General features: G+C 49.9%; 1 protein-coding gene and 1 long non-coding RNA gene across 2 annotated transcripts; one reads left to right on the forward strand and one right to left on the reverse strand.

The window, feature by feature from the left end:
- Window positions 1–4480: 4480 nt before the first annotated feature.
- LOC103655508 (homeotic protein knotted-1-like) lies at window positions 4481–38727 on the forward strand. Its single transcript, XM_020552166.1, has 4 exons — window positions 4481–4648; window positions 36482–37209; window positions 37692–37796; window positions 38664–38727. The coding sequence occupies exons 1-4, from the start codon at window positions 4481–4483 to the stop codon at window positions 38725–38727; spliced, it is 1065 nt and encodes a 354-aa protein (XP_020407755.1).
- A 14944-nt stretch (window positions 38728–53671) lies between these two features.
- Window positions 53672–54259, reverse strand: LOC103653688 (uncharacterized). The gene is made up of 2 exons (XR_565644.3): window positions 54116–54259; window positions 53672–54014 (listed from the first exon to the last, which is right to left on the reverse strand). It is a non-coding gene; the product is annotated as an uncharacterized lncRNA (long non-coding RNA).
- Between the last annotated feature and the right edge of the window lie 17473 nt (window positions 54260–71732).

Consider the following 71732-nt stretch of genomic DNA (forward strand, 5'->3'; position numbering starts at 1 on the left):
CCACATGGCCAGAGAAGACGATATACTCCAAGGTATCAACAGTGGGTCCGGACCCCCATGGGAAAGTGTCGAACCCTAGCATATGCAAACCAGACATCCGGGTAAGGTCTAGGACCTCCACGGGCGCAAACCAGACCCTAGGATGGGGTCCAGACCCCTCTGTGTGGGGTCCGGGCCACTCACAGCAGGGTCCCGAGATTCTGGGACAAAGAATACCCAGGACTTAATCAAGGCCAGGAGGGGGTCCAGAGCCGACACATGTCCAGACCTTACCATGTACGCTTCTGCTCCCCGCTCAGGCGGAGACCTGATGCTGCCACGTGGCCTACTGCCCGTGACGTAAGCCAGCGGGCGGAGCCTAACGTAAGGCCTCTGGGCTGTGCGGTGAAGCGCCCTAGATCCTCTGGGACTCAAATGTGATACAATTACTAGTCCCAGGAGGCTAGTAAACACATTTATAAATCAGATAGTTCCAGATCTGCTTAAACGAGACAAACCTATAAAGGTGGCGATCAACTTTAAGAGTTGGTCCACAACTCGGGACATATCATCAGAGTGGGGCTCAAGCAGCCCGATATACGCAGCGAAGCAAATCGGCGGTCCAACAGCCACATGCAAGGTTGGGAACAGGCGTAACTCTTACCCGATCTCCTTTTCTGAAAAACAACAAATAAGCAAGGGTGAGTACAAACGTACTCAGCAGCCCACCTTCACCCGCGGAATGGGGAAATCAGATATAATGCATGGAATATGTGGAGCTCAGGATATTTTGCAGAAACAGCAATATTTTTATGCAGGGTTGTTTTGTAAAACATTTTGTATTTTGCAAAGCGCATCCTCTCCAAAAGGATCAGCAAGTTTTTTCAATATTAGAACAAAATCCCCTGGACTAAACCATCCAGGTTTCATTTTCAAAAACAGCTACTGGACTTCCCGTCCACCATAGCTCACGGCTCAACCGCCGGACCTTTTAAAAATCACTTTTCTCAAACGCACCTCTTTTTTTGAAAACAAAACACTAATTGCCATACGACACCAGACTCATCCATTTCTATGGACACAGACTATTCGATTAGGTTTTCAAACTCTACGTAGAGGTGTACACTATACCCACTAGTCCGGCTCTGCGATCTCATAGCTAGTAAGTCCCGAAACCGAATCTCTTTCTTTCCTCACACGTCCTTACCTTAGCGGTTATACCAGAAGGAGTCAGGCCACCGCCATGTCCAAACCGGACAAAACATTCTCCCTCCTTATCCTCCCGGTGCTCCCCAGCCTTCATAACCCTGGGGTTTGGACCGTACGAGTTCAGATTGAGTGACTGCCCATACAGTCTCGAGTGGTTGTACTTATCATGAGTACAGGTAGTGAAGGATGACAAACCGGTCCTTATGTGAGGGGAAAATCCTTCTGCTCACACCTAAACTAGCTGAGCCATCACCTAAGGCCCTCCCCTAAACCAGGGAGTCCCTGATCATCCCTACTCAAAGGTGATAAGGGTGAAAACCCTTCATCATACACATTTTGAAAATCATTTTCTTTTGAAAACTCACACCTTTTCTCAAATCATTTGTAATAAATATATCAAGGATTGATTGCGGCAAGCGGCTGGGTGGCCATAATAACTTATCTCAAAATCATATCATGCATAAAATAACAGGCTGAGGGTTGTGGTTCAAAAATCATAGGTAATTTATGCATCAAAGGGATCCAGTAAGCTTGCCGTGCTTATCCGGTGAATGGGGAAGGGGAGCTCGCGGAACTGGCTTCTGGCTCCACTGCCTGGCGTAGACTTGCAGATCTGGCCTCCACGAGACGGCTCGAACGCTCCGATAACTATGCAACATGAATAAGCAAACATACAAACCAACAAGTATACCAACAAATATTTAGTATAGTGGTCAGAATAGCGATATATGGATGGGTAGAGTCTTGAGTAGAATCTGTGTCATGTGTTGTTGAGATACTACTAGTGGTGGAGCGGAGGTGCTTACCAGGAGGGTGGACTGTAGGCGAAGTGACACTATGCGTGTAGCCGGCAGAGCGGAGTAACTGAGTGGGTGGGGTGTTTTCCTTGGCTAAGGGTGTTGAGTGTGTGTGGAGAGGGAGAGGGTAGCTGGGTGTATTTATAGCTGGGTGTATGTGGTGTAGCACAGTGAAGTTCACTATTGGTGAGAATAGTGACGAATGAATCGTCTGACTTAGTATGAACAAGAGAGTTATAGGCAGAATATGGGACAAGAGTATTTTGGGAGTTTTCTGGAATATGAACCATGCTTAAGGGATGACATGGTTGGATAGAGAATAGTTTGATAAGAATTTAGAACAAGAATTATTGGAATCTGAGTTTGGAAGCCTGGTTCGAAGGAATCTCAAAGTTAAGCGTGCTCAACTTGGAGAAACCTGGGATGGGTGACCAGATGGGAAGTTCCCACTGGAAGGAAAATCACAGTCACCGGAGTTCGTATGACTGGAATATTGGTCTGTCTGGTCTTAGGTGGACTGGACAGCATGATGGATGAGTAGTTGAAATTTGGGGGTGATCGGATGATCGATGAATAGGAGCGATGAATAGTAACGATGAATAGTGACAACAAAAAGGTACCATAGACATCATCAATAAATAGTAACGGCGATGATTAGTAACGCTAAATAGTAACGATGATGAATAGTGTCGGTGAATAGTAACACTAAATAGTACCATAGACATCATCATGACTCGCACGTTACCGAGGAAGCAGCCGTGACATATCAATACTGTATGCACTACGGACATTATGGCGCTCGGAGATCGCCTAGGCGTTACAAGCGCTAGTTACTCCCTTCCATTTTGCCCTTGGGCCCACATGTTGGGGCTCAGTACCCTTGTATGTGCCCCCCTTTAGCTATAAAAGGGAGGGCACACGACGTTACAAGGTAGACGCAACTTAGACTCTCAGACTCACAAGTTCAAACAAGCTCTCAAGCTCAATACAACACACAATGGAGTAGGTTATTACGCTCCGGCGACCTCAAACACTCTAAACCCTTGTGTGTTCTTGTGTTCATCCCGAATACATCTAACAGGCAAAACGCTTAGGCCCCTCCTCATCTTAGGATTTAGGGCGGGTGCGTTCCGCCACCCGCCCGGAGAATTTCCTCTCCGACATTTGGCGCGCTAGGTAGGGGTCTTGGCATTAGGTTTTTGCTTGTTTTCCTGCTTGACATCATGGTCCACATCGTCGAGCACCATGACTTTGTTCCTAAGGACTTCCCGATGGAGGAAGAAGCTGCTGCGTCTTCCACGCCACGGGCCGTCAACCGCCCTGCGCCAGGTGTCGCTGCTGTGCATTCTACGCGGCAGCACACTCCTACTCAGATGTCTAGAGCGTCAAGGGCTGCGCCTGGGGCGTTGTCTGCGACCAGGGAATTGCTGTGCCACCCTCCTAGCTCCACGACCTCGCTGGGGGCCATGAAGCAGTGGCGTGACGATGTCGACCGTCTGCTTGGCATGGCACATTCTGGCTCAGCCAGACCCAGGCCTCGGTCATCCCGGCGTCAACATGAGGCATCAGCGTCAGTGCGCTCCCCCTCGGTTAGGGCCACACTGACTGAGGACCTGTGGGCGGAGCTCAACCGCAGGCGTGTGGGAGAGGACGATCCAGTCTCTCTGGAGAGGTCTGATGACCTGCGGGCAGAACTCAACCGCAGGCGTGTGTGGGCGAGGATGCCCACGTCTCTCTGGAGAGGGCGCGTGAGCGCTGGCAAAATGTCGAGGGTCGCAACCTTGACTACGACTACGCTACAGTCGCACCGCAAACTCCAACGGGCGCCCGGATCCAGGCGGGTGTCCCATTGGCCGGCGTGGGCTGCGCCGCACTGGCGGATCATCTCCGCGCGGCGACTTGGCCATCCAAGTTCCAGCCACATATGCCAGAGAAGTACGACGGTACGTCAAATCTGTCGGAATTCTTGCAGGTGTACGTCACCGCTATTACGGTAGCAGGTGGAGACACCGACGTAATAGCAACATACTTCCATGTAGCCTTGTCTGGGCCAGCCCGGACCTAGCTCATGAACCTCACCCCAGGGTCGATCTACTCCTGGGAAGAGCTCTGCGCACAGTTCACAGCGAACTTCGCCAGCACTTACCAACAGCATGGCGTGGAGGCTCACCTCCATGCAGTGAGGCAGGAACCCGGGGAAACTCTCCAGGCCTTCATCTCCCGCTCCACCAAGGTACGATGGACTATACCCCGTATCACCGATGCTTCCATCATCACTGCTTTCCTCTAGGGGGTACGTGATGAAAAGATGCTGGAGAAGTTGGCCACGCATGACGTGGAAACTGTCACCACGCTCTTCGCTCTGGCCGACAAGTGTGCCATGGCTGCCGAGGGCCGTGCATGGCACTCGGCACCATAGACCAGAGTTGCCCAGATGGGTGGCTCGGGTGCCGTCACCCAAGACGGCAAAAAGAAGAAGAAGAAGAACCGCGGCCATGAGAAGCCGCCATCTGCTGCTCCGGTCGTCACAGCTACGACTGGGGCCGGAACGAGCGCAAAAAGCGCCCACGACCACAGGGGGCAACAGCGGCTCATGCCCTATGCACCCCAATAGTCGCCACAACGCCACGGAGTGCCACGAGATCATCGAGCTCGCGAAGCGCGTCAGTAAGTGGTGCGAGCAGATGTCACACCCGTTTCCGAAGGCAGGGCCGGGTGCATAGCATATGTGTGCCAGGATCTATTTCCACAATTATGTTGACATCACAAGTGTAATATATCAAAAGAACAATGCATAAAAGCGTAAATAACGATTATATTAACATATTACACTTCGAACAGACATAATGTCTTAACCTTTATTCATCAAAGTACAGCGAAACATGGACATCCATCCACAGGAAGATGACCGGGGGTATCACTAGACTAGCATCCATGGAGCTCAGCATCATAACTTCATCTGCAAACTTCTGATCAAAATTTAAGCAAGGGTGAGCTCACTTATGGTCGGGGCTCAGCAAGTGGGGGAAAAACTAATGCAAGTTTAACAAGGTGAGGCTAAGGTTGAGCAGTGAGCATTTTAGTTGGTCAACATTTTATTAACAACACCTGTCTTACTAATAAGTGTGAATCCCAAGTATTCCCATTAAACAAAGGTATAAGAGTATATCAAAAACACTTAAGTGGAACCACTTAAGCAAACCATTGGCAGATCATTGGATCTCGATTTATTTCCATCTTCAAGTTCAATTATCATGTGAGGAGTCCAGGCTGCTCATAACCGTGAGCACGACTGATATATCAGTTTTACACTCTGCAGAGGTGGCACATCTTTACCCATGAGTCGCGATTCCCTTCTAGCCCGGGTTAGCTAGACCCGTATTCACTTTCGAGGTGAATGGCCAGGGTCTCACTATGAGGCTTCTCCCTAGAGTCCTCATTACGCAAATGCTGGAAATGATCAACTTCATAAGGTACACCTACCGTAACCAACTTATAGTCCAAACTACAGGGTAAAGCTTTGGGAACTATGCCCTTATCCAATCTGCTTGAGCCGGAACTATAAGCGCTTGCTAGATGCCCCCGTTCCGGTCGACCACAACCAGCACCCAACATAAGACTTCCCTAGTTATTTAGCCAAGACCAGAGCCATGATAGTTCTCATGGTAGCACAGTTTTCCTGGGTGGTCACTCCATGTTCCAATTAATATGCAATAATCTTGTTTAACCATCGGGTTAACAACAATAAAGTAAACTTACCATTTGGAACATTAATATCATAAACAGGAGTGACTGCATAAATTTAAAGTTGTAGCAATAGCATAGCTACTTGATTAGATCATAATCCCAGGTTAAACGAGGAGTAAGGTTGGAAAAGTTAGGGGTATCTAAATAGGTATCCCATCAAATTATGCACATATATATCCAAGAATAAACTTTATTAAATGTATTGTTTGGGATCAAACAGAATATGCAGAGGGAGAAGTCCACTTGCCTTGCTTATTGAAAACTTGAGGTTTTCCATGGATAGGATTAGATCTTGATTCTTAACTACTAGATCAACCACTGAATATCACACAAACAAGAAGAACAAACACCACTCAATAACATACAACATTCACCATTCGTAAAGCTAAAGGAAAGTTTAACGAAAAGAGCGTTTGCTTTTCAAAAACGTCGCAAGTAATGGTTATAATAAGAGGGTATTCTTTTAAAAAATGTGTGATCTATACTTTATAAAACAAGACATAAGCTTAAAATATCTTAATTAAAATATACAAATATTTGCTTCACCAATTTAATCTTTTATAAAACATCATACGCGATATCTAAGATTAAGGGCTTATAAGACGGTAAAACACGTTATAACGATATTAAACCTTTTTAACTTTTTAGAAAAGATAAATGTTATATATCTAAGGTTAATGGGCTACTAATCACGTTATTAATTTTAGAAGCATTATGGAGCATATTATAAATATTGTTAACGAATCACTTATGGCAACTTAAGATATAAGTCTAAATAGGTTTTATGTGAAAGATCATTATTATTAAACACCTATTTATGGAAAGTTACGATATAAGCCTTAATGAACTTTTATGTAAGAGACAATGAACAAACAACTATATTTTATTTTTATTAGAAAGTACATGTCCTATATTCTTTGTTAAGAAAACTATATACAAAACAAATATGTAAACTAACATTTTAATTATAAAAAGGACATGAACACTAATTTTCTTTATTTTATCCTTTAGGGACCACTAAATGATATATATAAATAATATGGATTCAATGTGATGAACGGATTAATCACGCTTACATTACTAGTTATGGACAAATTGAAATGTGTCGGGGACCATAATTAGGGGTACCCCCAAGACTCCTAAAACTCGGCTGGTAACCACCATCAGCACAAGCTGCAAAGGCCTGATGGGCGCAATACAGGTCAAAGCTCCGTCCACTCAAGGGACACAATCTCGCCTCGCCCGAGCCCAGCCTCGGGCAGGAACAGTAGACCCAGGCGGATTCATGCCTCGCCCGAGGGCCTCCTCAAGCAACGGGCGCACCTTCGACTCGCCCGAGGCCCAGCTCGGGCAGGCTTCGCAGTGAAGCAACCTTGGCCAGATCGCCTCGCCAACCGACCGTATCGCATGAGCATTCAATGCAAGGATCGCCTGACACCTTATCCTGACGCGCGCTCCTCAGTCGGCAGGGCCGAAGTGACCGCAGTCACTTCGCCCCTCCACTGACTGACCTGACAGGAAAACAGCGTCGCCTGCCCTGCTCCGACTGCTGTGCCACCCACCAGGGTGAGGCTGACAGCAGCCGAGTCCAGCCTTAGGCGCCATAGGAAGCTCTGCCTCGCTCGACCCCGGGGCTCGGCCCCCGCCTCGACCTCGGAATACGGTCTCCGCCTCGCCCAACCCTAGGGCTCGGACTCAACCTCGACCTCGGAGGAGTCACCGATTCGCCCGACCTTGGGCTCGAACCGACCACGTAACAGGGTGCACATCATTACCCTACCCCTAGCTAGCTCAGGCTACGGGGAACAAGACCGGCGTCCCATCTGGCTCACCCCGGTAAACAAGTAATGATGGCACCCCGCGTGCTCCCATGACGACGGCGGTTCTCAGCCCCCTACGGAAGCAAGGAGACGTCAGCAAGGACCCGACAGCCCTGACAGCTGTGCTTCTACAGGGCTCAAGCGCTCATCCGACGGCCACGACATCACATGAATAGGGCACTAACACCTCTCCGACAGCTACGTCGGCATGTACATATGGCTATGGCTCCTCTCTGTCGGACACGTTAGCACGTTGCTACACCCCCCATTGTAAACCTGGACCCTCTCCTTACATCTATAAAATGAAGGTCCAGGGCCCTCATACGGGAGGTGGCCGCGCGGGAGGACGGGCTGACGAACAGGCTCTCTCTCTCTCCCTCGCGGACGCTTGTAACCCCCTACTGCAAGCGCATCCACCCTGGGCGCAGGATAACACGAGCCGCAGTTCCCCTTTTCCCCCTTGTGTTCCATCTCGCGCCGACCCATCTGGGCTGGGACACGCAGCGACAATTTACTCGTCGGTCCAGGGACCCCCTAGGGTCGAAACGCCGACAGTTGGCGCGCCAGGTAGGGGCCTGCTGCGTGTTGACGAATAGCTTCCCGTCAAGCTCCAGATGGGTAGTCTCCAGCAACCTCTCCAGCCCGAGACGTGGCTCCATTTCAGGAGTCTCGAGTTCATGTCCCTCGACGGCAGCTACAACATGGTACTCCTTCCTCCGCCGCGCGACAATGACAACGACGGCCGTCAGCCCGCCCGGCGGCGGCGGAATCGACGACGTCTTCCCCCCATGGCGGAAGAGCAGCATCCGGGCCTGTCCCATCACCTTCCGTGCCGCAGGAGGAGGAGGCGGGGCAACCATGGCCAAGCAGGAGGCGGCACCTCGTTGGCTGTCGAGCGAGTCGACGACGCCGGCGCCCCAGCGGGGAGACTTCGGGCGTTGACCTCGCGTCTGAGACGAAGACGAGCGTCGTTTCCCCGCAACACGCTAACCCCAAGCGAACGGATGACGCCAGCACGCTCGCGAAGGACTTGCTGGCGTTAGCCTCGTACCTCAGATAACGGTGCAGTCCGTCCCTGACGCGACTTCGTCACCATCCGTCGATCAAGAGGTACTGTCTGTTTTTCACCCTGTGCCTTTTAGATTCAGCTTCGACCCACCAAGCGACCCCGCTTCGGTGGACACTTTCATAAAGGCATATCCTAACCTTCCGGGGTACCATATGTGGTCAACCTGGGACCGACTGACGACCGTCTCAACCTATGGGCCCCCGGGTTCCAAGGAAGATGACGAGCCTGTTGGGGACTTGTTCTTAAGTGCTATGAGTTAAGAACAAGGCAACATAGAAAAATGTTAATCGTTAAAGTCCTTCGTCCTCCGAAGCATTATTTCCCTTGGGATGTAATGGCTTACGGACGAAGGTTACGAAGGATGTACCTTCACAAATTCATCAATCAATAACAAAGGATGAAATATAAAGAATGTAAAAGACAATATGAACAACCATATATTATTATCGGGCATAAACAAAAACATCGTTGAATTACAAGTGTACCTTCAATCGGAAGGAGATGACAATACAAGCGTGACGCAAAAAGCGAATGCCAAGTCAGCGTGAACAGTACGGGGGTACTGTTCACCTATTTATAGGCACGGGGTACAACCCATACAAAATTACATTCATGCCCTTTACATTTGATAATAATTCTATAGTAATCTATCGAGGTCTGAATAGCCTTTTCATCTTTAAGTCGGTTTCATTTTCTGCAACCACGCCGAAGCTCTTCTGCAAACATCTTCGGCGTTGTATCAAGACCTTCGTATTATCCTGATCTTCTCCTGCCGTGATACCGACTTGAGTTCGAAGGTACCTGCTCACACATTATACTTCCAGAAATACTGTTAAATCCTGTTTTTGAGGACCTTCGGATGCCGAAGGTCCCCAACAGTAGCCCCTCGCAATATTAATTTGTTTAAAATAACGAATTTAGATTGCGACATAAACGAAGGCTTTACGCCGAAGGTCCGAAAAAACACCTTCCCTTTGCTAGAATAGCAACAATCACTGACAAGCGGGGTCTTTGAATTTTCAACGCTCTTGGCGTATAAATACGGGCATACCGCAAACTCATTTGACACGCTTTCTGGCCGACTGCTCCTGCTTACTCAATTTTTAGCTCTTGTGCACTGCGATTTGTTAGGCTTTTGGTTTTGAAGCTTCGGCTTTGAAAATAGTTTTTTAGCGTCTCCGAAGATGTCTGAAGATAAGAAGGCTGTTGCTGAGATGAAGCTAAGCCTTGACGAAGAGAAAAACTTGGGGTTTCTTATAGCGATGTCAAAGACCAATACAGAAAAGATTACCAAGGAGATTCTGGAAGGTTTGTCCGAAGATACTGGTGACAGTGACAGCTATGATGTGGACAGTGGTGGTGAAGACTCCGAAGATCGTCCATGGCGACCAAGCCATTCAGTTTATGGTAAATCAACTATCAAAGAGAATCATCTTGTCAACATGAGAGGAAGGTATTTCCGGGATTTGTCCATTGTGAGGGCCGATGAAGGTGAAAAAACTTGCCCACACCCTAAAGAGAATGAAGTCGTAGTGTACCGAAGCTTTTTGAAAGCTGGACTGCGATTTCCCTTGAGCAGCTTCGTTGTGGAGGTACTGAAAATATTCGAAGTTTATCTCCACCAACTTACCCCCGAGGCAATTATAAAGCTGAATGTCTTCGTGTGGGCCGTGAGAAGCCAAGGTCTGAAGCCTGACGCAAAAAGCTTCTGCAATATACATGAATTATCATACGAAACGAAACCTTGGGGTAAGGAACAGTATCACAACAATTTTGGCTGCTACAGTTTTGTTTCTCGGTCGGGGTCAAGCTGCCCCGTGCCAACCTTTCGGAAAAGATGGCCCGGAGACTGGATGACAGAATGGTTCTATGTGAAGAATGATCTGACAGCACGAGAAGATATCAAGGGTATAATTATGCGCCCTATTTGGCAAAGCTTCGGCCTTCGGAGGCCGAAGGTTGAAATGAATGAAGTTGCCGAAGAATGCCAGAGGGCCTTCGGCGCAGTCTGTTCTTTCATTGGGACAAGAGATTTAGTACAAGAGCATATTGCCTTCAGGGTATGGCCGCTCGCAGAGAATTGGGAGATGCCACAAGAAACCGTAAAAGAGACCGACGAAGGCGGACTTATCAGGTTAAAGTACACTTTTAAATTTGGAGATAAATTCGTTGAGCCAGATGATGACTGGTTGAAAAGTATTGAAAATTTAAGCGATGAACTTCTTGGGGCTTATTCGAAGGCCGAAGACACCGCAATGTCAGCAGCCTTCGGAAGCCGAAAAAAGAAAAGGCTGAATAGGGTATTTGATGCCATCGGGTTTGTCTACCCTGACTATTGCTATCCCATTCGAAGGCAGAAGAGGAAAAACACAACCTCTGCAAAAGAAGAAGCTGTAGCTGCTCCTAGCGAGCCAGAACCGAAAAGGAAGAAGATAAAGGTCCTTACGCATCGGCCGCGCTATATTGAACCAGCTTCGGTGCCTGAGTTTACCGGAGAAACTCCTCCGGCCACCGAAGCTGAACAACCAACCGAGCCAACCTTGCTGCCAGAAGTCGCAGAAACGGCCGAAGTGCCAACAAAGACAAAATTGGAGCAATCAAAGGTTTTGTTATCAGAAACGAAAGAGAAGGCCGAAGCGCCGTCCACAGAAAAAATGGAAGAGGTAAAGGAAGCAACTGAGGGCTCCAAAACATCAGAAGTTTTGAGTCCTGCAGCAAACATTGAGACAGCAAAAAATCAAAAAGTGCCAGCCGTAACTCCGAAAAGAAAGAGAATGGCTAATGTGCTAGATGTACTGGAAACGATCAAATCTTCAAGCACACCTCCGAAGAAGGCTGCTGTCGCTCCTGAAACAACAACTGAAATTTCTTATTCTAAAGCTCCAGGGCAAGAGACTGAAGCCGAAGCTGGGCCCTCAGAGCCTTCAAAGATAAAATCCTTGGAAAGTGAGGCGGAAAAAATAACAAAGCCAACTTTTGTTGAAGAAACCGGTGTCATTGCCCCCGAAGCATCCTCGAAAGTTCGTGATTATATTCTTCGTCATGCTTCGGGGAAAAAATTATCAGAAAAAGAAGAACAAGAGGCCCAGCACTACGCCCAAAAACTGAAATATCCAAAGGGGGCGTTAATATTCAATGGCAGTGGGGAAGACGACTTCTTGTATTGTCTCCCCGACAGCAAGGAAATTTCTGTCTGTCGGGAGATGAGCAGGAGCTTCGGATTCCCAACTTTAGAAGACGGACTTTCGGTGTTGTCAAAGAACGATCTGGCCGACAGCCTAGCTTACAATAGCTTAAAGGTGCGACAAATGAAATTCTTGTATTTTTTTTGTTGAGTTCAAAATTTTTCGTTTGTTTAAACCTATTGACGCAGACATATTTCTTTTTGCAGGGCTTGATACTCAGCAATGCCCTCAGGGCACAGAAAGATGCTGAAGACGAAGGATGTACTATAGCCCTGAGCAACCTTCGTTCCGAAGTAATTGAACTGAGGAACGAAGGTCTCGAAAAAGATAAAATATTATACTCATTGATAAATAAAATAAAGGAAGACGAAGCTGTCTTTAAAAGTCAAGCTGAAGCTCAGAAGCGCGAAATTGAAGACCTTCGGAAACAACTGGCCAGAGCCAAGGAAGAACGTATACTTGAAGAAACAAAGCGTGAACTCAGCGATCAATGGGCAGATCACCTAGAAGTGACTATTGAAGAGCTTCGTTCGTCCAATAAGAGATGCTATAACAAATCTGTAGATTGTGTTAAGAAGTTAAAGGCTAGCTTGGCCAAGGTCGACGCATTCTCAAGTGAGGAAAACTTTTCAAGAGGCAATCCCGAAGGTGTCATTGAATGGATTGACCACGAAGCTGAAGCCTTCGAAGAAATTTTAAATAGCCGAGGAGATATATGTGCCTTCTCTGGCGCCAGAGGGATTGCCACCATCTTAGAGAAGAAGGGCTGCGAACATGTGAAAATTTTAGCTCAATCCGAAGCTGCTTTGCCCTTTGAAGATGCAAAAGATCCTTCGGCTGAAGCTAGTATAATTGGTGGAAAATTTTTTACTGATATCTGGGATAATGGTGGCCGAGAAATGGTCGCAGAAATTATTCAAAGGAGTGAAAAGGGCATTCACGATGCTAGAGAAGTAGCTAAGGCCGCTGAAAAGAGCGCAGAGGCCGAAGGTCAATTAGGTATTAACTAATAGCTTTTATCGTGTTGTAATCTTAGGTTTTAAGATTTGTTTGCGATTTGTAATAGCAATGTAGCCGTATCCTGTGTTGCTTCAGATCCGACTAAAGCGTCTTCGGGCCCTTAGCCGAAGGGAGACGACGAAATTTAAAAGATGGCTGAAGATATTATGGACGAAGTCGTCAACCGGCTCCTGAACGAGGCTGCAGAAGTCGTTTTGAGAGAAGATTAATTATTTTTGTAAAAACTTCTGAAATGTGATATAGTGTAACATTTTGTAACCCCAAATGTAATATACCTACTTTTGTTACTCAATTCTTTACGATGCATGAAACTTTATACGTACCGCTTTTGAGTCTTTGACGAAAAAACACCTTCCCTTCTTTTCATGCGTCGTGAAGAAGAATTTTTCTTTGTCACAACAATATCCAATATTCTGATGAATAATATCTAGGCTTCGTGTAAATATTTTCCGAAGCTACACTTCCGAAGATTAATGACGTATCTTTTTGTGACTATGATTTCTCCCTTTTTTCAAAGCATTCTTCTGTAAATTAATAATGTGTCCACCTCTTGTGCCATGTGCAAAATGATGTATGATGCTTATGCTATGCGAAATGATGCGATGATGTTATGTCATGTGAGATGATGTTTGTTCCGAAGATACATTCGTATCCCTGCAATAAAACACACAATCTTTTATAAGCCTCCCTTAGGAACTTCTTCGCCTTTTACTTCAGCGGAATCAGCGTTTATTTTTCGCTGTAAGCCTCCCTTAGGAGCTTCTTCGCCTTTTACTTTCAGCGGCATTCGCATTGACTTTTCGCGCTTCGCCTTTTACTTAGGCGGTATCAGCGTTGACTTTTCGCTGTATGCTCTGCATTCCCTTTGGAACGACTTTGGAGCAGAAAACTTACACTGCGCTCCCTTTGGAACGACTTTTTGTGACTTCGTCAAACTTACTCTGCGTTCCTTAGAACGACTTTTTGTTGCTTCGAAGAATTTTAGATAATCCGAAGGTCCTTTTTATTATCGCAAGCCTGTGAAGAAAACATATTTTTCTTGTAGGAATCAACGAAACTAATTACATGAAATCTAAACAATGTCCTTTATTACAGAAAATAAAACTGAATGAAAAAGATTGTTATTAAGGTAGGATATTCGTCAATAGATGTGCTTTGACTCTGGCACAGTGCTGTTGACTGTACGAGCTTCGGATTGCTCTCTGAAATCCCTCTGGTGTGGAGCATACTGGCTCCCTTCTGGCTGCTGGCCTTGTTGCAACGGGGGTGGAGGCGGAGGCTGTTGCCAGGAAGCTTGGGGCTGACTCGCCGAAGCAACAGAAACTGCAGGATGGTTGCCCACATATTCTGGGATGTAAGGCGAATGATACGAAGCTGTATGCATGACCTGCTTCGGCTGAGCTTGTTGTGCTGCGGCTTCAGCTATTTCCTTTTGCTTCTGAATGGTAACATGGCACATCCTGGTAGTATGGCCTTTGTTCTCACCGCAGAATAAGCAAAAGATTCTTCTCGGTTGGTCTCCAAATCTTCCTCCAAAGCCCCTGGCGCCTCTGCCTCTTGGAGCTGGTGGTCGGAAGGAGCTTTGCTGTTGCCCTGAAGCCTGTGAGGAGCATTGTGGCCTTTGCTGCTGGCTTCCTCTGTCATCATTTTGTGTAGAGTTATGAATTGATCTCACGTGCCTCGGGTAGAATCTCCCTCCGAAGCCCCTGGTCATTTCAGAAAACCTGAAAGCCTCCTCCCTTCTTTGGCGAAAATCATTATCGGCCCGAATGTACTCATCCATCTTCTGGAGGAGCTTCTCCAAAGTTTGAGGAGGCTTCCTGGCGAAGTACTGAGCTGACGGACCTGGCCGAAGCCCCTTGATCATGGCCTCGATGACAATTTCATTGGGCACCGTTGGTGCCTGTGCCCTCAAACGCAAGAACCTTCGGACATACGCCTGAAGGTATTCTTCATGATCCTGAGTGCACTGGAACAGAGCCTGAGCAGTGACCGGCTTCGTCTGAAATCCTTGAAAGCTAGTTAACAACAAATCCTTCAGCTTCTGCCATGAAGTGATCGTTCCTGGTCGAAGGGAGGAATACCAGGTTTGAGCAACACTTCTGACAGCCATAACGAAAGATTTGGCCATGACTGAAGCATTGCCACCATACGAAGACACTGTTGCTTCATAGCTCATCAAAAACTGCTTCGGGTCTGAGTGGCCATCGAATACGGGGAGCTGAGGCGGCTTGTAGGATGGAGGCCAAGGTGTAGCCTGCAGCTCAGCGGACAAGGGAGAAGCATCATCAAAAACAAAATTCCCGTGATGGAAATTGTCATACCAGTCATCTTCGTTGGGAAAACCCTCCTGATGAAAGTCTTGATGCTGAGGCCTTCGGTGTTGCTCATCCTGAGCAAGATGACGAACTTCTTCAGAGGCTTCGTCTATCTGCCTCTGCAGTTCAGCTAGCCTGGCCATCTTTTCTTTCTTCCTCTGTACTTGTTGATGAAGCATCTCCATATCTCTGATTTCTTGATCTATCTCGTCCTCTGGTGGTGTCGGACTGACAGCCTTCCTTTTCTGGCTTCGGGCCTCCCGCAGGGAGACTGTCTCCTGATTGTGGTCCAGTGGTTGCAGAGCTGCAGCCCCAGTCGCTGAAGCCTTCTTCGGCGCCATGACGAAGGTTTATGATCGCCGAAGGTGTTCAAAAAACTCAGAGTGGAAGTGAGTTCACCGGAGGTGGGCGCCAATGTTGGGGACTTGTTCTTAAGTGCTATGAGTTAAGAACAAGGCAACATAGAAAAATGTTAATCGTTAAAGTCCTTCGTCCTCCGAAGCATTATTTCCCTTGGGATGTAATGGCTTACGGACGAAGGTTACGAAGGATGTACCTTCACAAATTCATCAATCAATAACAAAGGATGAAATATAAAGAATGTAAAAGACAATATGAACAACCATATATTATTATCGGGCATAAACAAAAACATCGTTGAATTACAAGTGTACCTTCAATCGGAAGGAGATGACAATACAAGCGTGACGCAAAAAGCGAATGCCAAGTCAGCGTGAACAGTACGAGGGTACTGTTCACCTATTTATAGGCACGGGGTACAACCCATACAAAATTACATTCATGCCCTTTACATTTGATAATAATTCTATAGTAATCTATCGAGGTCTGAATAGCCTTTTCATCTTTAAGTCGGTTTCATTTTCTGCAACCACGCCGAAGCTCTTCTGCAAACATCTTCGGCGTTGTATCAAGACCTTCGTATTATCCTGATCTTCTCCTGCTGTGATACCGACTTGAGTTCGAAGGTACCTGCTCACACATTATACTTCCAGAAATACTGTTAAATCCTGTTTTTGAGGACCTTCGGATGCCAAAGGTCCCCAACAGAGCCCGACTCTGGTTGGGATTTCTCCGGGCTCGGTAACCCCAGTGCCATGCGAGACTTCATGGCCGCATGTGACTACTGCCTCTCAGATTGCTCCGATAATGGCCACAGCCTTGACGACGAGGACTATGGCCCAAGTCGCGAATGTTTCTACGTCGATCTAGGGGATCTCGACAAAGGCAACCACCTTGGTATGCCGGAGGACGGTGATCCCCCTAGGCCTGCGCCTCGCGTTGACATCCTTCGGGAGCTAGCTGTGGTCCCAGTCCCTGCGGGGGGTCAGGACACACAGCTCGAGCAAATCCGCGAGATGCAGGCCAAGCTCGACGAGGAGGCAGGACAACTTGTGCAGCTTCGGCAGAACATCGGGCAGGAGTGGGCAGGCCGAGCACCAGCCGGAGAAGCGCGCCATCTGGCCCAGGATGTCCAGCACCGCATCGCTGACGATGCCAGGGCAAGGCTGCCCCCGGCTTCCAGTGGGGTCGGCCAGAACCTGGCTGTAGCAGCAATACTACTCCGAGCGATGCCGGAGCCATCCACCACCGAGGGGCGGCGTATCCAGGGAGAACTCAAGAATCTCCTGGAGGATGCCGCGGTCTGACGGGCCGAAAGCTCTACCTCTCGAAGGCAGGGGTACCCCCTGGAGCATCGTGCCGCGACTTCCCAATTCATGCGGGAAGCCTCGGTCCACACCGGGTGCACGCGGGACGCAACGCCTGCAGCCCCGGGTCGCCTCGGCAACGAGCACCACCGCCGCGACCGTCGAGCCCACCTTGACGAGAAGGTGCGCCGAGTCTACCACCCCAGGCGTGGGGGACGCTACGACTGCGGGGAGGATCGGAGTCCCTCGCCCGAACCACCCGGTCCGCAAGCTTTCAGCCGGGCCATATGACGGGCGCCGTTCCCGACCCGGTTCCGAGCTCCAACTACCATCACCAAGTACTCGGGGGAAACAAGGCCGAAACTGTGGCTCGCGGACTACCGGCTGGCCTGCCAGCTGGTGTCGGCGTTTCGAGACAGGGGGGTCCCTAAGCCGACGAGTGAGTGTGCTGCGTGCCCCAGCCCAGATGGGTCGAGCGCGTGGGCGAGCGCGAAGGGGGGAGAGGCGAGGTGGCCGGAGTCGAGCGTGAGAGAGGTGGAAGTCCCGCGGCCTTCGTGTTCGTCCCGCGCCCAGGTCAGGTGCGCTTGCAGTAGGGGGGTTACAAGCGTCCACGCGGGTGAGGGAAGCGAGCGGCCCCAAGAGAGCGCCTGTCTCGTCCTCGGTCCCGCGCGGCCAACCTCCTCTAAGAAGGCCCTGGTCCTCCCTTTTATAGTCGTAAGGAGAGGATCCAGGTGTACAATGGGGGGTGTAGCAGAGTGCTACGTGTCTAGCGGAGAGAGAGCTAGTGCCCTAGGTACATGCCAATGTGGCAGCCGGAGAGATCTTGGCACCTTGCTGGCGTGATGTCGTGGCTGTCGGAGGTGCGACGGAGCCTGGCGGAGGGACAGCTGTTGGAGCGGTCAAGTCCCTGCTGACGTCGTCCTGCTTCTGTAAGAGAGCTGGGGGCCGCCGTCGTCACAGAGCTGGTGGAGCGCCATCATTGCCCATCCGGCGGAGCTGGCCGGATGGGATGCCGGTCTTGTTCTCCGTGACCCGAGTCGATTCGGGGTAGGATGATGATGGCGCCCCCTGTTGACGTGGCGGATCTGTGCCCTAGGCAGGGTGACGTGGGGGCTCCTCCGAAGCCGAGGTTGAGTCTGTCTTCTGTTGCCGAGGCCGAGCCCGAGCCATGGGGTCGGGCGAGGCGGAAGTCGTTCGGCCGAGGCCAGGGCGGAGTCCGAGCCCTGGGGTCGGGCGAGGCGGAGTTTCGTCGTCTTCCAGGTCTTAGCCAGAGTCCGAGCCCTGGGGTCGGGCGGAGCGGAGTTCGCCGTCTTCCGGGTCTTAGCCAGAGTCCGAGCCCTGGGGTCGGGCGGAGCGGAGTTCGCCGTCTTCCGGGTCTTAGCCCGAGTCCGAGCCCTGGGGTCGGGCGGAGCGGAGTTCGCCGTCTTCCGGGTCTTAGCCCGAGTCCGAGCCCTGGGGTCGGGCGGAGCGGAGTTCGCCGTCTTCCGGGTCTTAGCCCGAGTCCGAGCCCTGGGGTCGGGCGGAGCGGAGTTCGCCGTCTTCCGGGTCTTAGCCCGAGTCTGAGCCCTGGGGTCGGGCGGAGCGGAGTTCGCCGTGGCGCCTTTGGCAAGGCCTGACTGCCTGTCAGACTCACTCTGTCGAGCGGCACCGCAGTCGGAGTGGCGCAGGCGGCGCTGTCCTTCTGTCAGACTGGTCAGAGGAGCGGTGGAGTGACGGTGGTCACTTCGGCTCTGCCGGGGGGGGGGGCGTGTCAGGATAAAGGTGTCAGGCCACCTTTGCGTTAAATGCCGCTGCAATTTGGTCAGTCGGTGTGGCGATTTAGTCAAGGTTGCTTCTGAGCGAAGCCAAGGCCTCGGGCGAGCCGGTGACGTGTCCGCCGTAAAAAGGGGGGCCTCGGGCGAGACGGAAGTCTCTCGAGGTCGGCTGCCCTCAGCCGAGGCTAGGCTCGGGTGAAGCGTGATCGAGTCACTCGTGTGGACTGATCCCTGACTTAATCGTACCCATCAGGCCTTTGCAGCTTTATGCTGATGGGGGTTACCAGCTGAGAATTAGGCGTCTTGAGGGTACCCCTAATTATGGTCCCCGACAGTAGCCCCCGAGCCTCGAAGGGAGTGTTAGCACTCGCTTGGAGGCTTTCGTCGCACTTTTTTGCAAGGGGACCAGCCTTTCTCGGTTGCATTTTGCTCCGGTGGGTGCGCGCGAGCGCACCCGCCGGGTGTAGCCCCCGAGGCCTCGGAGGAGTGGTTACACTCCTTCGAGGTCTTAATACCTTGCGTAATGCTTCGGCTGGTCTGGTCGTTCCCTCATGCGAACTGGCCGTAGCCCGGGTGCACGGTCGGGGCCCAAGCTCTCGGGCTGGTATGTTGACGCTGTCAACGGGTTGGCCGGAGCCGGTTTTTGCGAGAGCAGCCCCCGAGCCTCTGCACAGGGCGAGAGGACGATCAGGGACAGACTCGACTTTTTACATACGCCCCTACGTCGCCTTTCCACAAGGAGGAGGGGGGAGTGCGCCATGTTACCCTCGATGGGCACCGAACATGGTGTCTCCGGTGAGCTGCAAGCGGGTAATCCGAGTGGACGTCCGTGCCCCGTTCGTTGGGGGTCGGCTAGGGGCCCAGAGGCACGCCCAAAAGTACCTGCGGGTGATTTGCCGGACCCGGTCCCCTGGCGACGGGGTCTGAGGGCTCGATGCCTCCCTCCGATGGGATTCCGTTACAAGATCGTTCTCGCTGGTCTCGGAAATGTCCTAGGGTACCTCGGGAGCGCAGCCCGAGCCTCGGTTATGTATCGAACGTACCCCTGGTCATCCCTCGCTCGGTGTCTGAGGCGACTGTGAACCCTTCGGGGGCCAGCCTTCGAACCCCTGATCAGTAATGGGCGCGGAGCCCGAGTAGCCTGAGGCGGCCATGGAACCCTTCGGGGGGCTGGCCTTCGAACCCCTGACCAGTAGTGGGTGTCGGGCCCACGCGATCTGAGGCGACTGTTGAACCCTTCGGAGGGCCAGCCTTCGAACCCCTGATCAGTAGGGGGGGGGGCTCGGAGCCCGGTTCCTTCGCGGAGAAGGATCCTTTTCGGGGTATCCCCCTTTCCCGGTCCCTGTTGCAAGAGATAGAGAAAGAGGAAAAAGGAAAAGGATACGAAATCGAACGACGTGGCGTACCTTTTCTGACGCGGTTATTACGGCGAAGGCGAAGCGTCGCGCGCTCCTCCCGTCAGAGGCGCCGCCTGTCCCGCCGCGGAGTTAATGCGATGGGGCGAGTGGTTGGTGGGGCCTGAACATGTACGTAATTTTGGCACGGAGCCGTTTTTTCCTCATTTTCGAGCACTAAGTCTCGCCTGTTGATTATCTGAACCGCTTTACCAAGCACGAGTCGCCCCGTGTCAAGGTGACGAGTGAGGTATCCATATCCCGAAGGCGTAGGAATCCCTCGGCCCGATCGACCTTGTTGTCTAGGGCTCCTCTAGCTTAGTTAAGGAGACCCCTCGGCCGCCCTTCGATGGGTCGAGGCCAGGGGTAGCGATATCAGTATGAACAGAGGCAGAGTCGGCTCGAGAATGGGAACCTGGTTGGCCGGAGCCCAGTCGTGTTGTCCGTCGGTGGAGCCGACGCCAAGGTCGATCAGCCGAGGCCTCGGGTCGGGCCGGCGCCCTTGGAAGCCGGTTGGCCGAGGCCCCAGGGGTAACCGGCCGAGCCGCCTGCTCGGGCCGGATTCCCGGAGGAGTCCTTGGACCGCGTCGCCGTCCGAGGCTGGGTCGGACTTTGCTGAAGACGTCGTCGATGCCGAGGGTGCTATGGCTCCCTTCGGCGTGAAGACCCGAGCCTGCAGGATCAGATCGTCTTGTAGCGTGTGCCTTCTGCGGCCGCCGAGGCCGGAAAAAACACACCCTCGCCGCGCTTGCGAAGCTGCGCCTTTTTTCCTCTTGTTTCGAGCATCTGGACTCTGTCGGTAACAGGGATGTTTGTGTGAGCGAGAGTTGCTTCTCGCGGAAGGGACGAGTGAGGTATCCGTATCCCAGAGGCGTGGGAATCCCTCGGCTCGGTCGGCCTTGCCGTTTACGCGTACTTTCACCCGTTCATGAGGCCCTGTTCCCGACTTAGTCGAGAAAGCTTGAAGGACTGCTTCGGCAGGAGAGCTTCCGAACGTGAAGACTTATTCAGTCCACGGAGTCGCTTTATCCGAGCGCGAGTTACTTATCGCAGAAGGTGATGAGTGAGGTATCCGTATCCCGGAGGCGTAGGAGTCCCTCGGCTCGGTCAGCCTTGGCTGCTTACGTGTACTCCGTCGTTTCCAGGATCCGCTTTCCGAAGTAGTCAAGAAGCACGAAAGAAATCCTGCTAAAAAGAGATCCTTGTTCGAGGAAAAAATTCGACGCAGAGGGGGTCTCCCCCCTTTTAGCCCCCGAGGGAGGGTCGGGCTTTGCCGAGGCTAGGCCGACCCTTCCTTGACGACTAAACTTGCGTAAGTGCGAGGTATACGAACAACTTGAAAACATCTTAAGGGTAGAAGCGACGTAGCTGTTTGATGTTCCAAGCGTTGCCGTAGATCTCGCCTTGATTGTTGGCCAGCTTGTATGTTCCGGGCTTCAGAACTTTGGCGATGACGAATGGCCCTTCCCAGGGGGGCGTGAGCTTGTGCCTCCCTCGGGCGTCTTGCCGCAGTCGAAGCACCAGATCGCCCACCTGGAGGTCTCGGGACCGGACCCCTCGGGCGTGGTAGCGTCGCAGGGACTGCTGGTACCGCGCCAAGTGCAGTAGGGCCCTGTCCCGAGCCTCCTCCAGCTGGTCCAGCGATTCCTCTCGGCTAGCTTGGTTGCTTTGATCGGTGTAGGCCCTCGTCCTCGGGGAGCCGTATTCCAAGTCAGTGGGCAAGATGGCTTCAGCCCCGTAGACCAGGAAAAACGGCGTGAAACCTGTGGCGCGACTCGGCGTCGTCCTTAGGCTCCAGACCACCGAGGGGAGTTCCTTCATCCATCGCTTGCCGAACTTGTTGAGGTCGTTGTAGATCCGAGGCTTGAGCCCTTGTAGAATCATGCCGTTGGCACGCTCTACTTGCCCATTCGACATGGGATGAGGCACGGCGGCCCAGTCCACCCGGATATGGTGATCCTCGCAAAAATCCAAGAATTTTTTGCCGGTGAACTGGGTGCCGTTGTCGGTGATGATGGAGTTCGGGACCCCGAAGCGATGGATGATGTTGGTGAAGAACGCCACCGCCTGCTCGGACCTGATGCTGTTCAGAGGTCGGACCTCGATCCACTTGGAGAATTTGTCGATGGCGACCAGCAGGTGCGTGTAGCCCCCGGGCGCCTTCTGCAAGGGACCGACGAGGTCTAGACCCCATACAGCGAAGGGCCAGGTGATGGGTATCGTCTGCAGAGCCTGAGCGGGCAGGTGGGTCCGCTTCGCATAGAATTGGCACCCTTCGCAGGTGCGGACAATTCTAGTGGCGTCAGCCACCACCGTTGGCCAGTAGAAGCCTTGTCGGAAAGCATTCCCGACAAGGGCTCGGGGCGCTGCGTGGTGGCCGCAAGCCCCCGAGTGTATTTCTTGCAGCAATTCCCGACCTTCGGCAATGGAGATGCATCGCTGAAGGATGCCCGAGGGGCTGCGATGGTAGAGCTCCTCTTCATCGCCCAGCAAAACGAATGACTTGGCGCGTCGCGCTACCCGCCGAGCCTCGACTTGGCCGAGGGGTAGCTCTCCTCGACGGAGATATTGCAGGTACGGGGCCTGCCAATCCCGATCTGGCGTGGCCCCGCTCCGCTCTTCCTCGACGTCAAGTGTCTCGCCCTCGGGGGCCGAGGGTACCTCGGGCTGTGCCGAGGGTGCCTCGGGCAGAGCCGAGGGTGCCTCGGGCTGAGCCGAGGGTACCTCGGGCTCGGGCGCGTCGTCGATCTTGACGGAGGGTTGATGCAGATCCCGGGAGAAGACGTCCGGGGGGACCGTAGTTCGCCCCGAGGCTATTTTAGCCAGCTCGTCTGCAGTTTCGTTGTAGCGCCGAGCGATGTGGTTGAGCTCGAGCCCGAAGAACTTGTCTTCCAGGCGCCGAACCTCGTCGCAGTAGGCCTCCATCTTCGGGTCGCGGCAGTGGGAGTTCTTCATGACTTGGTCGATGACGAGCTGCGAATCACCGCGGGCGTCGAGGCGTCTGACCCCTAGCTCGATGGCGATCCGCAACCCGTTGACCAGAGCTTCGTACTCGGCCACATTGTTGGACGCCGGGAAATGGAGGCGCAGCACGTAGCGCAAGTGCCTTCCGAGGGGCGAGATGAAGAGCAGGCCCGCGCCGGCTCCTGTCTTCATCAGCGACCCGTCGAAAAACATGGTCCAGAGCTCCGGTTGGATCGGAGCCGTCGGCAACTGGGTGTCGACCCATTCGGCCACGAAGTCCGCCAACACCTGGGACTTGATGGCCTTCCGAGGGGCGAACGAGATCGTTTCGCCCATGATTTCCACCGCCCACTTTGTGATCCTGCCCGAGGCCTCTCGGCACTGGATGATCTTCCCCAGGGGGAAGGATGACACCACAGTTACCGGATGAGACTCGAAGTAGTGTCGCAGCTTCCGCCTTGTCAGGATCACAGCATACAGCACTTCGCTGATGAAGTAGACCGGCCTCTGAACAGGCAATGCATGCCCTTCCTCTTGCCTCTCGACTACAATCGCGGCGCTAACCACCTGAGTGGTCGCGGCGACGTAGACCAAGAGGGCTTCTCCATCCGCCGGGGGCACCAAGACAGGCGCCTTTGTAAGGAGCGCCTTCAGGTTGCCGAGGGCTTCCTCGGCCTCAGGGGTCCAAGCGAAACACTCAGCCTTCCTTAAGAGGCGGTACAGGGGCAGACCTCTTTCGCCGAGGCGTGAGATGAAGCGGCTCAGGGCCGCGAGGCATCCCATGACCCTCTGTACACCTTTTAAGTCCTTGATGGGTCCCATGCTGGTGATGGCCGCGATCTTCTCCGGGTTGGCTTCAATGCCTCGCTCGGAGACGATGAACCCTAGGAGCATGCCTCGGGTCACCCCGAAGACACACTTCTCAGGATTGAGCTTGACTCCTTTCGTCTTGAGACATCGGAATGTCACTTCAAGGTCGGAGAGGAGGTCGGAAGCCTTCCTTGTCTTGACTACGATGTCATCAACGTAGGCCTCGACTGTGCGACCGATGTGTTCGCCGAACACATGGTTCATGCACCGCTGGTACGTCGCGCCCGCATTCCTCAAACCGAACGGCATGGTGACATAGCAGTACATGCCGAACGGCGTGATGAAAGAAGTCGCGAGCTGGTCGGACTCTTTCATCCGGATCTGGTGATACCCTGAGTAGGCATCGAGGAAGGACAGGGTTTCGCACCCAGCGGTGGAATCCACGATTTGGTCGATGCGAGGCAGAGGGTAGGGAACCTTCGGACATGCTTTGTTGAGACCAGTGTAGTCTACACACATCCGCCATTTCCCCCCTTTCTTCCTCACAAGCACAGGGTTGGCAAGCCATTCGGGATGGAATACCTCTTTGATGAACCCTGCTGCCATTAGCTTGTGGACCTCTTCGCCAATCACTCTGCGCTTTTCCTCATCGAATCGGCGCAGAGGCTGCCTGACGGGTCGGGCTCCGGCCCGAATATCCAGCGAGTGCTCGGCGACATCCCTCGGTATGCCGGGCATGTCCGAGGGACTCCACGCAAAGACGTCGGCGTTTGCGCGGAGAAAGTCGTCGAGCACTGCTTCCTATTTGGGGTCGAGCCCGGAACCGATCCGGACCTGCTTGGAGGTGTCGCCGCTAGGGTCGAGAGGGACGGCCTTAACCGTCTCCGCTGGCTCGAAGTTCTCGGCATGGCGCTTCACGTCTGGCACCTCCTTGGAGAGGTTCTCCAAGTCGGCGATGAGGGCCTCGGACTCGGCGAGGGCCTCGGCGTACTCCACGCACTCCACGTCGCATTCGAACGCGTGTTTGTACGTGGGGCCGACGGTGATGACCCCGTTGGGGCCCGGCATCTTGAGCTTCAGGTAGGTGTAGTTGGGGACGGCCATGAACTTCGCGTAGCATGGCCTCCCTAGTACGGCGTGGTAGGTTCCTCGGAACCCGACCACCTCGAACGTTAGGGTCTCCCTTCGGAAGTTGGAGGGCGTCCCGAAGCAGACGGGGAGGTCGAGTCACCCGAGGGGCTGGACACGCTTCCCAGGGATGATCCCGTGGAAGGGCGCAGCGCCTGCTCGGACGGAGGACAGATCGACGCGCAGGAGCTTGAGGGTCTCGGTGTAGATGATGTTGAGGCAGCTGCCCCCATCCATCAGGACCTTGGTGAGCCTGACATCGCCGACAATGGGGTCGACGACGAGTGGGTATTTCCCCGGGCTCGGCACATGGTCGGGGTGGTCGGCCTGGTCGAAGGTGATGGGCTTGTCGGACCAGTCTAGGTAGACTGGCGCCGCCACCTTCACCGAGCAGACCTCCCGGCGCTCTTGCTTGCGGTGCCGAGCCGAGGCATTCGCCGCATGCCCTCCATAGATCATGAAGCAGTCGCGGACCTCGGGGAACTCTCCTGCTGGGTGATCTTCGTTCTTGTCGTCGTCGCGGGCCCTGCCACCCTCGGCGGGTGGCCCGACCCTGTGGAAGTGACGCCGAAGCATAACGCACTCCTCGAGGGTGTGCTTGACGGGCCCCTGATGGTAGGGGCACGGCTCCTTGAGCATCTTGTCGAAGAGGTTCGCACCTCCGGGGGGCTTCCGAGGGTTCTTGTACTCGGCGGCGGCGACAAGGTCCGCGTCAGCGGCGTCGCGTTTCGATTGCGACTTCTTCTTGCCTTTCTTCTTGGCGCCGCGCGGAGCAGACGCCTCGGGAGCCTCTTCCGATGGGCGGCCCTGGGGCTGCTTGTCCTTTCGGAAGATAGCCTCAACCGCCTCCTGGCCAGAGGCGAACTTGGTGGCGATGTCCATCAGCTCGCTCGCCCTGGTGGGGGTCTTGCGACCCAGCTTGCTCACCAGGTCGCGGCATGTGGTGCCGGCGAGGAACGCGCCGATGACATCCGAGTCGGTGATGTTGGGCAGCTCGGTGCGCTGCTTCGAGAATCGCCGGATGTAGTCCCAGAGCGACTCCCCCGACAGTTGCCGGCAGCTTCGAAGGTCCCAGGAATTCCCGGGGCGCACGTATGTGCCCTGGAAATTGCCAGCGAAGGCTTGGACCAAGTCGTCCCAGTTGGAGATCTGCCCCGGAGGCAGGTGCTCCAACCAGGCGCGAGCAGTGTCGGAGAGGAACAGGGGGAGGTTACGGATGATGAGGTTGTCGTCGTCCGTGCCACCCAGTTGGCAGGCAAGGCGGTAGTCCGCGAGCCACAGTTCCGGTCTCGTTTCCCCCGAGTACTTTGTGATAGTAGTCGGGGGTCGGAACCGGGTCGGGAATGGCGCCCGTCGGATGGCCCGACTGAAGGCCTGCGGACCGGGTGGTTCGGGCGAGGGACTCCGATCCTCCCCACTGTCGTAGCGCCCCCCACGCCTGGGGTGGTAGCCTCGGCGCACCCTTTCGTCGAGGTGGGCCCGACGGTCGCGCCGATGGTGCTCGTTGCCGAGGTGGCCCGGGGCCGCAGGCGCGGTGTTGCGCGTGCGCCCGGTGTAGACCGAGGCTTCCCGCATGAATCGGGAAGTCGCGGCATGAGGTTCCGAGGGATATCCTTGCCTTCGGGAGGCAGTGCTCTCGGCCCGTCGGGCCGCAGCGCCTTCCAGGAGATTCTTGAGCTCTCCCTGGATTCGCCGACCCTCGGTGGTTGATGGCTCCGGCATCGCGCGGAGGAGCATCGCTGCGGCTGCCAGGTTCTGACCAACCCCGCAGGATGCGGGCGGCGGCCTGACCCTGGCATCGTTGGCGACGTGGTGCTGGAGACCTTGGGGCAGGTGACGTATTTCTCCGGCCAGGGGTTGGCCCGCCCATACCTGCCCGACGTCCCGACGGACCGGCTCAAGCGCTCCTGTTCCCTCGTTGAGCCTGGCCTGCGCCTCGCGGACTTGCTCGAGTTGTGGGTCGTAACCCCCCGCCGGAGCGGGGACCACAGCTAGCTCCCGTGGGATGTCGGCGCGAGGCACCGGCCTAGGAGGATCACCGTCCTCCGGCATGCCGAGATGGTTGCCTTCGGAGGGATCCCCTAGCTCGATGTGGACACATTCGCGGCTTGGGCCGCAGCTCTCGTTGCCAAGGCTGCGGCTTCCGTCGGAACAGTCGGATAGGCAGTAGTCACATGCGGTCATGAAGTCCCGCATGGCACTGGGGTTGCCAAGTCCGGAGAAATCCCAACAGATGCTGGGATCGTCATCTTCCTCGGACCCAGAGGGCCCGTAGGTTGAGACGTCCGTCAGCCGGTCCCAAGGTGACCGCATACGAAACCCCAGTGGGGTTGCACTCGCCTCAATGAGAGCGCCCGCCAAAACGAGGTCGTTTGGCGGGTTGAGGCCGAGTCGAAATGACGCAAGATGGGAGTTAGTCGGTACCTTTTGTTCGACGAGGAGCGACGTAGTCACATCGGGGACTGGTTGCACCGTCGTCTCAGGTACAAGGGCGACGTCCTGCAGGCTTTCCGCGAGCGCGCCGGCGTCGTCTTCTTGTTCGGGGTCAGCGTGTCGCGGGGGGACGGCGCTTGCCTCCGTCTTGAACGCGAGGTCGACGTCCGGCGTGCCTTCCGTCGGGGCGTCGGGGGCGTCGATTCGCTCGACGGCCAACGAAGCGCGGCCTCCCGCCTGGCCTTGATGGCCCCGCCTCCTCCTCCGTTGGCGGGGGAGAGGATGGTGCGAGCCCGAATGTTGCTCTTCCACCACGCGGGGAAGATGTCGTCGATTCCGCCGCCGGCGGGCGGGTTGTTGGCCGCCATTGTCGTCGTCGCGCGGCGGTGGAAGAAGTATCATGTCGTAGCTGCCGTCGAAGGACATGAACTCAAGAGTCCCGAAACGAAGCACCGTCCCGGGCCGAAGATGTTGCTGGAGACTGCCCATCTGGAGCTTGACGGGGAGCTGTTCGTCAGCACGCAGCGTGCCCCTATCTGGCGCGCCAACTGTCGGCGTTTCGAGACAGGGGGGTCCCTAAGCCGACGAGTGAGTGTGCTGCGTGCCCCAGCCCAGATGGGTCGAGCGTGTGGGCGAGCGCGAAGGGGGGAGAGGCGAGGTGGCCGGAGTCGAGCGTGAGAGAGGTGGAAGTCCCGCGGCCTTCGTGTTCGTCCCGCGCCCAGGTCAGGTGCGCTTGCAGTAGGGGGGTTACAAGCGTCCACGCGGGTGAGGGAAGCGAGCGACCCCAAGAGAGCGCCTGTCTCGTCCTCGGTCCCGCGCGGCCAACCTCCTCTAAGAAGGCCCTGGTCCTCCCTTTTATAGTCGTAAGGAGAGGATCCAGGTGTACAATGGGGGGTGTAGCAGAGTGCTACGTGTCTAGCGGAGAGAGAGCTAGTGCCCTAGGTACATGCCAATGTGGCAGCCGGAGAGATCTTGGCACCTTGCTGGCGTGATGTCGTGGCTGTCGGAGGTGCGACGGAGCCTGGCGGAGGGACAGCTGTTGGAGCGGTCAAGTCCCTGCTGACGTCGTCCTGCTTCCGTAAGAGAGCTGGGGGCCGCCGTCGTCACAGAGCTGGTGGAGCGCCATCATTGCCCATCCGGCGGAGCTGGCCGGATGGGATGCCGGTCTTGTTCTCCGTGACCCGAGTCGATTCGGGGTAGGATGATGATGGCGCCCCCTGTTGACGTGGCGGATCTGTGCCCTAGGCAGGGTGACATGGGGGCTCCTCCGAAGCCGAGGTTGAGTCTGTCTTCTATTGCCGAGGCCGAGCCCGAGCCATGGGGTCGGGCGAGGCGGAAGTCGTTCGGCCGAGGCCAGGGCGGAGTCCGAGCCCTGGGGTCGGGCGAGGCGGAGTTTCGTCGTCTTCCGGGTCTTAGCCAGAGTCCGAGCCCTGGGGTCGGGCGGAGCGGAGTTCGCCGTCTTCCGGGTCTTAGCCAGAGTCCGAGCCCTGGGGTCGGGCGGAGCGGAGTTCGCCGTCTTCCGGGTCTTAGCCCGAGTCCGAGCCCTGGGGTTGGGCGGAGCGGAGTTCGCCGTCTTCCGGGTCTTAGCCCGAGTCCGAGCCCTGGGGTCGGGCGGAGCGGAGTTCGCCGTCTTCCGGGTCTTAGCCCGAGTCCGAGCCCTGGGGTCGGGCGGAGCGGAGTTCGCCGTCTTCCGGGTCTTAGCCCGAGTCTGAGCCCTGGGGTCGGGCGGAGCGGAGTTCGCCGTGGCGCCTTTGGCAAGGCCTGACTGCCTGTCAGACTCACTTTGTCGAGCGGCACCGCAGTCGGAGTGGCGCAGGCGGCGCTGTCCTTCTGTCAGACTAGTCAGAGGAGCGGTGGAGTGACGGTGGTCACTTCGGCTCTGCCGGGGGGGGGGGCGTGTCAGGATAAAGGTGTCAGGCCACCTTTGCGTTAAATGCCCCTGCAATTTGGTCAGTCGGTGTGGCGATTTAGTCAAGGTTGCTTCTGAGCGAAGCCAAGGCCTCGGGCGAGCCGGTGATGTGTCCGCCGTAAAAAGGGGGCCTCGGGCGAGACGGAAGTCTCTCGAGGTCGGCTGCCCTCGGCCGAGGCTAGGCTCGGGTGAAGCGTGATCGAGTCACTCGTGTGGACTGATCCCTGACTTAATCGTACCCATCAGGCCTTTGCAGCTTTATGCTGATGGGGGTTACCAGCTGAGAATTAGGCGTCTTGAGGGTACCCCTAATTATGGTCCCCGACAGCTGGGTGGAACGAACGATGACAACCTCATCATCCGCAACCTCCCCCTGTTCCTTTCCGACGCCGCCCGGGCCTGACTGGAGCATCTGCCTCCTGCATAGATCTCCAACTGGGACGACCTAGTCAAAGCCTTCGCCGGAAACTTCTAGGGCACATACGTGCGCCCTAGGAACTCCTGGGATCTCCGAAGCTGTCGCCAGCAGCCGGGGGAATCCCTGCGAGACTACATCCGGCAATTTTCGAAGCAGCGCACCGAGCTGCCCAACATCACCGACTTAGATGTCATCGGCGCGTTCCTCGCCGGCACCACTTGCCGCAACCTAGTGAGCAAGCTAGGTCGCAAGACCCCCACCAGGGCGAGCGAGCTGATGGACATCGCCACCAAGTTCGCCTCTGGTCAGGAGGTGGTCGAGGCCATCTTCCGGAAGGACAAGCAGCCTCAGGGGCGCCAGCAGGAAGACGTCCCCGAGGCGTCCGCTCAGCGCGGCATGAGGAAGAAGGGCAAGAAGAAGTCGCAAGCGAAACGCGACGCCGCCGACGCAGATCTTGTCGCCGCCGCCGAGCACAGGAACCCTCGGAAGCCTCCCGGAGGGGCCAACCTGTTCGACAAGATGTTCAAGGAGTCGTGCCCCTATCATTAGGGTCCCGTCAAGCACACACTTAAGGAGTGCGTCATGCTTCGGCGCTACTTCCATAAGGCTAGGCCCCCGGCAGAAGGTGGCAAAGGCCATGACAACGACAAGAAGGAGGGCCACAAAGCATAGGAGTTCCCCGAGGTCCACGACTGCTTCATGATCTACGATGGGCAAGTGGCGAACGCCTTGGCTCGGCACCGCAAGCAGGAGCGCCGGGAGGTCTGCTCGGTGAAGGTAGCGGCGCCAGTCTACCTAGACTGGTCCGACAAGCCCGTCACCTTCGACCAAGGCGACCACCCCGACCGCGTGCCGAGCCCGGGGAAGTACCCGCTCGTTGTCGATCCCGTCATTGGCAACGTCAGGCTTACCAAGGTCCTCATGGACGGAGGCAGCAGCCTCAATATCATCTACGCCGAGACCCTCGGGCTCTTGCAGATCGATCTGTCCACGATCCAGGCCGGTGCGGCGCCCTTTCACGGGGTCATCCCCGGGAAGCGCGTCCAACCCCTTGGGCAACTCGATCTGCCCGTCTGCTTCGGGACTCCCTCCAACTTCCGAAAGGAAACCCTCACGTTCGAGGTGGTCGGGTTCCGAGGAACCTACCACGCAGTGCTGGGGAGACCATGCTACGCCAAGTTCATGGCCGTCCCCAACTACACCTACCTCAAGCTCAAGATGTCGGGCCCCAACGGGGTCATCACCGTCGGATCCACGTATCGATAGGCGTACGAATGCGACGTGGAGTGCGTGGAGGACGCTGAGGCCCTCGTCGAATCCGAGGCCCTCGTCGCCGACTTGGAGAGCCTCTCCAAGGAGGTGCCAGATGCGAAGCGCCACGCCGGCAACTTTGAGCCAGCAGAGGCGGTTAAGTCCGTCTCTCTCAACCCCAGCAACGACGCCTCCAAGCAAGTCCGGATCGGCTCCGAGCTGGACCCCAAATAGGAAGTAGTGCTCATCGACTTTCTCCGCGCGAACGCCAAGGTTTTTGCGTGGAGTTCCTCGGACATGCCTGGCATACCGAGGGATGTCGCCGAGCACTCGCTGGATATCCGAGCTGGAGCCCGACCCGTGAAGCAGCATTTGCGCCGATTCGACGAAGAAAAGCGCAGAGCCATAGGCGAGGAGATCCACAAGCTGATGGCTGTAGGGTTCATCAAAGAGGTATTCCATCCCGAATGGCTAGCCAACCCTATGCTTGTGAAAAAGAAAGGTGGGAAATGGAGGATGTGTGTAAACTACACTGGTCATAATTAGGGGTACCCCCAAGACTCCTAAAACTCGGCTGGTAACCACCATCAGCACAAGCTGCAAAGGCCTGATGGGCGCAATACAGGTCAAAGCTCCGTCCACTCAAGGGACACGATCTCGCCTCACCCGAGCCCATCCTCGGGTAGGAACAGTAGACCCAGGCGGCTTCACGCCTCGCCTGAGGGCCTCCTCAAGCAACGAGCGCACCTTCGACTCGCCCGAGGCCCAGCTCGGGCAGGCTTCGCAGTGAAGCAACCTTGGCCAGATTGCCTCGCCAACCGACCATATCGCAGGAGCATTCAATGCAAGGATCGCCTGACACCTTATCCTGACGCGCGCTCCTTAGTCGACAGGGCCGAAGTGACCGCAGTCACTTCGCCCCTCCACTGACTGACCTGACAGGAAAACAGCGCCTCCTGCCCTGCTCCGACTGCTGTGCCACCTGCCAGGGTGTGGCTGACAACAGCCGAGTCCAGCCTCATGCGCCATAGGAAGCTTCGCCTCGCCCGACCCTGGGGCTCGGCCCCTGCCTCGACCTTGGAAGACGCTCTCCGCCTCGCCCGACCCTAGGGCTCAGACTCAACCTCGACCTCGGAGGAGTCACCGCCTCGCCCGACCTTGGGCTCGGACCGACCACGTAACAGGGGGGCACATCATTACCCTACCCCTAGCTAGCTCAGGCTACGGGGAACAAGACCAGCGTCCCATTTGGCTGGCCCCGGTAAACAAGCAATGATGGCACCCTGCGTGCTCCTATGACGATGGCGGTTCTCAGCCCCCTACGGAAGCAAGGAGACGTCAGCAAGGACCCGACAGCCCCGACAGCTGTGCTTCTACAAGGCTCAAGCGCTCCTCCGACGGTCACGACATCACATGAACAGGGCACTAACACCTCTCCGACAGCCACGTCGGCATGTACATAGGGCTCTGGCTCCTCTCTGCCGGACACGTTAGCACGTTGCTACACCCCCCATTGTACACCTGGACCCTCTCCTTACATCTATAAAAGGAAGGTCCAGGGCCCTCGTACGAGAGGTGGCCGCGCGGGAGGACGGGCTGACGAACAGGCTCTCTCTCTCCCTCGCGGACGCTTGTAACCCCCTACTACAAGAGCATCCACCCTGGGCGCAGGATAACACGAGCCGCGGTTCCCTTTTTTCCCCCTTGTGTTCCATCTCGCGCCGACCCATCTGGGCTGGGACATGCAGAGACAATTTACTCGTCGGTCCAGGGACCCCCGGGGTCGAAACACCGACAAAATGTAAGTCTAGTTATTAAATTGTGAGAAAATATAAATAATCTATTGATTATAGTTAGTTTCAATTTAGAAACATATGACCTTAATCATTTGAAAGGAAAAAGTATAAACTGTCATTTTAGTTTATAAAAGAAATGACTCTTGTTATCTTTTAATTAAGAAAATATAAATAATCTATTAATTGGACATATATTTATCTTCTATTTTTATTAAGAAACATATGGTCTACATATTCTTTTAAGTTTCTATTTAATACGGCTATACTTAAATATCTATAACGAACCTTCTTAAATATGATATCTATTAGAAAGGTCATTTTAAAGTTAGAAACAAATTATCTAATTCTTTAGTAAGAAACCTATGTTTACCAATATAACTATCAATTTCTTTATTAGAAAAGTATGAGTGCCTAGTTAAGTCATTTTAACATTATTATAAATTCTACTATTTCGGTTTTCTCCTTTCTTTTCTAAATAGAATTTATACGTATAACTAAAATTGTTTATTTAATTCTTCTAACATTAATATACTAAGAATTAATTGTATATTACTAAATGGGACTTTAATAACATAATCATGGTTATTATGACATAAATAAATATCTTACTAAATGGTACTTAAGTGCTATACTTATGAATTCATTTGTTATGAATAGCAAATATATATTTTCATTTGACTAGAAAATACATGACTTAGTGCCTATTTCAATTTCTTCATGCAACTAAGTTTACACTTAAAATACTACTAACAATTATCGTTCCACACACTAAAGCGAACTCAAATCTGTAAACGTTTTCTAGTATGAAAATCACCGAGGTAGTGAATAGTGATCGTGTTCATTTTTAGAATTATAAAATCATGCGTATATTTAAATATTGTCGCGGGGTTCGATTTTGGTTACATGTATATATCGAATCTCTAAAATCATACACGAATCGCCAAATCGCATCAATATTACAACAACAATTCATAAGATCCATAAATTAATTCAAAACATGATTTAGAAAATACGTCAACAATTTGGGGTTGTCTTCAACCTTGGGATGAACGACGGTCTTGGCGGTCAAAGAACGGGCACGATCATCGGTCAGCGTTCGGACGACGAGGTACGACAGCGTGCGGCGTGGACGAACTCCGGCGACGGCGTGGGCGAGTGGTAGAGAGAGAGAGGGAGCTCGGGGAGGAAGAGAGCTCGGTTGTGGGAGGGAGAAGAGAGGAGCTCGGTTGCCCTTTTATAGAAGATGGGAGAGAGATGAAGGGTCGCCCGTGGGTGCTTCATGGCCAATAATGGCGTTCATCAATGGAGGGATTAATGGGGGACGAAAACGGATGATTTCTCCATTACTCGCGAAGAAGAACGGTCGGCTCGACTTCATGGCATGGTCGTTACGCGGGGTCGGGTGCTAGGCTGCGCGGGTTCGGATGGCCGGGTCGCGCGGCGTTCCTGTGGGTGTCGGGCTCGGTCCTCGGCTCGGTCAGGGGGCGGGTCGCGCGGCGGCGCGTTGATGGCGCGGTCGGGGCCGGCTCGGGGTGGCGCTGCTCGGCAAGTCGGCGGGCAGGGCTGGGCGCGGGGGGAAGCTCCTGGGCGCGGGTGCAGGGGGGCACGGTCGTGCTCATGGCGCTAGAGCGTGGAAGCAGGGCGAGAGAGAGAAGGGCAGGTGGGGAGGAGAGAGGAGAAAGAAGAGGGAGGGAGGAGCGGCGGCGGCTGCTAGGGGCAGTGAGCGGCGGTTTAGGGTTAGGGAAAGCAGGGGCGCGCGGCTGGCTCTTCATGGGCCTAATGGGCCAAGGTTAGGTTAGGGTTAGTTAGGTTTTGTTTTTTTTCTTTTTTTTAAATTTCGAAATACATATTTAAATACTCCTAAAATTTATAATAATTACAACAAAACTATTTATAAATAAAATATTTATTTTTGGACTAATAATTATTATATTACTTATTTGGATTTTTTTAACAAGAAGTGCTATTCGGTATCCAAAATCAATTATGAGAAATCAAAGATCATTCCAAAGGCAGATAAATAACAAACACTTAAAAGAAAATTAATGACCATAAATATCATTAATAACTAAATGTATTATTTTTATTTAATGATTTTTATAGTGTTACAGCAGACGTCCAAGGATGACTCCCCACCTCGTCACCGGCCTGGCAAGGAGAGGGTCGACGACGGTGATGTGGCCGCGGGAGAACGGGACCTTGGGTATTAGTCACCTGAGGGGGTCCTGAAGGATGTTTTCACTGGAGACTCTGACTCCGGTGACGACAACGACACACACCTATGACTGCTTGAAAAAGCATGGTGCAAATTGGGTCATTTAACTCCCGTCGGTGCTGTGGGGGAACCGGACCACACCCAGCCGAGCTACCGGAGAGACCCCGTTCTTCCTGGTCTACGGGGCCGAAGCCTGCCTTCCCCCAGAAATCCTTATGGGCTCCCCACGGGTCCAGTCTTTTGATGAGTCTATGCAGGAACAGCTACGGCGTGAGGACGTGGACTTCATCAATGAACACAGATGGCAAGCGGCGATTCGAAATGCACGTTAGAACCAAGCGCTCGGGCGCTACCACCAGTGGTTCGTGCATAGTAGGGAGCTCAGGGTCGGGGACCTGGTCCTAAGGTGAATTCTCAACCGAGAAGGGCTCCACAAACTCCCCTCTAGTTGGGAAGGACCATTCAAGGTGACAGAAGTGTGCCGACCCAGGTGTGTCCACCTCGCCACAACTGAAGGAGTGCCTCTTCCCAATCCCTGGAACATAGAGCATCTCCGTAAGTTCTACCCATAGGAGCAAGTCTGAGGGGGTAAAGGTTTCTTTTTTTGTAACTAGGTTGTGCATATGTGTACGCCAGCCCGGTGAGGTCCGCCCTCATAAGCCCGGCCTGTTGGTCTGCACCCATGCATGTCAAGTTATAAAGAAAAGATTTACCCCCTTCAGATGTGCTTCTATGGTGATTTTATTCTGCTGCAGTTTCCAGATAATGTTTTTTATCTAACCCACTCATATAGTTCCCACCCTTGCTGGTATGATGACATCCGAATTAAGTAGCCAGGTTTGCAGTTTAGGACCCCTCTACAAAGGCAGGGGGTCCGGCAGCCTGGGGGCCAGTTCTAGAGAATGGGCGCCCGCTCCCTGGGGTGGTCCGGAGCTGTGCAACCTCTTAGCTTGGTTCCGTACCTTAAGCCAGCACGCTCCACCGCTCTAGGACGGGCACCCTAGTATTTGGAACTATAGTCCTGTGGGTTCGGCAACCTAGGGTCCGGTTCTAGAGAATGGACACACATCTCCTAGGGTGGTCCGGAGCTGTGTAGCCGCTTAGCATTGTCTCGTACCCTAAGCCTGCACGCTCCACCACTCTGCGACCGCCGTCCTAGTATTTGGAACTGTGATCCAAGGGATCCGAGCATACGGCTTGGCTTCCCAGACTAAATCGTGCAGGTCCTGTTGCATGAATCAAAGGATGGCAAATATCACACGATGGGTCCTATGGGTGTGCTACTAACGCTCCCTACCCGAAGCTGTGTACAGGTCCAGGTCCCAGTCGAGGATACCTCGAGGGGGCCGTTGCCAACTCTTTCTTAGGTATACTGGTATCCAGCCTCGACACGTCGAGCCTACATCCCAGGGGGGCCAAGTACCAGGGAGGAGTTGGTAACGCCACACACAACAAGGACAAATAGTTTACAGATAAGTGCTGGTACTGCTCGATAAATAGTACTCAAAAGTATCTTACAAAAACAAAAGTTATTACATCCGCCTTCAAGTGGAGCCCTAGCCTCATTTCTACAGGTATGAACTACTCGGCATCAGCAGGGTCACGCTGGAAGCGTGTGGCCACCGTCTCCACAGCATCTTGTACGGCCTCCCGGGCGGCGTCTTCAGTGTTGGCCACTGGACCAGCGATCACCGGTCCCAAGGAGATGGCCGGGTCGTGGCTTTGGAGTTGGCGCAAGCAACCACGGCCACAACCACGGCCAGCACCACTACCACCGCCTGTGGGCATCCTCCCTCAGCGTCGTTGTAGCGCAGCTGCCGCCGCAACCGCCGGGCACAGGCCTGCCGCTAACCCTGAACATGGTGGTGTCCACTGGGAACAACAGTGCTAGCGGCAACCCGGTGCTGCAGCTTGCCAACAGCGGCGGCCTCCTCGATGCGTGCGTCAAGGCGAAGGAGCCCTCATCGTTGTCTCCCTACGGAGGCGACGTCGTGGCCATCAAAGCCAAGATCGTCTCGCGCCCACACTACTACTCGCTCCTCACTGCCTACCTCACGTGGAACAAGGTGGGGGCACCACCGGAGGTGTCGGCGAAGCTGACAAAGATAGTGCAGGAGGTGGAGGCGCGGCAACACACGGCGCTCGGCGGCCTGGCCGCTGCGACGGAGCTAGACCAGTTCATGGAGGCGTACCACGAGATGCTGGTGAAGTTCAGGGAGGAGTTGACGAGGCTGCTGCAGGAGGCGATGGAGTTCATACGAAGGGTGGAGTCACAGCTCAACTCGCTTTCCATCTCTGGAAGGTCGCTGCGCAACATCCTTTCATCTGAGCACTAGCGGAAACGGGCCACCACTACGAACATCTCGCAGAGGTAGACGAAGATGGCCGCTTGGAGGATGGAGTGGGGCGCGGAGAGCTTGAAGGCAAAAGGGCGCAGCAGCTGGAGAGAATGCGAAAGCGTAACTGCTGCACGCGGGGTGAATCCCTTTTCAAGGCACACTCTCCCGCTCACGCCCCGAGACGCCGCAGAGAAATCTCGCCCGACGCGCACCAAAGCAACCTAGTCTATGACATGGAGGCTCGGGTCCACAAGTCATACAGCTGGTGTGCTGGTCTCCGAGTTCGAAGAAGGCGAACCGCCACGCGAGGAGCGAACTGCCGCCCGTGGTAGTGCGCCTCTTCATCTCCACCGAAAACAATGGCCCAGTCTATGACACGGGGGCCTAGGCCCACAAGTCATACTCCTTGGGTGTTGGTTCCTGGGTGCAGAAAGAGCAAACCGCCGCTCGTGCCGGTACTGCGCCTCCTCGGGGCCGCCGTAGAAGACAGAGAAGGTGATTTTTTAAACCAATGCAGTGGTATCGAGGCGCCTCGCGTGTGGCTCGGTGAAACCATCTGGCGTGGGGGCCGCGAGTTAGTTAGCTGCAGGGACAGACATGGCAGATGGCGTGACCAAAGGCGGATTGGCGGTGATTACGTCAGCAAACGCACGGAAGCGGCGCGCCAATCACCAATCAAGCTTTGGCCCCACCTGCAGGCTCGTAACCTCCCCTGAGGTGGGCCCGGGGGCCACTGTCGGTACCCTAAAACAAGGGTACCCCTTACTATAGTGTGAAGACGCGGTACCCGCCCGGCTAACTCTAGTCGCGTGGTAAACAACACCCGACCCCACCACGTGGACGGCTCTGGGGCCACCACGTGGCCAGAGAAGATGATATACTCCAAGGTATCAACAGTGAGTCCAGACCCCCATGCTAAGGTGCCGAACCCTAGCATATGCAAACCGGACCTCCGGGTAAGGTCCAGGACCTCCACGGGCGCAAACCAGACCCCTAGGATGGGGTCCGGACCCCTCTATGTGGGGTCCGGGCCACTCACAGCAGGGTCCCGGGATTCTGGGACAAAGAATACCCAGGCCTTAATCAAGGCCAGGCGGGGGTCCAGAGCCAACACGTGCCCGGACCTTACCATGTACGCTTCTGCTCCCTGCTCAGGCGGAGACCTGATGCTGCCACGTGGCCTACTGCCCGTGACGTAAGCCAGCGGGTGGAGCCTGATGTAAGGCCTCTGGGCCGCGCGACCTCTGCATTTATTGCGGATAAGGCGCACCGCCTGTCCATTCCTCTCGCAGGTGATGTGCCGCCTCGGTATTTAATAAGCCTTGTCCATTCCACTGGTAGGCGATGTGCCGCCTCAGCATTTAATGAGCCCTGTCCACTCTGCTGACGGGCGGCGACCAGGCCATCCCGCAGGTGGCGTGGCTGTCCATTCTATTGGCAGGCAGTACGCCCATGCTGCTGCATGTGCTACACTCATCATGACTCGCGCGTTACCGAGGAAGTAGCCGCGACATATCAATACGGTATGCACTACAGACATTATGGCGCTCGGAGATCGCCCAGGCGTTACAAGCGCTAGTTACTCCCTTCCATTTTGCCCTTGGGCCCACATGTCGGGGCTTAGTACCCTTGTACATGCCCCCTTGAGCTTTAAAAGGGAGGGCACACGACGTTACAAGGTAGACGCAACTTAGACTCTCAGACTCACAAGTTCATACAAGCTCTCAAGCTCAATACAACACACACTGGAGTAGGGTATTACGCTCCTGTGGCCTGAACCACTCTAAACCCTTGTGTGTTCTTGTGTTCATCCCGAATCCATCTAACAGGCAAAACGCTTAGGCCCCTCCTCATCTTAGGATTTAGGGCGGGTGCGTTCCGCCACCCGGCCGGAGAATTTTCTCTCCGACACTACCGAATCATCACTTCTTCTAAAGACAGTAACACCTATATCCGTAAAAAGACACTTGTAGCCCATTTTACACAATTGAGAAACAGAAAGCTAATTGTAATCTAAAGAATCTACAAGAAAAACATTGGAAATGGAATGGTCAGGTGATATAGCAATTTCACCAAGTCCTTTAACCAAACCTTGATTTCCATCCCCGAATGTGATAGCTCTTTGGGGATCATCGTTTTTCTCGTAGGAGGAGAACATCCTTTTCTCCCCTATCATGTGGTTTGTGCATCCGCTATCAATTATCCAACTTGAGCCCCCGGATGCATAAACCTGCAAAACAATTTTAGGCCTTGTTCTTAGGTACCCAAACGGTCTTGGGTTCTTTAACATTAGAAACAAGCACCTTGGGTACCCAAACACAAGTCTTGGAGCCCTTGTGTTTGCCCCCAACATATTTGGCAACTATTTTGCCTGATTTGTTAGTTAAAATATAGGAAGCATCAAATGTCTTAAATGAAATGTTATGATCATTTGATGCAGTAGGATATTTCTTTTTAGTCAATTTAACATGGGTTGATTGCGTAGAGCTAGAAGCCTCATTTTTATACATAAAAGCATGGTGTGAAACATTATGAGGTTTCTTAGCATGAATTCTCCTAATCTTATGCTTAGGATAACCAGCAGGATATAGAATGTAACCCTCATTATCCTGAGCCATGGGAGCTTTGCCCTTAACAAAATTAGACAATCTTTTAGGGGCATTAAGTTTGACATTGCTTCCCTATTGGAAACCAATGCCATCCTTGATGCCAGGGCGTCTCCCATTATAGAGCATGCTTCTAGCAAATTTAAATTTTTCATTCTCTATCTCAGGCTCATTAATTTTAGCAGTTAGTTGAGCTATGTGATCATTTTGTTCTTTAATTAAAGCTAGGTGATCATGAATAGCATCAACTTCAATGTCTCTACATCTAGTACAAATGGTGACATGATTAACGCTAGATGTAGAGGATTTGCAAGCATTTAATTCATGAATCTTAGCAATCAAACTAGCATTATCATTTTTAAGATTGACAATTGAATCATGACAAACATTTGATTTTTCAACCTTAGCAAGTAAATTATCGTTCTCATTTCTAAGGTTGGAAATGGTGTTATGACAAATGCTAAGCTCCTTAGTCAAGTTTTCATTCTTTTCTACTTCCTGAGCATAAGCATTCTTTACTTTAACATGCTTTTTATTTTCTTTAATAAGGAATTCCTCTTGGCTATCCAAGAGTTCATCCTTCTCATGAATGGCACCTATCAATTCATTCAATTTTTCTTTTTGTTGCATGTTTAAGTTGGTAAAAAGAGCAAGCAAATCATCCTCATCTTCACTAGAACTTCCCTCATCACTAGATGTTGTATATTTAGTTGAGGCTGTAGATTTTACCTTCTTCTTTTTGCCGTCCTTTGCCATGAGGCACTTGTGGCCGACGTTGGGGAAGAGGAGGCCTTTGTTGACGGTAATGTTGGTGGCGTCCTCATCGGAGGAGGAATCGGTCGTGCTTTCATTGGTGTCCCATTCCTGACACATGTGGGCATCGCCGCCCTTCTTGTAGTACTTCTTCTTTTCCTTCCTCCTTCCCTTCTTGTCGTCGCCCCTGTCACTATCACTAGACATAGGACATTTAGCAATGAAATGACCGGGCTCACCACACTTGTAGCACACTTTCTTGGAGCGGGGTTTATAATCCTTCCCCCTCCTTTGCTTGAGGATTTGGCGGAAGCTCTTGATGATGAGCGCCATTTCCTCGTTGTCGAGCTTGGAGGTGTCGATGGGAGCCTACTTGATGTAGACTCTTCTTTCTTTTTTTCCGTCGCTTTGAATGCGACGGGTTGCACCACGAGTGTGGAGGTGCCGCCTTGCTCGAGGATTTGTTTGGAGCCTTTGATCATCAACTCAAAGCTCACAAACTTTCCTATCACTTCCTCGAGAGACATTAGCTTATATCTAGGATCACCACGTATTAATTGAACTTGTGTAGGATTTTGAAATACGAGTGATCTAAGAATAACCTTGACCAGTTCATGGTCATCCCATTTTGTGCTCCCGAGGTTGTGCACTTGATTCACCAAGGTCTTGAGCCGGTTGTACATAGCTTGTGGCTCCTCTCCTTGGTTGAGGATGAATCGACCCGTTCCCCCTTGATCGTCTCCCGCTTGGTGATCTTGGTCACCTCATCTCCCTCGTGCGCGGTTTTGAGCACGTCCCAAATCTCCCTGGCACTTTTCAACCCTTGCACTTTATTATACTCCTCTCGACATAGAGAGGCGAGGAGTATAGTAGTGGCTTGGGAGTTGAAGTGCTGGATTTGGGTGACCTCGTCCGAATCATATCCTTCATCCCCCACGGATGGTACCTACGCTCCAAACTCAACAATGTCCCAAATGCTAGCGTGGAGTGGGGTTAGATGATGCCTCATTTTATCACTCCACGTACAATAATCTTTACCGTCGAAAACCGGTGGTTTGCCTAATGGGACAGAAAGTAAAGGAGTGCGTTTGGAAATGTGGGGATAGCGTAGGGGGGTCTTACTAAACTTCTTGCACTCATGGCGCTTAGAAGTGACGGACGGAGTGTCGGAGCCGGAGGTGGAGGGCGACGAAGAATCGGTCTCGTAGTAGACCACTTTCTTCATTTTCTTCTTCTTGTCGCCACTTTGGTGCGACTTGACGCGAGGAGGTGATTCCTCCCTTCGTTTGTCGCCGGACTCCCTTGATGGAGCCTTCCCATGGCTTGTGGCCGTTTCTATCTCCCTCTTGGCGGATCCTCCCGACATCACTTCGAGTGGTTAGACTCTAAATGAAGTACCGAGCTTTGATACCAATTGAAAGTCGCCTAGAGGGGGGGTGGATAGGCGAAAACTGAAATTTACAAACTTTAAGCACACTTCAAGCCGGAGTTAGCGTTAGAATAAATATCAAGTCCGGGAGAGAGGGAAAACAAATCAACCAAGAAAATAACGTGGATGACACAGTGATTTGTTTTACCGAGGTTCGGTTCCAAAGAACCTAGTCCCCGTTGAGGTGGTCACAAAGACCGGGTCTCTTTCAACCCTTTCCCTCTCTCAATCGGTCACTTAGACCGAGTGAGCTTTCTCCTTAATTCTCTCGGGTCACTTAGACCCCACAAGGACCACCACACAATTGGTGTCTCTTGCCCTGCTTACAAAACACTTGGGAACAAGAATGAGGAAGAAGAAAGCGATCCAAGAACAAGAGCTCAAAGAAAACGAGCAAAACTCTCTCTCTAGTCACTAGGTGTTCGGACTGTGTTTGGGACTTGGAGAGGCTTTGATTTTTTTGTATTGTGTCTTGTATTGATTGCACTAGCTCTTGTATTGAATGAGATGTCTAAAAAACTTGGATACTTGGAGTGGTGGTGGTTGGGGGGTATTTATAGCCCCAACCACCAATTCAACCGTTGGGGAGGCTGTCTGTCGATGGGCGCACCGGACAGTCCGGTGTGCTAGCCACGTCACCCAACCGTTAGGGTTCTGACGGTTTAGACCGTTGGAGCTCTGACTTCTTGGGGCATCGGACAGTCCGGTGCCGCACCGGATAGGCACTGTTCACTGTCCTGTGCGCCTCTAACGCCTGCTCTGACTTCTGCCCACACTGTTCACGCACTGTTCACACTTTTGTAGATGACCGTTGCGATGGATAGCTGTTGCTCCGCTGGTACACCGGACAGTCTGGTGCCACACCGGTAGGGCTGGGCATTCGGTTTTTTAGGTCTATTCGGTTCGGTCTATTCGGTTTTCAAAAAATTCAGGTTTTGGATATCAAGAACCGAAATCTTAATTTTTTTATAGGAACCGAACCTGAATAGACCAAAAAAATTGGTTCGGTCTATTAGGTTCTTCACCAACCCGAATAGTGCACAGACATGATAATTGATAAAAAGGTTTAGTGGTTCACAGTTCACACAAATTGCATAGAAGTGCATACAAATACATGACAAATTGACTTATAAAATGCCAACTACATGCAGGTTCATACACCACAGGAAATAACTTAACAGATTCATCATCAATCCATCACAAATCACAAATAAATTTAAAAATCTGGTCATCTCGACTCCATGATGGTCCAGCTGTTACCACACGGCCACACCATGAGTGATGAGTCCATGACAGTATGACACCAGTACACACTCACCAGCACTCTAGTAGCTGTCCAGCAAGGCATCAACGTAAGTGAAAGGGAAATGTGCCCTTGGGCAATTTCTATAATGTTTTGGTGATTAAGTGCCCAACACGTTTAACTAAGTGCCCATGTGCTAAACAAAGTGAGAAGTGCAAATCAAGGCAAAAGGTACGTTTCTAGACTTAGTACATTGTTTTGTGTACTAACATATTTTGTATAAGTGCTGGAAACAGGGAAGAAAGAATTGGAAAAAGACTTGGCTCTGTGCAGCCAAGTCCAGCTCGGCTTGGCACACCGGACTGTCCGGTGGTGCACCGGACAGGGTCCAGTGGTGCACCGGACAGTGTCTGGTGCGCCAGGCTGGTCCACGTGAAAAGGCCGCTCTCGGGACTCGACGGCGGCGTACGACTATAATTCACCAGACTATCCGGTGGTGCACCGGACTGTCCGATGAGTCGTCCGCGGCGAACTCGTCGCTCTCGGGAAACGGAAAAGGCGACGTGGCTATAATTCACTGGACTGTCCGGTCAGCCAACGGTCGCTAGCGCAACAGTCGGCCGCGTAATCCGCGGGCGACGCGTGACCCGCAACAACGGTCGGTTGGGCACACCGGATTGTCCGGTCCGCCAACCGATCCCGAGGACCAACGGTCGGATGCGTCAGAAAAGGAAGGAGATTGCACACCGGACAACTACAGTGACTGTCCGGTGGTGCACCGGACTGTCCGGTGCACCACCCGATAGAAGGAAAGTTTGGCCTTCCAAGTTGGCCTCCAATGACTTCTAGCTGCCTTGGGGCTACAAAAGGGACCCCTAGGCGCATGGAGGAGTCACCCAAGTATTCTTTGCGTATTCAAAAGTATCTAGACTCCGCTCCCACACATTTGATTCTTTGTGTTAGCGATTTGAGCTCCATTTGAGTTGCGAACTCCGTGTGTTGTACTTCGAGCTCAAGTTGTGACTTGTGTGCGTGGTTGTGCTATAGATTTGAGTCTTGTGTGTGTTGCTCTCCCCTCCCTTACTTCTGTGCTTCTTTTGTGATCATCATTGTAAGGGCGAGAGGCTCCAAGTTGAGGAGATTCCTCGCAAATGGGAGAAAGACTAAGGAAGAAAGTCGTGGTATTCAAGTTGATCATTGGATCGCTTGAAAGGGGTTGAGTGCAACCCTTGTCCATTGGGATGCCACAACGTGGAAGTAGGCAAGTGTTACTTGGCCGAACCATGGGATAAAAATCACGTGTCTCGTGTGCTGCTTATTGTGATTGCTTTGTTCGCACGAGAACATTTCTTAGCCACTTGACTACACTAACACCTTGATAATCAAGTTTGTGGCTATTTAGTGTTTGATTTTTACAGGATCACCTATTCACCCCCCTCTAGGTGCTCTCAATTGGTATCGGAGTCGTACTCTTCACGTAAGGGACTAATCGCCCGAAGAGATGGATCCTAAGGGAAAGGGGATGGTGGTCAACGATAAGGAAAAGGAGTCCTTCCTCAATGAGCCTAGAGACGACAAGCCAACCGACTCTAGCTCGAGTCACAAGAAGGACAGGAAGAAGAAGAGGCGCACCAAGAAGATCATCTACTACGACAGCGATGCATCTTCTTCTTCACCAAGAGACGACGACGATGATTCCTCGTCAAAGAAAAAGATGGTTAATCAAAACTATTCCTTTGATTATTCCCGTATTCCTTACAATTCAAATGCCCATTCACTTTCTATTCCTCTTGGAAAACCCCCACACTTTGATGGAGAGGATTACTCATTTTGGAGTCATAAAATGCGTAGTCATCTATTTTCTCTCCATCCAAGCATTTGGGAAATTGTGGAAAATGGAATGCATTTCAATAGTACGGATAACCCTATGATGATAAATGAACAAATTCATAAGAATGCACAAGCTACCACTGTTTTGCTAGCATCGTTGTGCAGGGATGAATACAATAAAGTAAGTGGCTTGGACAACGCCAAGCAAATTTGGGACACCCTCAAGATCTCACATGAGGGAAACGATGCCACAATGATCACCAAAATGGAGTTGGTGGAAGGCGAACTGGGAAAATTTGCCATGATCCGGGGAGAAGAGCCAACACAAACCTACAACAGGCTCAAGACCCTGGTCAACAAGATTAGAAGCTATGGAAGCACAAGATGGAGGGACCACGACGTCATCCGACTAATGCTCAGGTCATTTACAGTTATTGACCCCCATCTTGTGAATCTTATCCGTGAAAACCCTAGGTACACAAAGATGACGCCCAAGGAGATACTCAGAAAATTCATGAGCGGGCGCATGATGGTAAAGGAGGCACGATACGTGGATGACGCCTTGAACGGTCCACTACCCATCTATGAGCTGCAGCTCGTTGCTCTCAAAGCAACAAGCAGCAAGGAGGCGCTACCAAGCAAGGTAGCTCAAGTGGAGGCTGCCGGACTCAATGAAGATGAGATGGCGCTTATCATCAAGCGCTTCAAGAACGCGCTCAAAGGACGCAAAGAATACCCCTCCAAGAATATAACAAGGGGAAAGCGCTCCTGCTTCAAATGCGGTAAGACTGGTCATTTTATAGCTCAATGCCCCAATAATGATAATGACCAAGAACAAGAAAAGTATGGGAAGAGGGAGAAGAAGAAGGTTTACAAGAAGGCGAAGGGCGAAGCGCACCTTGGAAAGAATGGGATTCAGACTGCTCTTCATCCGACTCCGACGATGAGGGACTGGCAGCCTCGGCCTTCAACAAATCTTCGATCTTCCCCAACGAACGTCACACTTGCCTAATGGCTAAGGAGAAGAAGGTAAGTGTTCGGGACACTCCCAAGTATACTTCTAGTGATGAAGAGTCATCTAATGATGAAGTAGATTATACTGATTTATTTAAGGGTTTAGATAGAGCTAAAGTAGATAAAATCAATGAGTTAGTTGACGCTCTAAATGAAAAAGATAGATTGCTAGAAAGGCAAGAGGACATTTTGTATGAGGAACATGACAAATTTGTTAGTGTTCAAAAGTCTCTTGCCTTAGAACTTAAAAGAAATGAAATGTTGTCTTCTGAGTTGTCTGCCTGTCAGGAATCTGTCTCTAGTCTAAAGAATTTGAATGTTGAATTAAATGCTAAACTAGAGGAAGCTAATGTAACAAAATCATGTATAGAGCATGTTGTTATTTGTAATAGATGCAACGATTTTGATATTGATGCTTGTGATGAACATCTTGCGTCCATTACTAAATTAAATGATGAGGTGGCAAGTCTTAATGCTCAACTTAAGACTTGCCAAATTGATTTTGATAAGTTAAAATTTGCTAGGGATGCCTACACCATTGGTAGACACCCCTCAATTAAAGATGGGCTTGGTTTTCAAAAGGAAGCCAAGAACTTAACAAGCCAAAGGGCTCCCATTCCCAACAAGGAGAAAGGGAAGGCCCCTATGGCTAGTAGTACTCAAAGGAATCATGCTTTCATTTATAATAGGAAAATTGCTAGTCATTCCTATTATAATAGAAGTTATGATCATGATGCTTTTGATTCACATGTTATGTTTTCCTCTAGTTCTACTTTTGTTCACGGTAGAAGTAGGCCTAGGAGAAATCATATTGTGCATCATGTGCCTAGGAAAGTGTATAATGAATCTACTACTATTTACCATGCTTGCAATACTTCATTTGCGCTTTTATGTAAGAATGAAAAAGTAGTTGCTAGAAAGTTGGGAACCAAATGCAAGGGAGACAAGACTTGTATTTGGGTTCCAAAGGCAATTGTGACTAACCTTGTAGGGCCCAACAAGAGTTGGGTACCTAAAACCCAAGCTTAAATTGCCTTGCAGGTTTATGCATCCGGGGGATCTAGCTGGATAATCGACAGCGGATGCACAAACCACATGATGGGGGAGAAGAAGATGTTCACCTCCTACGTCAAGAATAAAGATTCATAGGACACGATTATTTTTGGAGATGGAAACCAAGGCAAGGTCAAAGGTTTGGGAAAGATAGCCATCACAAGCGAGCACTCTATTTCTAATGTATTTTTAGTAGAGTCATTAGGGTATAACCTCCTGTCTGTAAGTCAATTGTGCCACATGGGCTACAATTGTTTGTTTACCAATGTTGATGTTTTTGTCTTTAGAAGGAGTGATGGTTCATTAGCATTTAAGGGTGTATTAGACAACTACTTAGTTGATTTTTCAAAAGAGGAGGCCAATCTAGATGCATGCTTAATAGCTAGGACTAGTATGGGCTGGTTGTGGCATCGCCGTCTAGCACATGTTGGGATGAAGAACCTTCATAAACTTCTAAAGGGAGAACATGTGTTAGGACTAACCAATGTTTGCTTCGAGAAAGATAGACCTTGTGCAGCTTGCCAGGCAGGGAAACAGGTGGGAAGCACTCATCACAGCAAGAATGTGATGACAACATCAAGGCCACTGGAGCTTCTTCACATGGACCTCTTCGGACCCATTGCCTACCTTAGCATCGGGGAAGTAAGTATGGTCTTGTAATTGTTGATGATTTTTCCCGCTTCACTTGGGTGTCCTTTTTGCAGGATAAATCAGAAACCCAAGGGACCCTAAAGCGCTTTCTAAGGAGGGCTCAAAACGAGTTTGAGCTCAAGGTGAAAAAGATCAGAAGCGACAACGGATCCAAGTTCAAGAATCTGCAAGTGGATGACTATCTTGAGGAAGAAGGCGTCAAGCACGATTTCTCCACTCCCTACAAACCATAGCAAAACGGTGTGGTAGAGAGGAAGAACAGGACGCTTATCGACATGGCAATAATGATGCTTGGAGAATTCAAGACGCCCGAGCGGTTTTGGTCAGAAGCTATGAACACAGCTTGCCACGCCATAAACCGGCTCTACCTACATCGCCTTCTCAAGAAGACCTCGTATGAACTCCTTACCAGTAACAAACCCAACGTTTCTTACTTTCGTGTATTTGGGAGCAAATGTTACATTCTAGTGAAGAAAGGTAGACATTCTAAATTTGCTCCAAAGGCAGTAGAAGGGTTTTTACTAGGGTATGACTCAAATACAAAGTCGTATAGAGTCTTCAACAAATCATCGGGTTTGGTTGAAGTCTCTAGCTACATTGTATTTGATGAGACTAACGGCTCTCAAAGAGAGCAAGTTGATCTTGATGACATAGATGAAGATGATGTTCCGACGGCCGCAATGCGCACTATGGCAATAGGTGATGTGCGACCACTGGAACAACAAGAGCAAGATCAGCCATCTTCCTCAACAATGGTTCATCCCCCAACTCAAGATGTTGGACAGATTCCTCAAGAAGAGGCACATGATCAAGGGGGAGCACAAGAAGAACAAGTTATGGAGGAAGAAGCACCACGGGTCCCTCCAACTCAAGTCCGAGCGACGATCCAAAGAAATCACCCCGTCGATCAGATACTGGGTGACATAAGCAAGGGAGTAACAACTCGCTCAGGTTTAGCTAATTTTTGTGAGCATTACTCGTTTGTCTCTTCTATTGAGCCTTTCAGGGTAGAAGAAGCCTTGCAGGATCCAGATTGGGTGTTGGCCATGCAGGAAGAGCTCAACAACTTTAAGAGAAATGAAATTTGGAGCCTGGTGCCACGTCCCAAGCAAAATGTTGTGGGAACCAAGTGGGTGTTCCGCAACAAGAAAGACGAGCACTGGGTGGTGACAAGAAACAAGGCTCGACTTGTGGCAAAAGGTTATGCCCAAGTCGCAAGGTTGGATTTCGAGGAGACTTTTGCTCCTGTGGCTAGGCTAGAGTCTATTCGAATATTATTAGCCTATACCGCTCACCACTCTTTCAGGTTGTTTCAAATGGATGTAAAGAGCGCTTTCCGCAATGGGCCAATCAAGGAGGAGGTATACGTGGAACAACCCCCTGGCTTTGAGGACCCCCGACCATGTGTTTAAGCTCTCTAAGGCGCTCTATGGACTTAAGCAAGCCCCAAGAGCATGGTATGAATGCCTTAGAGATTTCTTAATTGCTAATGCTTTCAAGGTTGGGAAAGCCGATCCCACTCTTTTCACTAAGACTTGTGATGGAGATCTTTTTGTGTGCCAAATTTATGTCGATGACATAATATTTGGTTCTACTAATCAAAAGTCTTGTGAGGAGTTTAGCAGGGTGATGACACAAAAGTTCGAGATGTCGATGATGGGCGAGTTGACCTACTTCCTTGGGTTCCAAGTGAAGCAACTCAAGGACGACGCCTTTCTCTCCCAAACGAAGTACACTCAAGATCTTCTCATGAGGTTTGGGATGAAGGACGCCAAGCCCACAAAGACACCGATGGGAACCGATGGGCATGTCGACCTCAATAAAGGAGGTAAGTCTGTTTATCTAAAGGCATACCGGTCTATGATAGGTTCCTTGCTTTATTTATGTGCTAGTAGACCGGACATTATGCTAAGTGTATGCATGTGTGCTAGATTTCAATCCGACCCCAAGGAATGTCACCTTGTGGCCGTTAAGCAAATTCTTAGGTATTTAGTTGCTACGCCTTGCTTCGGGATCTGGTATCCAAAGGGGTCTACCTTTGACTTGATTGGATATTCAGACTCCGATTATGCCGGGTGCAAGGTTGATAGGAACAGCACATCGGGGACGTGCCAATTTCTAGGAAGGTCCCTGGTGTCATGGAGTTCAAAGAAACAAACATCAGTTGCCCTATCCACCGCTGAGGCCGAGTATGTTACCGCAGGACAGTGTTGCGCGCAACTACTTTGGATGAGGCAAACCCTCCGGGACTTTGGCTACAATCTGAGCTAAGTCCCACTCCTATGTGACAATGAGAGTGCAATCCGCATGGCGGATAATCCTGTTGAACACAGTCGCACTAAGCACATAGACATCCGGCATCACTTTCTGAGAGACCACCAGCAAAAGGGAGATATCGAGGTGTACCATATTAGCACCGAGAACCAGCTAGCCGATATCTTTACCAAGCCGTTAGATGAGAAAACTTTTTGCAGGTTGTGTAGTGAGCTAAATGTCTTAGATTCGCGTAACTTGGATTGATCTATAGCATACATGTTTTCTATGCCTTTGATCATGTTACTTTGAGCATTTACATGCTGTGTTGCTTATTTATGGTGCTCAAGTTGTGCAAGGAATCCCCGGACCTCACAAGTCCATGTGTAAATGATGCACATATTTAGGGGGAGATGTGCTACAAGTTGACCCTTTGAGACTAATCTATTTGCTTGAGTATACTTGATGTAGTTTCAAAGGTGCATTTAAAGGGAAATGTGGACTTGGACATTGCAAAGACTTCCACTGCACTCCGGTATTGGTGTATTTACTTCCAAGTTCATATTTATGCTCTTATTGCCCTTTTTGTTCTTAATTGACATTTTTGGTGAGGCAATGGGGTTAAAGGGCCAAGAATGATCCCGTTTTGGTGCTTAATGCTAAAGGGGGAGAAATTAAGGCCAAAAGCAAATGGATCGGCTACCACTTGACTTGTGAATTTTGAAAACAATAGAGTTAGAACTTTTGATTTGACCAAAATACTCTTATTGCAAAATTTAGTCTCTTGTGGGGGAGAATTTTTTATCATGGGAAAAAGGGGGAGTTTTTGGCACTTGATCAATTTCACTCTTGGATTATCTCTCTTTGTGCCCAAACAAGTGAGTTTGACTTAGGGATAGGAAAATAAATTTGATTTGCAAAAACAAACCAAGTGGTGGCAAAGAATGATCCAAATATGCCAAATTATAGCCAAAAACAATTTGATCCTCATTTGCGTTGATGTTGCACTTATTTTGGTTGCTTTTTGATGTGTTGGCATAAATCACCAAAAAGGGGGACATTGAAAGGGAAATGTGCCCTTGGGCAATTTCTATAATGTTTTGGTGATTAAGTGCCCAACACGTTTAACTAAGTGCCCATGTGCTAAACAAAGTGAGAAGTGCAAATCAAGGCAAAAGGTACGTTTCTAGACTTAGTACATTGTTTTGTGTACTAACATATTTTGTCTAAGTGCTGGAAATATGGAAGAAAGAATTGGAAAAAGACTTGGCTCTGTGCAGCCAACTCCAGCTCGGCTTGGCACACCGGACTGTCCGGTGGTGCACCGGACAGTGTCCGGTGCGCCAGGCTGGTCCACGTGAAAAGGCCGCTCTCGGGACTCGACGGCGGCGTGCGGCTATAATTCACCGGACTGTCCGGTGGTGCACCAGACTGTTCGGTGGTGCACCGGACTGTCCGGTGAGTCATCCGCGGCGAACTCGTCGCTCTCGGGAAACCGAAAAGGCGACATGGCTATAATTCACCGGACTGTCTGGTGGTGCACCGGACTGCCGGTGAGCCAACGGTCGCCAGCGCAACGGTCGGCCACGCAATCCGCGGGCGATGCGTGGCCCGCAGCAACGGTCGGTTGGGCACACCGGACTGTCCGGTGTGCACTGGACAGTGTCCGGTGCGCCAACCGATCCCGAGGACCAATGGTCAGATGCGTCAGAAAAGGAAGGAGATCGCGCACCGGACAGCTACAGTAACTGTCCGGTGGTGCACCGGACTGTCCGGTGCACCACCGACAGAAGGCAAGTTTGGCCTTCCAAGTTGGCCTCCAACGGCTCCTAGCTGCCTTGGGGCTATAAAAGGGACCCCTAGGCGCATGGAGGAGTCACCCAAGTATTCTTTGAGTATTCAAAAGCATCTAGACTCCGCTCCCACGCATTTGATTCTTTGTGTTAGCGATTTGAGCTCCATTTGAGTTGCGAACTCTGTGTGTTGTACTTCAAGCTCAAGTTGTGACTTATGTGCGTGGTTGTGATGTGGATTTGAGTCTTGTGTGTGTTGCTCTCCCCTCCCTTACTTCTGTGCTTCTTTTGTGATCATCATTGTAAGGGCGAGAGGATCCAAGTTGTGGAGATTCCTCGCAAACAGGAGAAAGACTAAGGAAGAAAGTTGTGGTATTCAAGTTGATCATTGGATCGCTTGAAAGGGGTTGAGTGCAACCCTTGTCCATTGGGACACCACAACATGGAAGTAGGCAAGTGTTACTTGGCCGAACCACGGGATAAAAATCACGTGTCTCGTGTGCTGCTTATTGTGATTGCTTTGTTCACATGAGAACGTTTCTTAGCCACTTGACTACACTAACACCTTGATAATCAAGTTTGTGGCTATTTAGTGTTTGATTTTTACAGGATCACCTATTCACCCCCCTCTAGGTGCTCTCAGTAAGCAAAGCAAATAAACAATTTTAAAATTAAAGACTTCACTAACTTGCATTACAATAGCAATTACATTTGTAGCTTAGTTTTTCTCACCTTAGTTTTATATCACTCAACCACAGTTGACAATCTCCTTGTCCCTAGAAGCTTTAGCAGTATTCAGACTATTCATTTCTGCAAGAAGTGCTGAAATAAAAAAACTTAAATTAAAGCTATAAGAACATGAAATTAAAGCTATAACTATAAGAACATGAAATAACCAAATGCAGTACCTTCTTCTAGTTTGGCTAACTCCTCGGTATCCTCTTCATTAGTGATAGGACTTGCACGCCTCATCCAATCCTGAGTGCAAACAAGAGCTTCAACCATGAATGGAGTGAGAAAGCTTCTGAAATGATCTAAAATGCGTCCATTGGTACTAAAGGCACTCTCAGATGCGACCGTAGACATGGGGATGGCTAGAACATCACGAGCCAAGCGGCCTAAAATTGGAAATCTTGTAGAATTCACCTTCCACCACTCCATAATATTAAACTTGGTAGTATGTTCTTCATTCTCTTCAGCAAGGTACTTCTCCAACTCTGATTTTGAAGCACTAACACTACAGTTGTTCGACTTCAACCTTTTGGCAACCAATGTTTTCATCAAGCTACTACCTTCTTCTTCTTGGTCATTACTAGGTACACGCCCGTGCGTTGCTACGGGAGTTAAAAAATAGTATCAAACATAGATAATGAACGACAAACATAACTATGATACGTAAAATCTGTATGATACAATATCACCGTAAGACTAATATTATATTGACGATATAAATATGCAATATTATTACAAATACATCGACTCAAATAAATTGAACTTATGTCGAACAAATATTATACTAATTCATGATCAAAGACATAAAAAAAGCATAATATGCAATATTTCAATCCGTGTTTCGAGAATCAAGTATATTAAATAAAAAAATCTACGCTGGTGCATATGTCTGTAAGGCTTGCAGACCTTAAATAGTATAGGGTGTTTGGTTTGTGATATAGTGGACCATCGTCATATGACTCTAGTTTTTTTTCTAGAAAGAATAAGCAAGCTAAATTGTGTAGCATGAGGAATGAGACGATTGAGACCATTCTAATAAATTTGATGAACAGATTTCGGCTGTCGCATATTCTGACAGACTTCCCATATGCATCATCAGAAGTTTATAACTTGACAAAATCGAACACCCAAAAATATGGTTCTGTACAGCCAGTGAATATTCTTACACGCTGCAAAAGTGTGGCTTCCATCTGAATCATCAATTGAAAACCTGAGCAAACAGGAACATTAGCTGAGCTTTTTGCAAACAAGAAAAATGTGGGGACCAACTTCGGTACAGACTCTGTTTGAGTCTAATTTCTTCTCAGCTTCACTGATGACCTCTAGTTATTCCAACAAAGCGGTGAGCTTTCTCATGTCCTCCTCCTGCACGCTCTGTGGAGCCTTCTCGCGATACCCAGAGGCGTCCATTTTCTGTGCCAGTGCATTTTGTAGCCTGCGTGTATGATAAGAGACATGTTACCGATAAGATTGAACATCACTGAAACATGAGGATATTTACTGTCAAAAATGGACTAAGAAGACAAGGGCACTTACTTTTGAATTTCATTTTTTCTTCCTTAGCTTTTCACGCTCAGCATCTGCATTTAAATCTCCTTGGAGTTGAAGGTACACAGACAAGTCTTTGTTGACAACAACAGTTGTACAATTGGCTGGAGTTTCATCACTCTCTGTCAGGATCTGAATAAATCGCAAGGAGGTGCAGGTACTCAGCTTGAGGCCAGAATGCTCCAGCTTCAGAAGCCAAGTCCACGCGACGCGTTATCGAATTCTACAACCACGAGGTCAACTGTGCTACCACGAATGGAAGCCTGGGAGGCACATTGAGTCAAATTCCGACCAATGGGCAGGATGAAATGGCGAACGAGATGAACCATTAGGGAGGTAACCAGGTGGCGGGGAAGGCACGTACCTTGATGCGCGCGGTCATATCCTGGTTGGCCTCGAGGAGCTGCGCGACCTCGCGACACATCTGGCGTACCTGCACCTCCTTGCGATTCCGCAACAGCTTGATCCGGGCCACCGCCATCCGCATCGACGTCTTGCTGGGAAACCATCGTAGGAAGAAAAAAAAATAAAGCAGGCGTTAGGTAGGTTGCCCCATCCTTCGGCATCCGGTCGCGAGCAGCAGAAATCGATCTCCACAGACCACTTGTCAGGCTTGAAGCCTTGTGCAGGACGCCGGAGAACTTCCCCTTGCTCTTGTGCATCTCCGCCCCCGTCGCGTGGCACAGACCTGTGTCTTCCGGCCTGATTCGAATCCAGCCAAATCCAAACCGGGCGCGACACCAAATACCTGCCAACCTCCACCTAGGCGGGGAGGGGACTCCCATTTGTCGCTGTGGCGGTGGATTGGAATATGGAAAGATTCGGGCTCTCACGCACGCGGGAGGGCGCAGGCTGCCGCTGCTCGACCAGTAAACCTGGTATGCCTCTTTGATGAAGACACAACCCTGGTCACGAGCAGATCGAAGTTAGATAAGCAGAACCATGAACCTTCGAGCGGAAGCAGCCATGGATGGGAACGGAACACGCAGAGATCCAAGATCGCTTACATTGAGGAACCACAGGAGGGAGCCGACGAGTGACCCCGCGATGACGAGGAGCGCCAGGAACTAGAAATCGAAGATAACCTGCGGCGAGCATAGGCCCAGTGGCGGTGGCCGCCCGCGTCAGACGAGCATGGATGGTGGTGAGGGAACGTCAGACAGAGGATCACGTACGACGTACACTCTCGACGGTGGTCTCGTCCACCCGATTCGTACGTAGCTGGTGCACATTGCCAGATCACTAGAAGGCAAGAACGCAGTGCAGCGCACCAGATCCGCGGGAACCTAGCCAACCGCTAGCCTAGTGTGACGAGTCAGGAGAAGGGAGATGAAGAAGCTTACCGTCGGATCTGGCGCAGTGCAGGAGGGAGGAGGCGAGGACGAGGGCGCAGAGGAGGGAGATCCTGGAATCCATCCTCTTCGTAGATCACCAAGGCGCTCTGCTGCTGCCTGCCTGCCTTGTTGCCTGCCGCAACAGGTATAGGCGGAGGCGCCGCGAGCGAGGAGGAAGGAGGCCCGCGGCTGGTGAGATCTGCGCGGCTGGTGAGCGGACCTTCCATGATGGTGGCGGCCGAGAGAGGAGAGCGGGGGCGGGGATAGCGGGACTGGAGCGGAACCGCGCGGGGATGGCGGTGATGGCGGACTGGAGCGGACCTTCCTGTCCGCCGCTCCAGACTTTCCTTCCTTGGAGTAGAACCGCACGGGGATGGCGGACTGGAGCGGACCTTCCTTGGAGCAGCCGCGCGGGCGGCGGACTGGAGCGGCGGGGATAGCGGGATGAGTATTTCCTTCCTTGGAACAGCCGCGCGGGCGACCGCCGATCCAAACTTTCCTTCCTTGAGCAGAACCGCGCGGACTGCAGCAGAACCGCGCGGGGATGGCGGACTGGAGCGGACCTTCCTTGGAGCAGCCGCGCGGCGCGGCGGACAGGAGCGGCGGGGATGGCGGGATTAGTATTTCCTTCCTTGGAACAGCCGCGTGGGCGACAGACTGGAGCGGCGAATTAGCGGGTTTGGCGGCGGGGGCGTGAGAGAGAGCGGGCGTGAGAGAGAGCGGGCGACTGGAGGCAGAACCGTGCACCAAAAAGTGTGTACGTCTACACTATCGTCTTATAGAGTAGTAAAGATTTGCTTCTTTGGTCTGCCATCCTTGTCACTTGGAGCATATATTCTCCCATACTCTTCAAACAGCTTTGTGAGTGTTTCGTTCATTTTAATCCAAACCACTTCTCCATGGACCTCACCAAACATTTCTAAGGTAGCGATCTTGGTGTAATTTGAAAGTTTGTACCTTGGATCAAGTGCAACAGCCACAAAGATGAGAATATTGAAACTTGTATGATCACCCCAATACTTGTTGTACTTTGCTAACATTCTTTTTGCCATTTCGTTGCGCAAAGGATCACTTCTTTCACACCAAGACCGCAATAATATGTTAAGTTCAGCAACCTCATGAAAGAATATGTGAGATGTAGGGCGAAGAGTGGCAGAAACACGAATGGTCAACTTGTGGAAGTGCTCAAGAAAATCGGCCATCTTCACTGCACTAGCCCAATCATCAGAATCTGGCACTCCAGGCTGTTTTTCACCATTTAAATCAATTGCATAGTATGGATCATCTTCTGCATACCTCTCAAACACCTTCTCTTATGCTACTGCTACCTTGAGCATATTATATGTTGAGTTCCAGCGTGTGACAACATCAAGTGACAAGAAAGCCTTGGTGTTAACCTTCTCTAGCTCCACACACTTCTTAAATTTGGCAATCCTAGAAGGGGAGCTCTTAATGAATTTAATAGCTGCACGGACACACTTGATAGATATGTCAAGCTCTTTCAAACCCTCTTGGACTATAAAGTTCACAATATGGGCTGCACACCTCATGTGAAGTAACTTGGATTCCAAGATGCTAGTCTTTGATTTGTTAGTGACATTTGCCATGTAGGAAACTGTGCCATTATTAGCTGAAGCATTGTCAACGGTGATGGTAAACACCTTATCTAATCCCCACTCAGCTAGACACTTCTCCATGTATTTTCCTATGTCATCTGCTCTGTGACCTTTCACCATAAAAAACCCTATAATCCTCTTCTGTAGTACCCATGATTTATCAACAAAATGAGTTGTCACACACATGTAGCTTTGCTGATGGCTAGATGTCCATGTATCTATGGTCAAGCATACTCTTTGACAATTTTTCTTGAAGAATTCTTTTAGCTTCTCTTTCTCATTGTTGTAGGCACTAACTACATCTCTAGTTGCAGTCCTTCTAGATGGAACCCCAAACGTGGGCAAGCCTTAGACATGAACTTCCGAAAACCTAGTCTCTCAGCAAAAGCAAATGGAAGCTCATCTGTAATTAACATTTCAGTAAAAGCCACCCTAAGCATTTCTGGATCCAACCTCCAAGAAGTGATGCTAGACCCACTACCATCTTCACTACATGCTTGCAAAACAAGCTGTTTGTCATCATTGATCTTATTAGGATTCTTTTTGCATACCTTCAAGTGTTTGCCTAATGCAGATGTACCATTGACTTTTGCCTCACACTTTATAACAATCTTGCAATAGTTGCACCTAGCTTCCTTGATAACACTAGAATTATTGTCTATGATCTTGGTGAAGCTCTGCCATACCTCTGATCCAGGTGCCATAGCTTTTCTTTTCTTCACCTCTTTCTCTGCAGCTGCTTCAGCAATCTCTTTCTCAGGCTCTTCAGCTAGGTTCTTTGGCACTCGAACATTCTCAGTCAACGCTAGTTGAGGCATTGGCTCTTCTACTTGTGACATCTGCAAATAAGCAAAGCAAGTTTGCAACTACATACATAATTGGAAATTCGATTATTCAAACTACAAGCTTGCAGAGGCATTCATATTTGCATGCAAATTGGAACGACAAGTTTGCAATAGCTTTCATATTTGCATGCAAATGAGAAGTCAGCTTACATTGCAAGATTCATCGTTGGTTGCCATCGTGCCTTCGGTTAGCGTACTTTATGTGGTGGGTCGATCTGCAGCGAGTCGTGGGCACCGAGGAGCAGGACGTCGAGTCGCCGAAGTCGGAGTTGGAGTAGAAGTGTAGAACGCCGAGTCGCCAGTGGCAGAACGTCGAGGTGCGGTGGCAGTACGGAGTCGTCGGTGGACCGGTATGGAGTGGATCGATGCTGGTGGACCGGTCCGGTATGGAGTGGATGGCTGGCGCCTATTGTGGCAGACGCGCAGAGGCGGTGGAGCGATGGATCTACGGTGCGGCGGCGGACCAGCGCGACTCCGTGTGGCAGAGCGACGGTGGATCGACGACACGGCGGTGGACCAGCGTGCGCTGTGCAAGCGGTGCGGCTAGGTACTAGGGTTGCGGCTTGAGGGTGCGTGCGGTGCGTCCGTGCGCGTGCGGTGCGGAGTGCCTGCCTGAGTTGGGTCGTCCGGCTGTTAGCCCGTTACTACTTACTAGGTCACTGTAGTTCGGTTTGGGCTGAGACTCACTGTAGATCGGTTCTTTAAGCCTAATCAGGTTTGGCTGGTTGGAAACCGAACCCGAAACCGATACTCAAATAGAAGAGATCTATGAATCGAAACCCGAACCCGAAAACCGAAAATCGACCTATTCGGTCTATTCGGGTTTGGGTTCGCTTCGGATTCGGTTTTCGGGTTAAAAATGCCCAGTCCTACACACCGGACAGTCCGGTGAATTATAGCGGAGCGGCTCTCCAGAAACCCGAAGGTGGCAAGTTTGAAGGAGTACGGCCCTAGGCACCGGACATTGTCTGGTGGTGCACCGGACACTGTCCGGTGCGCCAAACCAGGGTTCTCTTCGGTTTCTTTTGCTCCTTTCTTTTGAACCCTAACTTGGATCTTTTTATTGGTTTGTGTTGAACCTTCAACACCTGTAGAACGTATAATCTAGAGCAAACTAGTTAGTCCAGTTATTTGTGTTGGGCATTTCAACCATCAAAATCATTTAGGAAAAGGTTTGACCCTATTTCCCTTTCAGAAAGAAAATTTATTACCATAATTATCATTAATAAACTTGAGTGCATTATTTTAGTTGATGGTTTTTATAGTGTTACAAACCTACCCCTCTTAAGAGAATCTCGTCCTCGAGATTAAGGAACTTGTGAGAATAACTGGGGAAATTCTACTCTGAGTTCATCTTATCTTTCCCAAGTGGCCTCATCTTCTGAATGATGACTCCACTGAACTTTGCACATGTTAATAACTTTACTCCGTGTAATTCTGCGAGATGTTTCCATAATTCTGACAGGGTACTCCGAATAAGTCAAATCCTCATTAACATTCAGTTCTTCCATAGGTAACTATTCCTCTGGTACTCTTAAGCACTTCTTGAGTTGTGACACGTGAAATACGTCATGCACATCTGACAAACTATCGGGTAACTCTAACTGGTACGCTACTTCACCTTTTCTTTCCAAAATCTTGAACGGGCCAATATAGCGAGGAGATAGTTTTCCCTTAACCTTAAATCTTTTCATTCCTCTCATCGGTGAAACCTTAAGGTATACAAAGTCTCCTACTTCAAAGATCAACTCTCTTCTTCTATTATCAGCATAGCTTTTCTGTCTAGATTGTGTCATCTTTAGATTCTCTCTGATAATCTGCACTTGCTTTTCTGCTTCTTGGAGAATTTCTGGACCAAATACTTGACTTTCTCCGGTCTGATTCCAATAAAGCGGTGTTCTACATTTTTGTCCATAAAGTGCTTCAAACGGTGCCATTTTTATACTTGCTTGATAACTAGTGTTATACGAGAATTCTGCATAAGGCAAACTTTTATCCCAGCTTCTACCATGCTTTGGAGCGCGAGCTCTTAGCATATCTTCCAACACTTGGTTTGTTCTTTCTGTTTTCCCATCCGTTTGCGGATGATAAGCTGAACTAAAGTTTAGCTTGGTATCCATGGACTCATGTAGTCTTTTCCAAAAGCGTGAGGTAAATTGGGTTCCTTGATCTGATACAATCTTCTTTGGTACTCCGTGCAGACAAACAATTCTCGACACGTATAACTCTGCTAATTGGGCTCCCGAGTAAGTTGTCTTCACAGGTATAAAATGTGCCAGTTTAGTCAACCTGTCTACTATGATCCATATTGAATCATAGCCAACCTGAGTATGGGGTAGTCCAACTATGAAATCCATACCGATTTCTTCCCATTTCCATTCTGCTACCTTGAGAGGTTGTAGCAATCCTACTGGTTCTTGTTGTTCGGCTTTAACTCACTGACACACGTCACACAGTGCAATATGAGTAGCCACATCTCTTTTCAAACCGTACCACCAATACTTTTCCTTTAGATCCTGGTACATCTTTGTGCTTCCAGGGTGAATAGAATAAGCCGAATCATGAGCTTCTCTCAAAATAAGTTGGCGTAGGTGTTCGATTTCCGGTACACGGATTCTCTTTTTAAACCATAGTGTGCCTTGTTCATCTTTCGTGAAATCTGGGGCTTTACCCAAACCAATCAAAGTTTTAATTTCCTTAACTTTCTCATCAGATTCCTGTCCTTTACGAATCTCTTGTTCCAAAGTAGATTCAACTTCCATAACGGTTGCTTCCATATTATTGAGCATACCAAGGTTGAGTTGTTCCATTTCCCAGCACAATTCCTGTGACATCAAATGAGTAGTGATGTTGTTCACTTGACCCTTACGGCTCAAAGCATCAGCCACTACATTTGCTTTTCCTAGGTATATTGTATTTCCAAATCACAATCTTTGATCAACTCAAGCCATCTTCTCTGTCTGAGGTTGAGTTCTTTCTGAGTGAATATGTATTTCAAGCTTTTGTGATCCGTGAAGATTTTGCACTTGTTTCCAATCATATAGTGTCTCCAAATCTTCAAAGCATGCATTTCGACAGCTAATTCCATGTCATGCGTAGGATAATTCTTCTCATGCTTTCTCAACTGCCTTGAGGCATAAGCTATTACTTTTCCTTCTTGCATTAGCACACATCCAAGTCCTAGGTGTGATGCATCGCAATACACATCAAATCCTTTATGAATGTCTGGCATTACCAATATTGGTGCAGTAGTTAACCTTTTCATGAGTTCCTCAAATCATTTCTGGCATGCTTCATCCCACTTAAACTCTTTACCTTTCTCCAGTAGCGAGGTAAGATGTTTCACTAACTTGGAAAAACCTTCAATAAATCTCCTGTAGTATCCTGCCAATCCAAGAAAACTTCTGATCTTGGACGCATCCTTTGGTGGCTTCCAATTTAGTATTTCACTTATCTTTACTGGATCTACTTTAATTTCACCATCAGTAACAATATGTCCTAGGAAAGCAACTTCCTCCAGCCAAAAATCACACTTCGAGAACTTTGCGTACAATTGGTTGTCACAAAGCTTTTGTAGGACTAGTCTTAGATGATCTTCATGTGTTTCTTCATTTGGAGAGTATACCAGTATGTCATCAATGAATACGACCATAAACTGATCTAGATATTCCACAAATACTTTATTCATCAGGTTCATGAAGTATGCTGGTGCATTAGTTATTCCAAACGACATGACCAAAAACTCATATAATCCATATCTCGTAGTGAAGGCTGTCTTGGGTACATCTTCTACTCGAATCTTTAAATAATGATATCCTGACCTTAGATCTATCTTCGAGAATATCTTAGCTCCCTTTATCTAATCAAATAAATCTTCAATCCAAGGTAATGGGTATTTATTCTTAATTGTTACTTCATTAAAACTTCTATAATCAACACACATTCTTCTCGAACCATCTTTCTTGCCCACAAATAGAATTAGGGCTCCCCAAGGGGATGAACTTGGGCGAATGAAACCTTTTTCTAGTAATTCCTCTATTTGTTTCTTCTGTTCAACGAAATCTTTGATATCCATTCTATAAGGTATTTTCGAGATAGGTGCAGTTCTGGGTAATAATTCAATAGAAAACTCTATATCACGGTCAGGTGGCATACCAGGTAATTCCTCCGGAAATACGTCTGGGTATTCCATACCTTGATAGTTTCGAGGGGCTTTTCTTCCAAGTGATTTACCATTGTCTCTCCTTTTGCATCTGTTGACATGTCTGTGCTAACTTGGATTCTTTCACCTTGTGGACTTGTCAACATAATTGTTCCTTTGGCACATTGTATCACTCCATCACAACTTTTCAACCAATCACATCCAAGAATCACATCAATACCATTGGATCCAAGGACCACTAGGTTGACTAGAAAATCTATTCCTTGAATCTTGAGATTAACATGGAGGCATGAGTATGTGGCCTTCATATCACCTCCCGGTGAACTAATATGTAACATCTTCTTAAGAGGGTACTTTGGTATGTTATGTTTTTCCACGAATGACTCAGTTATAAATGAATGGGATGCTCTAGAGTCAAATAAAACTGAAGCAGGTATGTACTTAATAATAAACATACCATACACCACGTCGACATCCTCATGAACTGATTCCACTGTCACGTGATTAACCCTTCCTCTATTCAGGTTCTACGATGTTTTGTTCTGCACAGATCCATGAGCGGAGGTGTTCTGGTCAGTTCTCTAGCTGCTGTTCTTTTGAGGTGTCTGTTGGTTGCACCTTGGGTAGTTGTTAGCATAATGGCCAAGTTCGCCGCACTTGAAACAACCATTGGGTTGGGCTGGTGCGTTGTTGTTGCTTTTAGTCTGTGTGCTCACGGCGCCACCTTGACGAGTCTGCGAATTACCACCAGACCTTTGGTTGGTCTGAGAGTTGTTCCTCTGCTGGTTCTGAGTTTGATTGCTTCTTTGACCTTGTTGTCCAGAGCGTTGCATTTGATGGTTGTTTCCACCCTGATTTCCAGAGCGAAACTGAGAACCCTGCGAGTTGTTCTGGCGTGTATTTCTGCTAGACTGACCTTGAAACTTCTTTTTATGGTCAGATATTTCCCTTCTTTTGCTATCAAGGCCAATTGCCTTGTTCAGCAGAGTTTGGAAGTTGGGAAAGGTATGACTCTGTAGCTGATAGTTTAACGGTTCAATCAACCCTTCCAAGAAACGCTCTTGGCGCTTCTCATCAGTGTCCACTTCTTCTGGTGCGTATCGAGAAAGTTGGGTGAAACGATCCCGATACTCAGTGACGGTCATATTCCCTTGAGTGAGGGAAAGGAACTCCTTCTTCTTGAGTTTCATAATTCCCGAGGGAATATGATGAGCGCGGAAGTTCACTTGGAACGCCTGCCAGGTTATAGTATCTGCATTGGCATGTGCCGCTGTGAAGGCATCCCACTAGTCGGACGTAGAGCCTTCGAGTCTTCCGGAAGCATATAAGACTAGGGATGGCAGTTGGACCCGTGGGTATGGATACACGCGGGTTTCGTACCTGGTGGATATGGATACGAGTAGAAAAATCACCCGCGGGTCCTATCAGATCCGATACCCGAAATATATCGGGTCGGGTATGGGTAAAATACTTTACCCGTGGGTATCCAGTGGATATCCGAGATATCAATACACCACTTTAAATATGCTACATCCACTAAAAATTAAAGAACCATAATAGAATGGAGCCAAAAAATACACAGCAATCCTGGTTTTGTTGCATGCTGGTTGCTGCTACTTCACCATGGACACAGGCACAACCACGAGCTGCTATTGCTGGCGACAGGCTGCTGCTACTATACACCATGTCATGGGCTGCTGGAGCTGGTTGCTCCATGCTATGTTTATTTATCAATTTATCATGGCGCATGTGTTGTTGATTAATGAATATTAATTTGTGCTAATAGTCAACTATAATTGTGGCAGAACCACCCAAATTATTCTAGCTTAAGTGCCTAAGTCACGCCTCAGGGGCCGTAACACACTTAAATCGGAATAACCCGTCAGTCCCTCAGATCTAGTCTGATAGAGACACTTAACCAGGATCAAATTCCACAATCTCACTCGAAGGCGAGTCACAGAAGAAATACAATAAAACAAGAAACCTCAAATTAAGTACTGAGTTATTACATAAATCGTAGTTTTTGAGTAGCAAATAAGAGTTCACAAAATAAAGTGCAGCGGATAATCAATGTCGTCGGTATCGAGGAAATGGGCAAGGCCTAGCCCACTACTCCTCGTGCTCCTCTCCTGCCGGAGCAACATCCCACTCGACCGTCCAACCCGGTGGTAGGGTGGTAGGCCAAGTCACACCATCAACCATTTCCTGAATGGTACCTGCAAAAATTATGCCACAAGCAAGGCTGAGTATACGAATACTCCGCTAGACTTAACCGGTGTGAGGAGTCTACTCCTCTACCTCTAGACTATGCAGCTGTTTGGCTGAGGTGTTTGGTTTGCCAAAAGCACTAGCTGTTTCTAAAATCAATTTTTAGCTTTTCAAATTCTGTCATCATTAACTTAGCTAGATTTGCTCCTTCTAAACATACATGGTAACAATCATTTAGTTCAATCAACAAGTTATCTCATGTAACCTCATTTCACTTCTTACTCGATGCAGTACAAGGGGTCAAGCAGTCTCATTAGCTGCGAGAAGCAGACGATTCGAATCGAGTTTTAACCTTGCAAGGTAAACCTAAACACACGGCATGTCAGGGTACTCCGACCCCACACATGACAACCGTCCCCATCGATTCCCCGTTCGCGTCCAGGCCTCACCGCCTTGGCATACAATGCTCCACTGACCCCAGCTGCCGTCGTGCAGTGACCGCACTTGTACCCACCATAGCTAGCATGGGAGACCCAGTCTCAGGTCGCATGAGGGATAAAGTCCGCGCCCGGCTTCAATCAGGTACTAGGTTTACCGGTTACCATTTTTCCCGGCATGTGCTTAGTACGTTCAAAAGCTTGACTCAGGTATCCACACATTAATCCTTAATTCCTTTTTCCCGTCTCATGGACAAGGCATCCTCCCTGGATCCAAGTCCATAGACTAACATATATCCCGTTATCAAGATGAATACAATTAATTCCTGACCTCGCGTGAGTGCTAGAAAAATCACTCGACTTCTACCGAGATCCTGATTAGCAAGCAGCTACTCGACCTAGCATACTAGTATTCATCTCAAAAAGGAATCCTAAGTTCATGCAACTATCGGTTTCAAGCAACTCCTACACTTAAGTGCACATTACAATCCTACAAGCATTAAGTGTAGTAAAGTAGCATATAATAATACGGTTATGCATAAAATCGGGGCTTGCCTTCAATTGCTGGGGCTGCGGGGAGATCCTCAATAGCAACCTCTGAAGCCTGCTCCTGGTCCTCCCCTTGGACAGGTCCTTGCTCGGGGATGAGCACGTACTCTTCGTCGGCAAGATTACAATCTAATGAATGCAATGCGTAAGATATATGCATGATATGATATGTGCTTTTAGAATTTACAACTTTGGAGGTGTATGATCTACTTGAGTTAAACAAGGTTGACTTTACTTATGTGAGACCTTTGGGTGGTATACTTGGTAAATTGGGTTAAACTTAGCTAAGGTAAGTGGTAGATTTATTTTTGGGGTTCCACTGAATTCCTTTTAAGTCTTAGTGAGAGTTGATAAGTACTCAAGTTAGACTCATTGGGGTGGGGTTATTTCTTCTTCCCTTTTCTTTTACTCTCTTAAATGTTTTTAGTGGGTTTGAACTACAAGTTGCTTTTATAAAATTCTAAAAATTCTGTAAAAATTATAGTGGCTTGGCACTGGTGTATGTTTCTCTGTCTCAAAAATTGGGGATCAGAAAGTTAATAGCTTTCTCTGGACAAAATTATTAAATTCTAGGGCAGAAGGGGTGCTTTGAACTACAACTATTATTTAACAGTGGGTAGTTCTCTAAAACTTATTTTTGCTGGCTTTTAGGTGTTATAACATGACTTGATACAAATGTTTAGTCATTAATACCTATTAATTATTTTTCTATGGTTTTCTCAAGTTTCTAGCCAAATAGGTGCTTTCTACTACCACTATATTTGAAAAATATCAAACAACAGAGTTCTTATTTTTCTTAGTTATTGTTTTGCGCAAGAGCAATCATTCTGAAGTTTGGCATCTTTTTGCTTAAGGGAAGAGGTGGTATGCATTATTTGAATCAAGTGGCCTTTCTCATAAAACACTAGCAATAGGTATGAGTTTGCTCCTTTTTCATGAGTTTGCATTTTTCTCTGGTGGTTTATCCCATTATGGACTTAGCTAATTTTTGGTTGCCCATTATCAAATTATTAGGGGTTGTTCATGATTTATTTGGAAAATGCCTTATTAGCATTTTATATTTATTTTCCTTACTTAAAAGGTTGGGTGGAGGTGTTCTTTATTTTTGTAGTGGGGCTCTGGTGGTTGTAAGTCCACTGGATTTTTAATATTCATTTTGGGTATAGTTTTGTAATTCCAATAATTGATTTTCAGTTCAAATAAGGCTAAATAAAGCATTCTAATTTAAAACTGATCTGAACTAATGGTCTCTTTATTTTTCCTAGGTTTTCTGGTACTTAAGCAAACTAGGAAAAATAAATCTAATCACTGTTCATCAATTTCTAATGCCTTTCTGGTTTTTTCTAAGTTTTGGGCAAAATAGCTTTAAATGAATATCTACATCATATTTTCCAATGCTGGGGTTCCTACTATTTTTAAACAGTGTTTAAATGAGGTTTGAATACCCACAAATTTTCTTAAGTTAAGTACAGAAGAAAAACTAATTTTCCTTAATTAAGCTAGGTTTGGTAAGTTTCTGTTTTTAATTTTAAACTCTAAAATTTAGAACAGAAAGCATAGGGTTTATCATTTTAAATGATAGTTCATAATATTCAGGATCTAGCAAAATTAGTTTGACAACTTTTTATTAAGAATTCATCAAGTTATGGATTTTCTAAGTTCTCTGGTCATTTTAAAAAGATTAACAAAATTGATTTAATGGAAAACCACTTTGCACGGGGGTCCCTGGCGGGTATTTAAAGTTTTCTTTGCGGATCAGTCCTTAGGCTACTATTCACATGGGTCACTGACGTTACAGAAAACCCCTCGGGTTCTTCAAATCCTAACCCGAGGTCCTTCTCCTAACTTAAGTGGTCTGGCCGGCGGAAGAAAGGGCGGAGGGGCTTACCGGCGGCGAGATGGCTCCGGTGAAGTGGTCGAGGACGTAGGGGAGGTCTCGGGGATCACAACGGTGTGTGGGTCGCCGTCGGGGATGGCCGGAGTCGGTCGGTCCACGTGCGCATGCGGGGATGCTCGTCGGCAGCGAGGAGTCCGGCCTGCTCACGGCGAGATAGTTCAATTGGACGGGTCAGAGAGGTTCACGGGATGCCAAAGAAGATATGGGTGCAAGGAATTGGACGGAGACTCACCGGTTAGCTCTGTCCATGCGCGGCGGCGAAAGACCGAAGTCCGGTGAGGTCGATCTCGAGCCTCCGGTGAAGTCCGGCCTGGTCCGAGGGCTTGGAAAGCTTCACGGGCCACTGGTGGAGCTAGCCGAAGCACTGGCTCGACTTGGGGGTGGCTGGAGTGGGCTGGCCACGGTGGCCGAAGCTCTGGCGGCAATGGCGGGTGGAATTGAGCTCGCCGGAGCTAAGGAGTGGGGGCTGGCCGGTGAAGGTGAGCGCGGGGTGAAGTGGGGCGCGCCTGGGGAGGCTTTATAGGCACGGCGCGGTGCACGGGCGGCCGTGGACCGGCGAGCGCGTGCGGGCGTGCACTGGGAGCCGCGGTGCGCGAACGGGCGTGAACCGGAGGTGTCAGCCACGGTCGAACACGTGTGCCCGTTGCCTCTGCCCATGTTCAAGCGCTGGTTGGGTGCAAATCTTCGCGAATTTGGGCAAGATTGCTATGAAGGATTTGTTCACCTGACCTTGCTTTGTCTTTTGTGTATGGACGTTGCGTGGTTTTAGGCTAGGGACAGGGAGTTGTAGCGTCACCAAGGTGCCAGTGTCAGAATGTCTGGTCCCGAGGTCAAACTGCGCCAAAACCGTGTCAAATGAATTTGGTTTGAGTTCAAACTTTTCCAGGACGTGTTCAAGGGAATTTGGCACAACTTTGATATTTGGATCTTCTAGTTTTGAGTTTCGAAAAATAGAGAACGCAGTTGATCTTTGGAAAGAGGTCTGAATTTCAGAAATTCAGAAATCTGAATTTCTCCAAGGGTTCATGGTTCAAGGGCTGATTTGGGAATTTTAAAAAGACCAAAAGGCCAACTCTCTTACTATGTTTTGTTAGTTATTTGGTGAACTAAAGTTTTGTAATTTGATCATATCTAATTTTTTTTTGCATTTTCCCTTATGATTTCTCCCAATTCCCTTTTATGCCTAACTTGGCTTACTTAGGGTTTATTAGGGCTGCAACATTATTACCTTTTGGAAAGACCCATTTGCTTTGATCATGATACTTTTAAGTATATGCTTGGTGAATTCTTCATTCTTAAGTTAATTTGATGCTCATGCTTACTTTGGTTCACATAAAATGATGGTTCTTGATTTGGCATTTTTAAGAGAAACCCTAGGTGACACTGCGGTGTCACAACCTTCCCCCCTCAAAGGAATCTCGTCCCGAGATTCGGGCCAGAGTCCTCCCAGGGTGAAGCGAAGGGTGAGACTTATAGGAAGTGGGTGATTATTGTTATCATTAGGGTAAAACTGCTCTTCGAATGTCATTCTCTTTGCAACTTCAGAAGGAAGCCCTTTTTAAGTTTTACTTCATAGTTACTTCATCTGAATTAAGATCATATTTTTGAAAATTAGATTCGAAGGGCAGGAGGAGGGGTTGGGGGTGATTACGTACTAGCTTCCTTAGGTAGGCAATCGGGGAAGTTGGATCTCAAGAATTCCTCGGTTTCCCAAGTAGCTTCCTTCTCTGAGTGATTACTCCACTGGACCTTGTACATCTTGATCGATTTAGCCCGAGTTGATCTCTCTTTGCAATCCAGAATCTTGGAGGGGTACTCTTGGTACGATAGATCTGGCTCTATCTCCAATTCTGGCTCTGCTATGATCTCGGTCGGCAATCGAACACACTTCTTCAGCTGAGATACATGGAAAACACTGTGAATGGCAGACATCTTTAAAGGTAACTTCAGCTTGTATGCCACAGGTCCACATGCTTCTATGATCTCATAAGGTCCAATGTAACGAGGGGCTAGCTTGCCTTTGATCCCAAACCTCTGCACTCCCTTGGTGGGTGATACCTTGAGGTATACAAAACTTCCCACCTCGAACTGGAGAGGTTTCCTTCTTCTATCATGGTAACTCTTCTGCCTGGCCTGAGCAGCTTCTAGATTCTTCCTGATTAGTTTGACCCTCCTTTCGGCTTCAGTCACTAAGTCAGGTCCAAAAACTTCTCTTTCTCCAGGTTGAGACCAATTGAGTGGTGTCCTACACCTTCTTCCATAGAGAGCTTCAAAGGGTGCCAGCCTTAGGCTGGATTGATAACTATTGTTATAAGCAAACTCTGCCAAGGAGAGATGCTTATCCCAGTTCTTGCCACAATCGATTGCACAAGCTCTCAGCATATCCTCCAGGATTTGGTTTACCCTTTCCGTCTGACCATCAGACTATGGGTGGTAAGCTTAACTCCTGATTAGCTTGGTTCCCAAAGACTCTTGCAATTGTTCCCAAAATCTGGCAACAAATTGGGCTCCTCGGTCAGAAACAATGGTCCGAGGTAATCCGTGCAAACACACGATTCAGTCAATATACAATTCTGCATACTTCTGAGCCTTATCAGTGGTGTGCATAGGAAGAAAATGTGCCACTTTTGTCAGTCGGTCCACAATAACCCAAATCGAAGCATGATGACGAGAGGTGTTGGGCAGACCCACAATGAAATCCATGCTGATGTCATCCCATTTCCACGAAGGTATGGACAGGGGTTGCAAAGCTCCAGCTGATTTCAAGTGGCTTGCCTTTATCCTCTGACAGGTGTCACATTCTGATACATACTGGGCTATCTCCCTCTTCATTCTGGTCCACCAGTACAAAGGCTTCAGGTCATGGTACATCTTGGTGCTTCCCGGATGCATAGAGAATCTGGAGAGATGAGCCTCATCCAAGATTTTCCTCTTGAGGTCCTGATCTTTAGGAATTACCAATCTGCTTTTGAACCATAACACACCATTTTCATCCTGGCGGAAACAATTATACTTCTCAACCTTCTGATGGAGATTCTTCTTGATAATTTGCACTCCCTTGTCACTGAGCTGAGCCATGGTAATCTAGTCTTGAAAAGCTGGCTCAACAGAAATGTGAGACAAAGAACCAGAAGGAATCACTTCAATTTGCATCTTGCTCAACTCATCACACAAGGTGTTAATGCGAGAATCCATCAGAATACAGTTGCATTGCATCTTCCGACTCAAGGCATCTGCTACCACATTAGCTTTTCTTGGGTGATAATGTACCTCCAGGTCATAATCCTTGATCAGCTCTAGCCATCTTCTCTGCCTCATGTTGAGATCAGCCTGAGTAAAAATGTACTTAAGGCTTTTATGATCAGTGAAGATGTTGCAGTGGGTTCCCATTAAATAATGCCTCCACATCTTTAATGCATGAACCACTGCGGCCAACTCAAGGTCATGAGTGGGATAGTTTTGCTCATGAGGCCTGAGTGCTCTTGAGGCATAAGCAATGACTCGGTTGTCTTGCATCAAGACACAACCTAGCCCGGTGCCAGAGGCATCGCAATATACATCAAAAGGCTTGCTGTTGTCGGGTTGTGCCAATACTGGTGCTGTGGTCAGATGCTGCCTTAATGCATGGAAGGCCTCTTCGCACTTCTGACTCCAAACAAATTTGACTTCTTTCTTCAGCAACTAAGTTATAGGCTTCGCAATTCGAGAGAAGTCCGGAATAAATCTTCGGTAATAACCAGCTAATCCCAGAAAACTCCGAATCTGACGGACAGTTGTTCGTGGCTTCCAGTTCATCACCTCTTGCACTTTATCAGGATCAACAGCTATTCCAGCCTGAGAGATAGTGTGACCCAAGAATTTGATTTCCTTTAGCCAAAAATCACACTTGGATAACTTGGCATAAAGGTGGTGCTCTCGCAGACGTTGAAGCACTACATGCAAATGCCCGACATGTTCTTCTTCGTTCTTTGAGTACACCAAAATATCATCAATGAAAACCACTACGAACTTGTCCAATTCCGGCATGAAAATAGAATTCATCAGATACATGAAATATACTGGTGCATTTGTCAGCCCGAATGACATCACCAAGAATTCATATAGCCCATATCTGGTTGAGAATGCCGTCTTCAGAATATCACTTGCTCGTATCTTGATCTGATGGTAGCCAGAGCGAAGGTCTATCTTGGAAAATACCTTGGCCCCGACCAACTGGTCAAAAAGAACATCAATACGAGGCAAAGGATACTTGTTCTTGATAGTTACCGCATTAAGAGGGCGGTAATCTATACACAGCCTCAAGCTTTCATCCTTCTTCTTCACAAACAGTGCTGGACATCCCCAAGGCGAAGTGCTTGGGTGAATAAATCCCTTATCCAGCAACTCTTGCAATTGCTTCTTCAATTCGGCCAACTCAGCGGGTGGCATTCGGTAGGGCCTCTTGGAAATTGGGGTCGTTCCCGGTTGCAACTCAATGGCGAATTCAATATCCCGGTCTGGTGGCATTCCTGGCAATTCATCAGAGAAGACATCTGCATACTCACAGACCACTGGGAT

The sequence above is a fragment of the Zea mays genome, chromosome 4, assembly GCF_902167145.1.
Source record: "Zea mays cultivar B73 chromosome 4, Zm-B73-REFERENCE-NAM-5.0, whole genome shotgun sequence".
Classification (NCBI taxonomy): Eukaryota; Viridiplantae; Streptophyta; class Magnoliopsida; order Poales; family Poaceae; genus Zea; species Zea mays.

Coding starts and splice junctions, on each gene's coding strand:
- LOC103655508 (XM_020552166.1), top strand. CDS start 4,481: ATGAGAAGCCGCCATCTGCTGCTCCGGTCGTCACAGCTACGACTGGGG. Junction 4,649..36,481: donor TCATCGAGCTCGCGAAGCGC/GTCAGTAAGTGG, acceptor CGGCATCAGCAG/GGTCACGCTGGAAGCGTGTG. Junction 37,797..38,663: donor ATCTGGCGTGGGGGCCGCGA/GTTAGTTAGCTG, acceptor TTCTATTGGCAG/GCAGTACGCCCATGCTGCTG.